The sequence below is a fragment of the Eptesicus fuscus genome, chromosome 14 (assembly GCF_027574615.1).
Source record: "Eptesicus fuscus isolate TK198812 chromosome 14, DD_ASM_mEF_20220401, whole genome shotgun sequence".
Lineage (NCBI taxonomy): Eukaryota > Metazoa > Chordata > Mammalia > Chiroptera > Vespertilionidae > Eptesicus > Eptesicus fuscus.
Window position 1 is genome coordinate 4913410 of NC_072486.1, and position 70707 is coordinate 4984116.

At 45.1% G+C, this 70707-nt stretch overlaps 3 protein-coding genes, 1 long non-coding RNA gene and 1 pseudogene across 7 annotated transcripts; 2 read left to right on the forward strand and 3 right to left on the reverse strand.

The window, feature by feature from the left end:
- Positions 1–4391: 4391 nt before the first annotated feature.
- DNAJB9 (DnaJ heat shock protein family (Hsp40) member B9) lies at positions 4392–9442 on the reverse strand. Of its 2 annotated transcripts, XM_054726399.1 has the most exons (4): positions 9360–9442; positions 8284–8618; positions 7624–7850; positions 4392–5904 (listed from the first exon to the last, which is right to left on the reverse strand). In XM_054726399.1, the coding sequence occupies exons 3-4, from the start codon at positions 7838–7840 to the stop codon at positions 5462–5464; spliced, it is 660 nt and encodes a 219-aa protein (XP_054582374.1). In that variant the 5' UTR covers positions 7841–7850; positions 8284–8618; positions 9360–9442; the 3' UTR covers positions 4392–5461. The 2 variants fall into 2 exon arrangements, with proteins under 2 accessions (XP_054582374.1, XP_008145434.2); XM_008147212.3 differs by lacking the exon at positions 8284–8618 and having other exon boundaries at positions 9360–9441.
- A 195-nt stretch (positions 9443–9637) lies between these two features.
- On the forward strand, positions 9638–15922 carry THAP5 (THAP domain containing 5). 2 transcript variants are annotated; one of them, XM_054726039.1, is made up of 4 exons: positions 9794–9839; positions 10697–10793; positions 12306–12498; positions 12995–15922. In XM_054726039.1, the coding sequence occupies exons 2-4, from the start codon at positions 10753–10755 to the stop codon at positions 13901–13903; spliced, it is 1143 nt and encodes a 380-aa protein (XP_054582014.1). In that variant the 5' UTR covers positions 9794–9839; positions 10697–10752; the 3' UTR covers positions 13904–15922. The 2 variants fall into 2 exon arrangements, with proteins under 2 accessions (XP_008145446.2, XP_054582014.1); XM_008147224.3 differs by lacking the exon at positions 10697–10793 and having other exon boundaries at positions 9638–9839.
- A 4799-nt stretch (positions 15923–20721) lies between these two features.
- LOC103294301 (interferon regulatory factor 3-like) lies at positions 20722–21681 on the forward strand (annotated as a pseudogene).
- A 6948-nt stretch (positions 21682–28629) lies between these two features.
- Positions 28630–53749, reverse strand: GPR141 (G protein-coupled receptor 141). 2 transcript variants are annotated; one of them, XM_054726040.1, is made up of 3 exons: positions 53664–53749; positions 46216–46299; positions 28630–29549 (listed from the first exon to the last, which is right to left on the reverse strand). In XM_054726040.1, the coding sequence occupies exon 3, from the start codon at positions 29533–29535 to the stop codon at positions 28630–28632; it is 906 nt and encodes a 301-aa protein (XP_054582015.1). In that variant the 5' UTR covers positions 29536–29549; positions 46216–46299; positions 53664–53749. The 2 variants fall into 2 exon arrangements, with proteins under 2 accessions (XP_054582015.1, XP_008148931.1); XM_008150709.3 differs by lacking the exon at positions 53664–53749 and having other exon boundaries at positions 46212–46231.
- Positions 53750–54634: 885 nt separating this feature from the next.
- LOC129151458 (uncharacterized) lies at positions 54635–55910 on the reverse strand. The gene is made up of 2 exons (XR_008558141.1): positions 55861–55910; positions 54635–54931 (listed from the first exon to the last, which is right to left on the reverse strand). It is a non-coding gene; the product is annotated as an uncharacterized LOC129151458 (long non-coding RNA).
- Positions 55911–70707: the final 14797 nt, after the last annotated feature.

Genomic DNA, 70707 nt, shown 5'->3' on the forward strand with positions numbered 1-70707 from the left:
TATAAAGAGAAGGCACTGCATCAAAATCACAAATCTACCCGCACAGCGACTCCGGGCTGGGCGCTCCTCCTCCAGCAGCAGCCAGGGAGGGGAGCCAGCGGAGCAAGTAGAACCGGTGCCCATGGCAACAGGCATCCCTGCTTTGAACCTGTCAATCCTCCCACCACCAGGAAATCACATTCACGGGATGTTTTTCCGCTACAAATAGCTTCTGTTTTCACTTTTTAGTGACAGTGATAGATGTCCCTTGCTTTCTGAATTCTTCACGGGCCGGGGCAAAAATGAGGGGGGGAAGGGGATGTTTCAAAAATATCTTTGAAATTTCAAGCAGCTTTTGTAGTTGAGGGAAGGGAAGGCGGAGAAGGAGTAAAGGTATGTTTGTCAGCACCTTCCCCCACCCCAGGGCCCTGAAAAGTCCAAGGCTCAGGCCAGGCGTCCTCAAACTACGGCCCGCGGGCCACATGCGGGTGTTTTTGCCGTTTTGTTTTTTTCACTTCAAAATAAGATATGTGCAGTGTGCATAGGAATTTGTTCATAGTTTTTTTTTTAAACTATAGTCCGGCCCTCCAACGGTCTGAGGGACAGTGAACTGGCCCCCTGTTTAAAAAGTTTGAGGACCCCTGGCTTAGGCAGACGCCCTCAGCGATGTGCTTCTCAGCCGTTTAAAGCAAGTTTCCTCATCTGCTCAGATCACCATGTCTGCCTGACAAGAGCGCAGGGAGGTTGACCTGCTTGGGAGGTGCTAAGGGTAACTGCTAAGCATTAGCAATGAAGAGTGCTGGGGATGCTCCCTAGCCACTTCCTTCGGTCATCCTCAGCCAGGAAATGCTCATGTTATCTGCCTCTCACTGCTCAACTGTGGACCACGGCGGCGGAAGTTTCTGGACACACTTGAGCAAACAGGTCAGTTCATGAAAAGGGCTAATTCCCACCCTGGAGAAAGCGCCAGCCACGGCACCCACACACCCTGTGTGTTTGACAGCACGCTCCATGCTAACCACAGAAACAGCCACGGGACACAGGAGAGAGGAACCGCAAGCGGTCATTGGACACCACACTGCGGGGCCCGGGCTGTCCACAGCGGCGATGAAGCAGAGCCGGGCCTCCACCAGGTGGGGAAGCGGAGGGGCGGGCGTGGCAAAGGCTATTTGCAAATGTCCTCTGTGAAACCCTCCCCCCCCCTCCAGATTACATCTGGCAGCTGTTCCAAAGCTACACGCAGCTCAATCATGCTTGACAGTCATATTTGTTTCTGGCCCAGTAACAGATATTAACAACACTGTATTCCCCACCACAATGCAAACAATTGCAGGCATTTGTAAATTTCCAGCTTCTGCTGTCACAGATGCTAATGAAGCAGTGAAACTAAATGGAAAGGAAGGTCATTTTTTTCTTCTTTACTAGTAATAGTGGAAAAAATGAAGAATTAACCATTTTGGAAAAGGCCTTTTTGACTTTGGGCAATGTATTTTTTAATCCACATAATTAAAACAAATACTACATCTTAAACTACAACTCAACAGATATATATACCAAGTGATTTTTTTATTAAAAATAATAGCAGCACTAAAGACTGCAAAGACTCTATGTTGTGTGTGTGGGGGGGGTGTTTGTTGTTGTTGTTAATCCTCATCTGAGGACATTTTTTCCATTGATTTTTAGAGAGAGTGAAAGGGAGGGGAGAGACAGAGGGAGAGAAACATCAATGAGAAACATCGATTGGTTGCCTCCCACACACACCCCACCCAGGCCTGGGGATCATGCCCTGGACTAGAATCGAACCCAAGACCCTTCAGTCCTTGGGCTGATGCTCTAACCACTGAGAAACCGGCTGGGGCTGTGTTATGGTTTAATGTGGAAAATAGTTTAAGGCATAGGAAAATAGCATGTGACCATCTCAGACACAGTCAACAAGTAAAAATAAATGTCCGAGAGTGCAGTCCACACCTTCCTGTCGCTACAGAGAAGCTGGGAAAAGAGAAAAGGCTGGCTGGCAAAAATATGACCAGGGACCAACGTCAGAGGTCCTTAGCCCAATTACTACTATGCTTCCATGTGAAATGAAACCGAATTTAATGTTTCTGCATTTTGACACAGCAGGAACTACATAAGACAGGAAAAGCGGGAAAAGGGAAAAGGAGAGGGAAGAAAAAGGTGGAGGGGAGGGAAGCACCTGGACTGAGAAGATGCAAAGAGGAGGAGAGATCAACCAATGGACTGAAAAGGAGCAGCCCATGGGGGACGAGAAAAAAGCAGCCGCTGGTGTTCTGGGAGCCACTTGAGGAATATTCAGAAGAGTGGAACTGTGCGTGGGACGAGGCCTGAGAAATGGCCAATGTGTTTGTTACTTGACATTGATTTTACCATGTGAGCTCTTCCAGAACGCTGAGGAGAGATTTGGAGTGGTGGGAAGAGAAACTCTTTGGAGAAGTTTTGCTACAATGTTGAGCGATGAAACAGCAATTGGATGGGAATGTGAAGTCAAGAAGGCCTGCAGGGGAGGGCAGTGAGGGGTGACCAGGCCTGCAGGGGAGGGCAGTTAGAGGCAATCAGGCTGGCAGGGAAACAGTTAGGCATCAATCAGGCTTGGTGCTTTCAACGTGGGAGAAGTAGCAAAGGGTTGTTTGCTGGAGGGAATGATTGGACAGAAAGCAAACCCTTGGTGAGAGGAGTGGGAGGCATGTGGGGGCACTGATTTGAACTTCTGGAGCTGACGTGATCTGGGCACAGTGGAGGGCTGGCTTGAGGTGGGAATGTGAGCTTTTCACAGTAGAACGCCTGCAAAAGCAGAGTGAGTGGGGCTGCTACTGCAGGGTGGTGGGGAGCTTGGGGAGTTCTTCCCAGATGACTTCCGTTTCCTCAATGAAGAAAGATGGCCAGCTATGAATGAGTAGGATGCATTTATCTTTGTACTTTTCTTTATCCATCTGGGTGACGTCTCTAACTTCCCCAAGACTGGCTTTCTACAGTCAGAATTTTTATGTATTTTCCAGGTGGCAAACAAACACGGAGAAGTCAATGAACACTCTGGGAATAAGAAGGGCTTTTCTGCTCTTGCTCACTAAGATGCATTCATTACCATGTACATTGTATTTCTTAATCGTAAGTATCCAATCTTTATGGCCAACATCCAGCTTTAATCTGGAGCTGCCTCATGTTCATAACAAAGAAAAGCAAGGCAATACTATACACATGCACCTACCCTCATAAAGTCATACCTCTCTTCAGATCACGCTTCGAATAAATTTGATCTATTGCCCATATCACATGACTTTTACTTTTGCACACTTAAATATGGCTAAGGGTACTCAGTGCAAATGGTTCCACAGTCCAGTAAATTCGACAAATAAAACTTGGTACTTCTACTAGATTCAAAATCTAGATTAGCATGTTGGAAGCTTAAAGCAGCCCACCAAAACAGTATTCTGGGACCCAAATTCCCAATGTGTTGGGGGGGAGGTTCCCCCACCCGAGGTAATGCTCCAGGTACCAGCTGTCCTACAATTCAACTCACTTCGGGTGCTCTCTACTTGGAGAGGGCATCAGATCCGGAAGGTCAAGGGCTCAGCCCTCTGCTTCAAGTGCCAATGGCAAGCCCACATTGTTACCTGTGTTCTGACCAACTGGCTACAGACCAAAGGTTCCGTCATCACCTCTGCAGAGACAAAAGGAGGTTAAAAAAAAACGGGGGGGAAGAGGGGTTCAAATAAATGTTCAAAAGGGGAAAAACAGGGAAGACAATCAGGCTCTAGAGAAAAGGGAACAGATGCTAACAATATAAAAATAATCCTTGCCCTGCCCGGTTTAGCTCAGTGGATAGCACACTGGCCTATGGACTTAAGGGTCCCAGGTTCAATTTTGGTCAAGAGTATATGCCTGGGTTGCGGGCTCAATCCCCAGTAGGGGGCTGTGCAGGAGGCAGCTAATCAATGATTCTCTCTCATCATTGATGTTTCTCTCTCTCTCTCCCTTTCTCTCTGAAACCAATAAAAATATACTGGTATTTTTTAAAAAATCCTTAAACTTAATCCCCCTCACTCATTTTGTTTGATAGGCTACAAAGAATCCTCAGACCAAAATTCAAGGTATGGCTATTTTCTTATTAACACATCAAACTTAATTTCCAGGAAATTAAGGTATGTAAATATAAACGGACCTTCTTCAATGATCATTACCAAATGGAGCTTTATGCAAAGCCTCTGCTGTTTCCCAGACTGGTCTAAAGAGGAATGACTCAGTGGCATGAATACCTGTTTCTAGCAAGCAAAATACACCAAAAAGATAATTCACAAAATCTTCAAACTACCAAAATAAGTGAGGGAAGGAAGATGAAAGAAAGCAAGGTAACTTCTGGAATATGGTTTTCGATCAGTGTAAGCATACCTCCAGAATTGCAGAGTAAACTTTTAATGAAGAAATGACACCAGAGAACATTATATTGTAAATATTATATTTCTCTCACTCACACACATTGTATGAGACATTTACTACTTTTAATATGTATCAATAGGATTAATACTCATATGGAGTATAATGTGGGAAAGTGCGGAACTAAAGAAATAAGTCTATCTGAAAACAAAAGCACACATTTCTTAGAATTTAAAAATATTGCACATAATAAGGTTGCGTAGAAATTACTGTTTTTACAAACAGAATGAGGTATTAGTCAATTTCTAGATAAAGATGAGTGCAAAGAAGAGGAAACACACACACACAAAACCCATACACCTGTATTAAGACATACAGGGCCAACAAGAAAGAAAGGTGAAAAGGTATGTGAAGTAGCTATGATTCCAACCTTACAAAATCATTAGCCAGGGGCCAAACACGTAACAATCTCTTGGCAATATTTCCTAAGTCCCCAACTTTTTCAGCACGAGTGACGGTGAGCAGCACCATCATTTCCTTTACGCCCATTGGACAGCAGAAAGGCACGGCCGGGGTAAATGTTCAGCCACGCCTTCCTGAAGCTGCGGTGGACATTTACCAAGCCACCGCTCTCCCTTGCTCAACGCCCCTTCGTCCAGTTCCCCGTACACTTAGCAACTCAAGTCAGCCATGCTACAGAGCATGCAATTTTAAGTTAGCAGAGGTTCCACTGCAAAAATCATTCAAGTTCAAACAACTAAAATCTAACATAAATTTAAGAGTTTAACCTTTAAATATAAATCAGGCAAACTCATTCCTTTCTTGGCAATAAAACTGGCCCCAGGTGGAGAAAAAAGACCAGGCAAAATTACATCTCCTTTTTCTTTTTCAAGACCTTTTACTAATCAGAGAAATTAATTAACAATTTCTCTATTAACTGAATGTTAATTTGTCAAAAACAATTTAAATATATTTAACAACTGTATCAAGTTAAGTGAAATCATGCACTCGTCAAAATAGTTCACAGAAAACTTTTGCATCAGAGATACTGAAGAACAGTCAGCTAGCTCGGTGAGAACAGAAGGAAAGTGAACTACTGTCCTGAACAGTCAGTGTATGTAGTGACCATATTTCCTCTGCGCTGAGTGACAGTCCTGCAGTGCTTGCTAGATCCATGGAATCTATTCTCCGTGTGCCGGCCAGTGGGGTCAAAGCCACTGAAGGAAAACATTTTCTCCATATCTTCAAACACGTCATCAAACAGTCCACCTCCGAAAGAGAACTCCTGGAAGTGATGCCTCTGTCTACCGGAACGATCCTGGCGTGTCTGGAAGTGATTTTCAAAGTGCTTCTTAGACCGAGTGTGTTGGTTTTGACCAAAAAAACCAAAGTCTTTGAATAAGTCATCGAAATTGAAGTTAAATGACTGTTCAAAAGGACTTCCACTACCTCTTTGTCCTTTGCCATTAGTGAAAGCACTGTGTCCAAGAGAGTCATACTCTTTTCGCCTGTTAGCATCTGACAGTGTTTCATAGGCTGAAAGAAATAAAGATACTTTAGTAACTGAAGGTAATCAGGATTGCATACCTCTTCAATAAGTACATTCAACTCTCTATTTTAGAGACTTTCACATTATAAGTAAAACCAAAGTATATAAAAGTAAGAATAAAGGACCAACAAAATGAGACCCGAAGCAGGGAGGCATGGAACAGTGTAGAGGGCCGCCTGGGAGGCACCTGGGCATTTCCTTAATTATCGTCAGCCAAACTCAGGGCTTAGGCCGAGTCACGCCCTGGGAACATGCTTCCCCAATGAGGCTGGACATGGTAATCAGTTCTGACTTCATAGCAGCCCGGGTGTCCGCAGGGGCGGATCTAGATATGTAAATCCAGTAATGATAGGGCCTAGTTAAGAATGCAAATAAGCCCCTTTGATCCTAAGTTTTGGTGTTACTTCCTGGATTTGGGGATATAAGATAAACCTGCTGGGTGGCTCAGGGTCGTCCTCGTCGTCATGCTCCCTCTCCATCAGAGAGGAAAGATGGCGTCCCACCCAGCCCCAGCTTCATGAATCTATTTCTGCGTCTTGTTTTCTTTATTTCTATTATTTCTCAATCCCTGGCCGCCTCCACTTAGAACCGGTTCATTCATTTCTCTTTCCGCGCGGGACGCGGAAAAGGGAGATCCCCGCCATGTTTGGCCCCCGCTGATTCAGGCCCCCGCAGAACAGACTGATGATATATCTTGATATGGGGTTGGGGGACACGAAGAGATAAACCAAAGGACTTATATGCATACCCCATGGACATGGGCAATTTGGTGGTAAAGACAGGGGGTGGGGAGTGGGGAGGATTGGAGCTAGGAGGCAGAGGGGGGAGAAATAGGAGCTATCTGTAATACTACCAACAATAAAAAAATATATATATATTTTAAAAAGAATAAAGTGAAATTTACAAAAGGCAGGAACTTCGTCTTCTTCATTGCATACTATAAGCAGTTAGCACAATGCATGCTCCTAGTAAATAGCCAATAAATATTTGTTCAATGAATGCTACCATAGCTACAAATAAATGGGGCAGCAATTACAGTTATTCTTCATATTATTTGTGTAAAATCATTACTTCTATTAAAGAATTTGATGGTCAAATATAATGAATTAAGAGGAATTCAGATTTTTCACTTCTGTGCTAAATATTTTTAACTCCAACCCCCTACTCAGTTAACTCCACCCACCCTTAATTACTGAATGTCCAGGAGACGCAATTTATTTTAGAACTGGTCTTAAGTAAAACTTTGTTTCATACTTTTCCTTTAAAGACAAATTTGGCTTTGTAATGTAGATCAAGGAAGATAGAAAAAAAAATACCAAGGCATTTCAGTCTATTTAAATTTTTTACCCTTAATATTTTTTTATATTTAATCTCCATACTTAAACATTGTTTCATAAGTTAGTTTATAAGTATTGGGTACCAAAAATTCCTGTTGACACCGAAACAATTTTATAAATAATGAAATAAATTTTTCAACACATTTAGATCTGTATGTCAATTAAAAAAAAAAAATACCACCATTTTATCCACCCATTCAGGAATCAAAGTTATCTGTTATAAGAACACAGTCCCGAGAATCTCGCTATATGGAAATGTAGATCCCACTCCACCTCCCATCTCCACAGTCTTCAACACACACACCCTTCTTAGCTACCGCTCTCCTGGACCAGGAATACCTGAGAGACCTGAGGCAGGCGCCGACTCACCTTCTGCAATCTCCCTGAATTTCGCTTCCGCATCAGGGCTCTTATTTTTGTCGGGATGGTACTTCATGGCCAATTTGTGAAAGGCCTTCTTGATTTGGCGCTCTGATGCTGATTTTGGCAAACCCAAGATATCATAGTAACTTTTTGAGGCCAGAATTAATTCCGTTATCATTAAAATGCAGATGGCGAAAGTGAAAACTGACTGGGGCGTAGCCATTTCTAATGCCCTAAAAGAGAAAAGAAAGACAATGTTACCCATGGGGCTCATCGTAAGACTTTCTTTCAAGAGAAACCCAATAAACTTTCGGGCACAAGGCGGACTGTAGCCGACCCCGCGTTACTTCACCTCTATAGGCTGTACGACCCTTACATTGGCTGTAACCTTCTCAAGGGCAAACGGAATGCAGCCGGACTGAGAAAAACGTGTCTGCCTTTCCACCAACGAGGCAGGCTGTCCACAGAGCACACACACACACATACTCAGTAACTGACTTTCCCCAGCTAATATTGTGGGGGGAAAAAATAAAAATGGGAAATCCAGGTGATATTTTAAAGGATCTCAAACGTCAGGAATTCATGTTCTGAGGGAGTTAAAACAGTAGTTTAACTTCGCGGGAAAAGGAAAAGAAGTGCATTACCGAGGTGAACAGCTCAACCTGCCTGATTAACAGCACTTTCCCCACCGGGAGAGCTTCCAGCCGGCATCTCCGCAAGGGGACCCCAGGCTGTCACCCCCGAATCTGGACAGCACAGCACGGCCGCCCGGGCCGCGACACCAGGGAAGGCCGTCATTTTCTGAACTGGAAGGTCCCCAAGAGTCAACACGGGTCTTCCATTCCAGCCAAGCCTGCCGGACACTTCTCTGTCCTCGGCGAAGATGTAACTCAAAGCCCCGGCTGGTACAGACGTAATGAGGGGGGAGGACGGAGAAGGCGAGCTCCGAGTTCTGAGCGCCGGACCCCAGGGGTCCCCAAGAGCCTCTGATGACACACCGGCTGACGAAAGACGCCGGGGTTTGTGGAAACGCCTGCCCTCCTCTCCCGCGGCCTCCGCGGGGCGGGATGAGCAGGTGGATCCCTTCTCCCCACACTTAGTCATGGTCACGGGCACCAGGGGTCAAGTACAAACTCCGGGCGGAAAGGGCACCCCGAGGCCGCCGGCTCTGCAGGGGGTCAGGGTCCCGGGCGGGGCTCAGCCCCGCAGGACGCACCTTGGCGTAGCGAACGCTGTGCCGGTTTCCAGCTGAATGTCTGCCCCGGACTTCTGCATTGCACCGACTCTCATTCCCGAGAGGGGCCCGCCCCACAGCAGCCGGGGCCCGACCCCGGAGGCGGCGGCCCACACAGGGCGGGACGGTGCCGCCTCCGCCAGGGGCGCCGACCCACGCCCCGCCCGTCCGGGCGCCGCCGCAGGCAGACCGCCGCCCCGGCTCCCTTCTCCGGACGAGCGGCCCGACGCCCCAACGCGACGCGCACTGCTCAGCGGTTCGACCGTCCCCTCCTCCCCGTCACCTCCCGCACAAACCCCAGGCAGCCCCGAGCCCTCCGGCCGCCGCGGGGGACGGGGAGGCCGAGTCAACCCACAAAGGATGCCCCAGGCCCCGGGACGCGCCAACCCCCGCGCTCCCCGGCGGCTGCCGCTGCGACGGGCTTCGCACAGCGGCTCAGCCCGGCCCCTCACCCGGACCGGAGTCCCCCAGGAGCCGGCGTGCGCCCCGCGGCCGCCGGGACACCTACCTCGCCCTCCTCCAGCCTTCACCTCCGCCGCGTTCCCTCTCCGCCGGCTCCCGACTGGCGCGCTGCCGCAGCGGGCGTCCCCACCGCCTAAAACCTACACGAAACGCTCCCCTATTGGCTGCCGCCGCCCCACGTGACCGCGGCGCCCAACGCGCACGTGGAAAACTGTTGTTGCTGTTCAGCTTAGGCGTCACTTCCGGATCCACCCCCCCCTCCAGAGGGCGGTGCTGAAGCCCGCAGAAGCGGAAGTGGCTCGCTGGGGGCGGTGTCTTCTGCTAGCCCGTCCGCGCGCAGGCGCGGTGGCGCGCGCGGCCTGGGTTTGGGGCCCCGCGGCAGCGAGCAGGAGGGCCCACCTGTGCCCGCAGGCGGCCGGGTCTCCCTCCCGGGCCGCGCCGGAGCGATGCCTCGCTATTGCGCAGCGATTTGCTGTAAGAACCGACGGGGACGGAACAATAAGGACCGCAAGCTGAGTTTTTACCCGTGAGTAGTCCCTGGAGCGGAAGTGTCAGCTTTGCTTTTGGGTTAGGCCGTTTGGGGTCGGGGTTCGGGGTGTCCCGGGGCGCGGTCTGGCCCGGCGGGAGCGGGGCGTGAAGGCTCGAGCTCGATGGGGAAGCGCCAGGACGCCGGGCCCGCGACGGGGACAGGGGCCTGTTGGGGTGTCGATAGCGCCCGGGAAACCGGTCTGCGAGGCGCCCTGAGGTTCTCCGAGCGGTTCCCCGCCTCCCCGGCCCCATTGCCCTGACGTCACGCCTGCCCTCCGGGGGGTGCACTCCCGTTCCTTTACCCACCGAGAGCTGGGTCAGGGGTGTCGTTTCACTCACCTTCCCCGAGGAAACGGGGCCTTTCCGAGCGGAGGGCGCTGATCGCCAGGGTCTGGGGGCAGAGCCGGTTAGAACCCGCCTCCTGCTCGGGCTGTGGATGCCATGCCGGCTTCATTCATGGGGAGAACAGGGCCTTATTCCCAGGACTGATGCCACCACACAGTTCCATGCATGTACGTCCTCATTTCTCCGAAGAACGGGAAGGCGGTAGTGTGTCCTCGTTTGTAGAGGGTTCACAAATCCTGGTGGGTTCAAATCCTGGCCCCACTAACCTGCGCATTATTTAAACGCGCTGTGCTTATGGTCCCTCGTGTGTAAAGGTACTGGGATATCATAGTTCCTGACTCACACTTACTGTGTAAAGAGACAAGTCGGCACTGGGCACGCACTACATGCCCAAATGGAAAGCAACGTATTTGGAATATTCTGTTTCATTTTCCCTGTGTTTAAAACTAGTTCATTTCGCTCTAACCCGGCTGCCTCTCTTTCTTCAATTTCCCCATTTGTTTTGTGCAGCCTGTTTTACTTCAGCCCTGAAGCTCCCTGTTCAGGAATGACAAAGCCTAAAGCACATGGTTGGGGATGTAGAGCCCTGCTTTTTGTATGAAAAACCGTATGTTGTTACTATTTTTTTTTTAAAGTAGGAGATTATTATGTAATACTAGTAACCCTGCGCACGGTAGCTCTCCAGTAGCTCGCTGCCCTGCCCTCCTGTAGCTCTCTGCCAGCTTGTAGCTCGCTGCCCCATCCTCCTGCTGACCCGTGATCCGGTCGTTACACGGTCAGTCATTATGCTTCACGGCATAACCATCCTTTGCATATTACATCTTGATTATATAGGACTAGTAGCCCATTTGCAGGAAAAATCCTGCAAGCAGCCGCATGCGCTGCCGCTGCCATTGTGGCCGCCGCGCCTGCACCCGCCCCTCCGCCCTGCCCCTCCGCCCTGCCCTGCCCCACCCGGGCTTTCCCTCTGGCAGCCATCTTGCTTTCCGCTTTTCTTCCGTCTTCACTCCTCCCTCCCTCTGCATATGCAAATTAACCACCATCTTTGTTGGGTAATTTCCATACTCGCCCTGATTGGCTGGTGGGCGTGGCTTGGGCGTAGCAAAGGTGTGGTCAATTTGCATAATACTATTTTATTAGGTAGGATTATATAGGATGTGTCTTGGAATGTGTTCTTGTAAAATCATTGAAAGAAAAATAAATTACTGTTAAGTATTTAATACAGTTTAATCCAAATCCATTTACCTAGTTAGACTGGCAGGAAAAATTTTCTGTAAAAGTCTGCCATTAGTCTAATTTTGCCTTTAAAAACATTGAGTCTGCTTGACCTTACTCTAAGGCCATTGTCAGTACATATATAAAGAGCTCTCAACTTTCTCTGTCTTTTCTATTTCATTCTTTTCATATTATAAAATAGATCTGAGTGTCTTTTCTCAAGGACATGTCTTGTTTTTTTCTTGTGTCATTTTCTCTTTCAGAATTTGAATTTTAGAGTTCCCAGTTCATTGGTTATAGCAGTGGTCGGGTTATAGAGTGTCAAACTCGCGAGCCGCAGTTTGCCACTCTGTAGTTTGCCACTCTGTTCACTAATGAGTTTGCTGACCACTGACCTAGACTCTCGATTCCAATAATTATAGGCCCTTGTTGTTCCTTGTGATTAAGCCCCTGTCCCAGTGGTCGGCAAACTCATTAGTCAACAGAGTGGCAAACCATGGCTCTCGAGCCGCAGTTTGCCGACCACTGGGTTATAGGAAGCCTAGGAATATTGGACTAAATTACATGCAGATAGAATTGAGGGTGATTCTGGTAAAGAGAACGGAATATTAGTATCTTTTAAGTCTTGGTGTTCATTTTATTGTCAGCTAAACCATTTGTTTGAGTTAACTTCTCCTTGTTTTAAAAATATTAACATAGCCCAGCTGGCGTGGCTCATTGGTTAAGCTTCGACCTGTGAACCAAGAGGTCAAGGTTTGATTCCAGGTCAGGACACATGCCCGGGTTGCTATCTCAATCCCCAGTAAGGGACATGCAGAAGGCAGCTGATCAGTGATTCTCTGTCATTTATGTTTCTATCTCAAAATTGTAAAAATATAGCAAAATTTTCCTTTTTTAATTTCAGGTTTCCTCTACATGACAAAGAACGACTTGAAAAATGGTTAAAAAACATGAAACGAGATTCATGGATGCCCAGTAAATACCAGTTCCTGTGCAGTGACCATTTCACTCCTGACTCTCTTGACATCAGATGGGGGATTCGATACTTGAAACAAACTGCAATTCCAACAATATTTTCTTTGCCTGAAGACAGTCAGGTATTGGAGGCAGGGCAAGAGGGGAGAAAGCTGAGCAGGGGGGTGGATTGCAGAGTGGCAGGAAATTAGGTGGAAGGAGGGAGAGGGAAAGAAAGATAAGTGCTGGGGAAACAGATACTTGAGAAAAAGAAAGCTGATTGATGCTTTTACTAAAGTGATAATTTTTTAAAACTAAACCATTGTGAAGCATAACTTAAGAGGAGCAAAAAAATAGCAGACATAAATCGTTAACTTACCATAAGTTAATGATCTAAGGTATTTTTACTGGTCTTTTGAATGATCTGAAATGTTTCCATCATATATTGAGGATGCTGAATGCATTTTAAAAAACACTTTAAAGTCTACTTGAGTTATATAGTTAGAATTTTTTTAAACTGAATAAATTGGCTTAGCCAATATCCTGCTTAAAGTTGTAATTAAGTATTCAACACTGACTAATAAGAGAACAAGCCTAATAAGGACATTTTTTTTAGTATTTGAAAATATTATTTTCTAGGAAAAAGACCCTTCCAAAAACAACTGTCAGAAGAAAAAAATAGAATATGAAAAAGAGGTGTGCCTGAAAGCCAAGTCACAAGAATCATTTGCATCAAAAGAGCCAGAGAAAAATACAGTTAATACAGGAGTCCTCCCTGAACATGCAGAATCTCTCCATTCATCTGCGTTGGTGAAGCCGCCAGCTCCAAAAGCAGGAAGTATACACAATAACATATTAACTCTTAATCTAGTTAAACTGGAAGACACTGGAAAACCAGAATCTACCTTGGAAACATCAATTAACCAAAACATAGGTGGTTTTCACACATCTTTTGAGAATCTAAATTCAACAACTATTACTTTGACAACTTCAAATTCAGAAAGTATTCAGCAGTCTTTGGAAACCCAAGAAGTGCTTGAAATAACTACCAATCATCTTGCTAATCCAAACGTTACAAATAATTCAGTGGAAATTAAGTCAGCACAGGACAATCCATTCTTACTCAGCACAATTACTCAAACGGTTGAAGAATTAAACCCAAATAAAGAATCTGTTGTTGCCATTTATGTACCCACAGAAAGTTCCAAACCTACAATTAATTCTTTTATGCCTGTCCAAAAAGAAACTGTAGAAATGGAAGACACAGACAGTGAAGACTCCTGTAAGGAGCTAGACTATGAGACAGAAGTCTTACAATTGGAACATTCTTACTGCAGACAGGATATAAATAAGGAGCATCTTTGGCAAAAAGTCTCTAAACTACATTCAAAGATCACTCTTCTTGAGCTACAAGAGCAACAAACTCTAGGGAGATTGAAGTCTTTGGAAGCTCTTATAAGGCAGCTAAAACAGGAGAACTGGCTCTCTGAAGAAAATGTCAAGATTATAGAAAACCATTTCACAACATATGAAGTTACTATGCTATAAAGAGATCTCAAAGCTATGACTTTTATGTAAGCATTTTGCAGCCAAACCAAATTATATGTAAAGTGAACTTTTTCCTGCATAAATTTCTCCGCTTAATGAAGCTCAAAAAGTGCCCTAACATTATGAACTGTGTCCTGTACTTGTAATGCTCATTTTTTAAAGAAAAACTAGAGTGTTGTTGCACTGTAGATAAAAAGATCTGTTACTGAGTCATTTTCCAAATTAGAGTTAAAATATAGTGAATAAGGAATGAGTTTGTCCTAAAATGAGAGAACGCAGATATGGTTAAAGAGAAAAACAAGCCCAGAATAAAAGGCTCAGGCCTGGTTCTATCTTTGGCATATGACTGAGGCAAGGTACTTACCAAGATTGAGCTCAGTCTCTAACCTGTAGACTAAGGGCACTTACGAGGTCTCTAATGAGGTCTGTTCCCTTATAGTTCCTTCCCGTTCTAGTCAGATACTCTTACTAGAACAACTTGTCTATAAGGTAATCTGTGCTTACATAATACTGGGTGTGGGCCAGAATGAAATTATTAACAACTGAATTATCCTCAGTATTTGTGGAATTTTATATTGTTTGACCGTTTGGCTAAAGTTATCCATAATAACAAAAGGAAAATACTCCTTTTATAATTTTATTCCAGTTGAACTAAAATGAGGAACCACCCATTAGCCCAGTTCTTAGGAAAGGTACTTTAAACTTAATATGTATTTCGGTACCTTATATGTGGTTGACCATCATTATACATAGTCATTTAAACTTCTTCACATCCTATATTTAAGATTATAATTTATAAACCAAAAATTTCAATGAGGTTCATTTTTTACACATATATATATCTATATTTTAGAAATCACAGTTTGTATCTATTTAATATGTGTAGCTTTTTAAAATGTGTGCTTGTGTTATTTTTAAATTCCAGAATGATAGAGTAATACTTAATACTATACATTCCCACTTATGTATATTTTATTAAAATTTATATGCAAGAAATTATAGGAATGTCATGATGACCTTCAGGAGAGAAGTAGGAAAAATCAGTGATGGGATGTAAATAAAAAATACTGCATATATTCATATGAATTTAAGAAAAAAATATAAAAGCAAAAACAGTGGTAACAATGTGAAAAATCAGTAATCTCTTGAAATTGGAAGTTAGTATAATTAAATATGTTACTGTTTATGGTATTGAGCAAGTTTCTATAAATCTGATTCTTTTTTTTTTTTAAATTAGGTTGGCAAACAAGACATTTTCTTTTATATAAAAAATGCTATTATCTTGAGGGACGGTTTTGACAAATCTACAAGGTAGCAATTATATTTTTGGTCCTGGAAAATAGGAGGAGCTCAATAAATATTAGTGGACTGCACAGTAAATAGTATACCAGCAGTTCTGTAAATGCATGGTGATTATTTTTAGCTATTGCTTAATTTTTTCAGGCTAATAAAAGTAGTTGGTGTTATATGAATATATGTCAGCTAGTTGTAAAAAGTTGATTAGAAGTGTTCTTATTGGGTGACCACGGGGGGGAGGGGAACTTAACATTTTACATAAATTAAGAGATTTGGTAGATTTAATATGTTATTTTTAAGTATCCCATGTTGCATTTTGCTAATACTTCTTTAAAATTAATATAGTTGAAAATGGCCTTTGTAAGTCATCTAAAAATGTTACAACTCAGTTTATCACTGTATACCATGTAACTTCTATATGTTTAAAGTTATTTAGCTTTATTTCTTTAAACTTAATAAATCATAAATATTTTAAAAATTTGCTTGGCTTGTCTATATTCAGTTTTGGATGTTCTTAACCTGTTAATCTCTAAATGTATTTGGGGGTTCTAGACATGTTTATTTTTTACTGGATAATTATAAGAGCCACTTAGCTAATTTTCAGTCCCCCACTTTCATATCATCCTGACTGCTGTCAGCTTTTACCCTGAGCTGTAAATCTGTCACACCACTTAACTATGTTATTTCATACTTTCTGAAAAATAAAATTTAATGTTCAAAGTACCATACAGTGTCAAAAAAGGGAATTCAGAGATGAAATTTTCTTGATTACTGGACAAAAACTGTTTAAGATGACTGAACTATAATTCAGAATGCACCGTGATACACAGGACCTTCCTCACTGAAGCAGGAGCCAGAGTTGGAGCAAGCCTACTCTTGTATTTCTTCTGTGCGTGGTTCAGGCGTTCCATTGGTTAAAATGCATGGCGTTTGAATATGCACCACAGACTAGAATATCATGAATGTGGAATGAGTACTCTTACTGAGCTTGCAAACTTGCTTAGTCTGATTGAAAATGAATTCACTGACATGAGACAAGAATGTATCTGCACCATGGATGAACAGGAAGTCAGTTCAGTGGTGAGGTGTTAAAATAACGAGTTTTTGAGGGAGTGAGAAGGGAAGGGCAAAGGACAATATTCAGGTTTTCAAAGAATCCCCTGGAAGCCATTAAATGAAGCATTCCCTCTCCTCGTTGGAAGATGAGTATGTTCAGGAGGCACTTGTTTGCCTTGCTACCATTTGGTGCTTTGGAGTCTGAAACCTTTTGGCACATGGACTTTCGGTGCTCCTGTTTGGTTTCATTAATTTGGGGAATGACAAGCGCACAGGGAAACCATGTAGAAACTAGGAAGGGCTCAGAGGACTGAAAAATCTGGCTTCCCTCACGAATAGAATCTAGTCTCCTTTGTCAGTAGGCCGAAGCGCAGTGCTGGGTATCACCACAGAAATCCATGTTCAAAGAAAAGTGCTGCAAAAAGCCTTTGAATGAGAAAAAAGAAGAGCCAGTCCTAGTCACAGTGAATAAGCTGCTCCTTCCTTGGCAACAGCAGGATACTGAGGTGGAGAGGCACCATCAGGAATAGGAAGGGAGCACTTGGTTTTAACGAACATTTGCCATGGGAGAAATTGCTTGCAAATTTGTATAAAATGGTCCCACAAGGCTCTGCTCTTTCTTCTTTTGTCAATCTGGGCAGATCTGAAATTAGAACTTTGGGAGACAGGGGGTGAGAGAGGAGGGTCCTATATATCACTGAAGAATCAGTTCAAATATCACCTTTACTAAGAGGTCTCTCACACACACACACCAGTTAGTTGTTTACCATGTCCTCACAAACTATAATAATAAAAGCATAATATTCTAATTAGACCAGACAGCCGAACGAGACCTTCGGGACGAAGTCTCGCTCAGTCCTGATCAGCCAGACCCCAGCAGCAAGCTAACCTACCGGTCAGAGCGTCTGCCCTCTGGTGGTCAGTGCATGTCATAGCGACTGGTCAACCAGTCAACTGTCTGCCCCCTGGTGGTCAGTGCACATCATAGTGAGTGGTTGAGTGGCCTTAGCATATCATTAGCATTTACGCTTTGATTGGATGAATGGACAACTGAATGACCGGACACTTAGCATATTAGGCTTTTATTATATAGGATCACTCTTTGTTGCAATTACCTCTTTAAGTATAGTCTCTCTGAATACACTTCAAGTTCCTAAGAGGTGGAAATCAAACTTGACTCATCTTTGACAGTGGGGAAGGAAAAAATTCCTCTGCACCCATAGATTCAGTGCCAGGGTCTGTGAAACAAACGGACAAAATACAGATTAAGGAGAAAAACAGCTCCTGAGCCCATTAACATGTGCACGGCACATACATGTGGCCGGATTCAGTCAGGGGGGTCGGAACTCAGGGCTTACCTAGCATCTTAACAAAGAAAAGCCATAAGGCAGAGCCTAATTTCCCCCTCCCCTTGAGACTGGGTCGGCTTTGGTAAATTGTTCGGTAAATGAAACGTGACAGAAGTGATGTTCTGGGACATCCGAAGCTAGATCACAAAAAGTCTTGTAGCTGCTGCCTGGGGTTCTTACAACTCTCAGTCTGTGGAGCAAGTTGCCATGTAGGAAGTCAGACTACCGTGAACTCATCATGTTCTAGAGGTCACGTGAAGGTGCTCCAGTCGACAGGCTGAGTGTAAGTGACGCCACTTCGGACCCTCTAGACCAGCCCATCTGCCTGCTGAGGTCACTAGGTGCCTTCAGTCAACACCACATGGGACAGATGCCAAGCCATGCCACTTACCTGACCAACGAAACTGAAACACGATATGCCTGTTGTTTTATACCACGAGTTTGGAGGTTGTTACACAGAGGATCACCATAACAAACACATTATGAAAATGAAGGCAAACATCCCTACCATCTGGTCTTATAAAAACATCTGTGATTTTCCAGATTAGTTGAGAGAGAACCTGGAACAATGCCACCACCACACCTGCCATGGTAAGTAGTCTATCCTGGGCAACCTTGTTCTCTCTAGTGCGAGGATGGGAACACAGTGTCTGAAGATTAAAAGTTCTTCTGCCAACACAGTCATTTCAATGGAAGATGGTTGGCTATTTCTGGTCTTCAACCAATGAAGTCTTGTTTTTATGTTGGGGATACTATAACTATAATGAACAGGACTTTCTGATTACTGGGTGTCATCCTGAAGAAGAAAAAAAAAACATCTTCATGTAGGAAGAAAAACCCAAGGTGTGATGCAAAGATTGAGTTGTGAGGTGCGGGCTGGTAAATGTTCTGGGCTAGCTCAGATTTCAGAATGCCTTGAAATAAGTCTCCTTGACTGAAAGAATCTGGGATAGGGGACTTGCTTCCTGAGAGAACGATCAGTTCCTGGAGTGTTAAAAGCTTTAGGTTGGCTGCACATGGAGCATCCTGAACTTAAAAGTTACCCTGACCTTTGCAGCTGCATTAGCCAAGAGAACCATAGCGGCACAGCAAAGGGAACACAGAAATAAAAGTAAATGCTAAATTGAATCAACTCTCTAGTGCTCATGCAACAGCATCCTGGATCATAAATTACTTGTAGCACGATCCTAGTAAGTAATTTTGCTTGGTGAGAACTTAACTGACAAGTGTATATAAAGTAATGGAAAGTTTCTATGGTGAGTTTTTAATCTTCCTTTTTATTCTTTAACTAGTAGCCCATTTGCAGGAAGAATCCTGCAAGCGGCCGCTGCTGCTGCCCCTGCCACTGCCGTTGCGGCCACCATGCCTGCACCAGCTTGCTGCTGCCGCCTGCCCCACTCCACCCCCCCACCCCGCCCGGGCTTTCCCTCTGGCAGCCACCTTGCTTTCCGCTTTTCCTCCCTCTTCCTTGTAAGTTGTCTTCAGTCTTCACTCCTCCCTCCCTCAGCGTATGCAAATTAACCGCCATCTTTGTTGGGTAATTTGCAGACTTGCCCTGATTGGCTGGTGGGCGTGGCTTTGGCTGGTGGGTGTGGCTTGGACATAGCAAAGGTGCGGTCAATTTGCATATTACTATTTTATTAGGTAGGATGAGGACGAATTGTGTAGCCACAGAAAACTAAAGTCATCCGTTCCTTCCAAGCTCAAGTAAGAATCGTCTTCATTAAATAACAAAATCATGTAGAGAAATAGTTGCCATTAAAATATCATCTCCTTGGGGGCATTTTGAAATCATTATAAATCTCAAATGGATGTGCTGCCTCCATAAGCTTTAAAGTGGTTCTATCAAAATTGTTCAGATCACTGTAGAAAATAAAGAGATGCTAAGCTGGCCCATGTGCCCACTGAAAGGAAACTGGGTTAATGTCTTTTCTCCCAGCCTTGTTTTTAGCTCAGAAGGGCACTTTTCAAAGCATTTTTCTATGGCCTAACAAAAATCATTAACTACAGGGCAGTTTTTAAAGACACTGGTTTGTAAACACTAAATCCTACTCTCCCAAAGCTCAATGGCTACGTAAGTTCATAACAATCACCATTTTAGAAAGTTCTCCTTTTCCAAAGGCCTATGTCAGTAGTAGAGTGGCTTGTATTTAGCAACTATTGCTGGGAAGTGAGTAGAAATGAGTAGACAAGCTTTCTTATCACTGAGGCCAGTAAAATATAGAGATATCTTATTCCTTGAGCGAACCAAATGGTTTTGTGGCTTATGGCTACACTGCAAAGGCAATTAAGAGCCATAACAAATATTTCTGTTAATTTTGGTTATGAAAGGTACATTGTGAGTTATTCTTTTGTCTATGGAAGCTCTCGCTCTCTCCCAAACCCCGGAGGATTCATTCATTCATCCATTTATTCATTCCTTCATTCCTTTATCAACTGATAATTAATGAGCATGTATTGCTAAGAACTGTTCTATATTCTGGGTTTGGAACTTCAACCAAACCAAAAAAATAATTCCTGCCCTCTTAAGACTTACATTCAATTTGAAGAGAGAAAACTGATTTTAAAATTTCAAATAAACATAGCGTAGAGCCAGAGCATAAGAAATAGTGTGAAGAGGGCATGGGGAGGAGGAATGGCCGGGCTCTGGGTGCCGCCTCTTTGGGGTTTGTTGCCCAAATGATGAGAAAGTCGTTTTTATTTCAGGAAATCTGCAGAAAACAAAGCTCCACCGCCCTAAAGCTCAGCTGACGGCCCGGCATGGGATCCCAAAAGCCTCGGACCCTGCCTTAGCTGGTGTCTCAGCTGAACCGGGGGGCGGCGGGGGGGGGGGGGGGGCAGCTGGAGAGCATGGCTGGACCAGAGGCCGCAGGCGCTTCCGCATGCCCTGAAAGCACGGTTTGCGGTTTGAGGCAGGATGCCCAGCAGGAGGACTTGGGCATCTTCAGGCTGGGCAGAGGCCAGCGGTGCCTACACTCCTGGGAAAGGTAAGCCTGACCTGCTGACCTGGAAGAGGAATTTCAGGTCTGCCCTGAACAGGAAGGAAGGATTACGTTTAGCTGAGGACCGGAGCAAGGACCCCCATAATCCGCACAAGATCTATTAGTTTGTGAACTCAGCTGGGGACTTTCCTGAGCTGGAGACTTCTCCAGACACCGATGGCAGATTCAATACCTGTCACCCAGAAAGACATTCTGCAGGAGTTACTGAATGACATGGCCTTGGGCCCAATTCCAGATGAAGGGGGCCTCGAGCCTGGCTGTGGCCCCTGAATAACCCCCTCAGCCCTTTCTGAGCCCCAACTTAGACATTCCTGCTCCCTACCCAAACTCAGAGCCCCCTGAAAACCCACTGAAGCAGTTGTTGGTGCCCAAGGAAGACTGGGAGTTTGAGGTGACCGCTGTCTACCGGGGCCACCAAGTCTTCTAGAAGACTGTCTTCTGCCCCAGGGGCCTGCGGGTGGAGGGGTCAGGAGGGGACAAGACACTCCCTGGGCAGCCGATAGCACTGCCAGACCCTGGGGCGTTCCTGGCAGACAGGGCCGTGAAGGGCTAAGTCAGTTTTGTGCTGAGCTGCCTGGGCGGGGGACTCACTCTGCACCCAGAGGCTGGGCCCCTGCCACACATACTGGGCTGTGGGCGAGGACCTTCTCCTTGACAGCAGCCGCGGGCCTGATGGCGAGGTCCCCAAGGAGATGGAAGGAAGCGTGTTCAACCTGGGGCTACTTGTGACAGATCTGACTGCCTTCATCAAAGGAAGCAGACGCTCACCACGCTGCACCTCTGGTTCTGCATGGGGGAGCCATGGCCCCAGGACCAGCCGTGGACCAAGAAGCTAGTGATGGTCAAGGTTGTTCCCACGTGCCTCAGGGCTCTGCTAGAAATGGCGCGGGTAGGGGGTGCCTCCTCGCTGGAGAACACTTGGACTGCACATGTCCAGCAGCCACCCTCTCTGTCTCACGTCGGAGCAGTACAAGGCCTATCTGCAGGACCTGGTCGAGGACATGGATTTCTGAACCCACCACTCATGGGTGCAGGTCCCTCACCTCCACCAATAAACTACTTCTTGCCACTGTCAAAAAAATAAAATTAAGAAATAGTGTGAAGAAAAATGAGGCCAGGTATAGAACAGAGTGTGATGGGGATACACCGTTGATGGGATGGTCACTTGAAGGGGTGATGGGTGGGAGAGAAGAGCTGTTTGGGAAAGGTTGGAAAACTGTTCCAGAATGAAGGAGACTGAAGAAACATGGCAACTGAATGAAGTCTGTGGTTTAGGTGGTAGCTGTGAATCAATGTTAATTTCCTGATTTTGGAGGTTGTGTAATGATCTTAGGAGAAATAGTCCTTGTTTGCGGGAAATTCACACTGAGCTAATAGGCCGTCCCGGGGCGTCAGGTCAACAACTAACCCTGAAATGGTCCAGGAAACCAAGTTGTTTGTATTCTATTTGTAAGGTTTTTGAAGATTTGGGATTATTACAACAGCCACCACCACCACCACATAATCCTCTCGAACATTTCTTTCCCCTCGGCACCCAAAGGATAAGCCACAGGTTTATCCTTGGACAGAGAGGCTAAATCTTAACTTGCTTTCTTTTTTCTCCCTTCCTTTATTTATTTTTGTTGACCTAGGTCAGTGGTCGGCAAACTCATTAGTCAACAGAGCCAAATATCAACAGTACAACGATTGAAAATTTCTTTTGAGAGCCAAATTTTTTAAACTTAAACTTCTTCTAACGCCACTTCTTCAAAATAGACTCGCCCAGGCTGTGGTATTTTGTGGAAGAGCCACACTCAAGGGGCCAAAGAGCCGCATGTGGCTCGCGAGCTGCGGTTTGCCGACCACTGACCTAGGTTTTAACAGTCATTATATCATGTATCATCACACTATCAACAAGTCAGAAGAGAAGTTTCTGAGAATGGACCCAAGGCTGGCTGTTACTGAGGGGGAGACCTCTGTAAGGCTTGCTAGTCACATACCCCAGTCTTTTCAGGGTTTCACATGTAGACAGTTTCCTGAAACTCTGTCTTAAAGGCATTCAAAAATTATACTAATTGGTAAGCACGTTAAAAAAAAAAAAGTCACCTAATACCGATTTGCAAGAATCAAGTTACTTTGGTTCAAAAATTCTTTGCAGTGAACCGTTATTGAAATAAAGACAATAATCCCCAAATAGGAGCCAAGCCAACATATTTGCCTGCAGAATTGTTTTTGCTCATACAGCCACAGAGACATATTTTAACAATATCTTCTCGGTCGACTTGCCACAGGAAAATAATTGTTATGAAATATGCCTTTTAAGAAAAAAAAAGCAGGACCTAGTGCAGAATTCTGAAAACCCTAAAAGGTTATTATTCTTACGTCCTTTTCCTTTCTTTTCTCCCCTCACCATAATTAAATATATTTAAAACTCAAGAAGCTTGGAAAAGCAGATGCAATTTGTTACTTCGGGGCCATCTGCTGTTAAAATAACGGACACATTTGCCTTTTGTTCTTTTTTGTAAATTTTGTATTGAGAGTATTTTCAATATGACAGAAGTTAGAAGCTAATAACACAGTTAAACTACTTTAAAAACAAAAATATACTTCAGGTATATAACCTGCTGATTAGATGTACTTATTCATAGTGAAATGATTACTACAGTCAAACTAATTAGCATTATCTCCTCAGGTAGTTACCATTCCTTTGTGTGCACCTGAAATCTACTCTCTTAGCATATTTGGTGCAGTAATAAGTATAGTCATCATGCCTGTAAATTAGATCTCCAAACGTATGCATCCGGCATAACTATAACTTTGCACCCTCTGCCCAACGCTTCCACACTTCCCCCACCACCCCAGCCCCCGTGACCACTGCTCTGCTCTCCGCCCCATCTAGGAGGCCTTGGGGAGAACCTGTGCATTTTCAGCCCTTCTTGAATCACGCCACACAAAACTCACTTCACCTACAGGTAAAACAGGCTGTTCCTCTCTCATGTCTATGAGGCCGAGGAGGAAAGCTAGAACCTTCAATGACCCTGTCACAGGAAATTAAAAAACGAACAAAGGTGGAGGAAAGTGCCATCCAACGGGTGCCAGAAGCAATCTTTCGGCCTGGGCTTCAAAGACTGTGATTATCCACGGATTCAAAAGCTGGCAGGTATTGACCAGCAGCCAAACTGAGAGTTGTGAGGGTCAGAGAAATACCTTCGTCTTATCAAAGAGGAAAATACCCATGTATCTTTTCTTTGCATTTTCCTAAAAGTTGCACTTACTCTCTTTAAAATACACACACACACACACACACACACACACACACACACACACACACAGGCCTAGTGCATGAAATTTGTGCACGGGTAGGTTCCTTAGGCCTGGCCAGCGATCAGGGCCATTCTGTGGGGTGACTTGTGGGGCAATCGGGGGACCCCGCTGGCACCCACCTTGGCAGGCCTGGGGCCTGTGGGCAGCTCCTGCATTGAACATCTGCCCTTGGTGGTCAGTGCGCGTCATAGCGACCGGTCGTTCCACTGGTCCTTCTGCCGTTTGGTTGACTTGCATATTAAGCTTTTATTATATAGAATATGTATATGATTTCAGAGAGGAAGGAAGAGGGAGAGAAAGATAGAAACATCAATGCTGAGAAAAAAGCATTGATCAGCTGCCTCCTGCATGCCCCACACTGGGATTGAACAAGCAACCCAGGCATGTGCCCTGACTGGGAATCTAACCACGACCTCCTGGTCCATAGATCAATGCTCAACCACTAAGCCATGCTGGCTAGGCACACTTACTCTTTTAATCACTACAGAAACAAAAGAAATCATTTAGAATGTAATTAAGTTGAGGTTGTATTCCCAAAGTACAGAATTATATTTTTCTGTTCATAATGTCATAATTGTCAATCTCCCTTTTAAAACTGACGCTGTTTGTGGTAGGTCAGTGGTTCTCAACTCTTGCAGACCCAATGCTTTATATTTGACTGGAAATATTTGGCAATACTTTTACCATTCTAAAAGAAATTTCACAGATAAGATTCCTGTATATAAATGAGTAATGAAAGAGAAAGGTATTCATAATAAAATCACATGTATTTCAGTGTATAAATGCTCATTATCAGAGCAGACAGAACAAGGCAGTCTGAGGTTAGCACCTCTATTTGACACCTACCTGCATATAGCAACCACAAATACTGTTTACAAGCATGCTGAGTTGTATTTTAATGCCATAGATGGTGTTGCTATTGAAAATGTGATCTTTCCAAAGGAATGAACAACTCTTGGTAAAGTCCTAAAGAAAACAGAGCCAATTCTTTCCTCTATATCCATGATAGCGGAATTTTTGGAAAATGCAGGAAATTAAAACCATACCAAGAAAATACTATGTTCATGAAAACTGAATAAAACAGAACTACTCCTATCATTGTGAGCATGTGTTTTACTTCATGAAAATCTGAAGAACATTCAAATACAGAGCAAGACCTGGTCATTCGTTATAGTGTGGACAGTTGCGTGCAAGGCAAGATGTCCAGTCTCCGGCCCAAGCCACCAAATGCCAGCCAGTGCTCTTATAATTATAATATCCTAAAATGGCCCAGGAGGCCCGTGTCACCCCACTCCTGCGCGAGATTCATTTTCACCACAATTAGACAAAGAACAGGCAAATCAAAAATTTTAGTTTATTCTGTAAATATTTTTGAATATATATATATATATATATATATATATATATATATGGAATATAACATTTCCTATAGATCCACAGAAATAGGCCCTTCATTATAATCTATATGCTAATACAGAGAAAAGCATAATTGTCTGACCGTGACATTTAAAATACTAGTATGGAAGAGATTATAGTACAGTCTACCGATATTACGATGCTATGTTAAGACATAGCTTGGTAAAAAAAAAAAAGAAAGAAACAGTGTAATTCCCATAATATTTTTCAAATTTTATATTTGTTTCAGGTGTACAGTGTAGTAGTTAAGACAATCTTTACAAAGTGTACCCCCCAATATTTCCAGTACCCACCTGGAACCATATATAGTTATTACAATATTATTGACTATATTAGTATACCCTATGCTCTACTTTACATCCCTATGACTATTTTGTAACTTCTTACTCCCTTCACCTTTTTTCACCCATTCCCCCAAGACCCTCTCATCTGGCAACTCTCAGTTTGTTCCTTGTATCTATGAGTTTGTTTTTTTTACTTTGTTCTTTAAGTTCCACATATAAGTGACATCGTATTTGTCTTCCTCTGACTTATTTCACTTAACATAATACCCTTTAGTTCCATCCATGTTGTTGCAAATAGTAAAATTTCATTCCTTTTTATTGCTGAGTAATAGTAATCTAATCATCTACTGATGGGCACTTGGGCTGCTTCCAAATCTTGGCTATTGTAAATACGCTGCAATGAACATAGGGCGTGCATATATCTTTTGAATTAGTGCTTTGGATTTCCTTTTCTCCCATTGTCGCCGACATTTGTTGTTATTGATAATAGCCATTCTGACAGGTGTGAGGTGATATCTCATCATGGGTTAAATTTGCATCCCTCTGATGATTAGTGATGTTGAGCATCTTTTCATATGTCGGTTGGCCATCTGTACGTCCTCTTGGAAGAACTGTCTATTCATGTCTTCTGCCCATTTTTTAGTTGAATTGTTTGGATTTTTTTTTTTTTTCATTGAGATGTATGAGTTCTTTATAAACTTTGGATATTAACCCCTTATCAGATGTACCATTGGTGAATATGTTCTCCCATTCAGTGGATTGTCTTTTCATTTTTTGATGGCTTCCTTTGCCTTGCAAAAACTTTTTAGTTTAATGTTGTCCCATTTATTTATTTTTTCTTTTGTTTCCTTTGTCCAAGTATATCAGAGAAAGAATAATGTTAGAGAGTTTATTGCCTATGTTTTCTTATAGAAATTTTATGGTTTCATGTCTTACATTTAAGTCTTTAATCCATTTTTAGTTTACTCTTGTATATGGTACAAGAAAGTAATCTAGTTTCATTTTTTTGCATGTACCTGTCCCAACATTATTTATTGAATGGACTGTCTTTACCCTCCTTTATAATCTAGCCTCCTTTGTCATATATTAATTGACCACATAAGCATGGATTATTTATGGGCTCTTTTTGTGTCTATGTGTCTGTTTTTCATAAGTAATTTTAAAAGCTTTTAAACATTTTACTGTAATATTTTCTTACAAAGTATATGGTGTTAAAATTTTTCTTAAAAAATTGTTATGGGTCTTAGAAATTTTCTTACAAATGTTATGGGTCTATGTGAGAAAAAAATAAACCTAAGAAAAATGGGGAAAGAATACAAATAAGAAATAAAAAATATATAACGTGAAAAAGAAAAGAGGACACATAAAATTAAAACGGGAAATGGCCCTAGCTGGTTTGGCTCAGTGGATAGAGCACTGGCCTGAGTACCGAAGGTTCCCAGGTTCGATTCTGGTCAAAGGCATTTACCTTGGTTGCAGGCTCCTCCTCAGCCTGGGCCCTCCCTGGTCAGGGTGAGTGCCGTAGGCAACTAATCAATGTGTTTCTCTCACATCAATATTTCTCTCTGTCTTTCTCTTTCTCCTCCACTCTCTTTCTAAAAATCAACGGAAAAATATCCTCAGGTGAGGATTAAAAAACAAAAACAAACCAGAAAATAATTTGGGAACATGACGTATGCAGGATGGTGCTCCTTTTTCTTCCTCAAAGTTAATTTCTATGACTCAGTAATTTCAGTGATCAAAGAAACTCACATGGGTATTTCTTATTCACCTGATAAATTTATGGATTCAGGTAGAATAACAAATTAAGAAAAAATCATTAAATCCTGAACAGTTAACTCGCTAGGGGGGGAAAATGACCTAATTTATTCATTTCTTCTATTCTACCCTGAATTGCTTCAGGTTTTCTGGAGCATTAAATATGAAATTGGATCTGTTCCTTAGGAAGATTCAAGATTATGAAAGTTTGAGGGAAATAGTAGCAATATGGGCAGGAGGGAAGAAAACGCACAAGCTTATATATTAATTTAGCATCCTAATCTCATAGTTCAATGATTTTTCTACATATTTCTCAAAACTTCTAAAGAATATTGTTTTCATTTATTTAAAGACCGATAACTTATTTAATATTGTTTTCATTTATTTAAAGACAGATAAGGGTTAAAGAGAACTCAAAAGATTTCAGCCTAGCTTTCTGTCTCCAAGGAAAATGTAAATTAACTGTGGACCAAGACCTCTATAAATTATTCAAAAACAGAAAAGGGGGAAAAATTACTTTCCTTGGGAACTCATTTTAATGCATAGCAGCATATTGGTCTAAGTTACACTCTTACCATTATTTAAATATATTTAGAAAGTTCTTAAAATCATTTTTGGAGGTATTGAGGGAGTTGACCCAAGTCCTTAAACTTGACCTTTCAAAGGAAAAGTCTAGATAACCTTATTAGAGTGGAAGGCCAAGAGTTCTGTTTCTCTTGATTTCCAGATGAGTGACTTCCTACCAAAGTGATGATAATCTAGGAAAGTTTCTTACTGGCCTCTCCCCCTTATCTGTTTTTGTCAGGGTGTGAGCTGAAGGGGTATCTTATCTTATTAACAAAGCAGAGCTTGGGCTTTGGAGCTGAATTCATTTACCTAAGGCTTTCCGTGGAATGAAAAGAACCAACTACAGGGCTGAGTTCAAAGCTTAAGGAAAGGCCATGTTTCAGACTGAGGAAACTAAAATAAACTCAAAAAACTCAGAAACCATTAGACCCAGGATGCTTGGACAGGCCAAGGAGACCCTGTGCACTGAAAAACAATGCAGTGTTGCAACTGCAGGCGGACTGAACATCAGGAGTCTCAGCATGGGCGTCCTTTAGGGATGGCAGGGACTAAATAAGGACTGGGATGAATAAGTCCTTTCCTTTGGCTGCCACAAGGCATGGTTTTAATCAAGTAATAAAATCTCCTTCCTCCCTCCCTCCCCTCTTTTTCACTCCTGGTGTAAAGGAAGGAAACCTGAACACTGCATTGTGGGGTTAATGGCACAAGAGGTAATCCCATAGGTCAATTATCTTTTGCTTAAGCCAATGGCTTCCCCCAAGAACAAAGAGCAGCAAATCAAAGCAGCTAATCGCCGTTATACTCAAGAAGATTTCATTATAATATGCAATATTGTTGTTACAGTCATTTGAGAGTGCCACCGTGTACAAGTAATAGATCCTAAATAACTGGTAGGGAAGGAAGCAGATCATGATGACCCCTATAAAGAACAGGTTTTTCAACTGGGCGCAGAACTCCTGGTGGGACAGTAAGGAGGGGCGCAGCTTCCGCACCATGGACATAATGATGAAGACCTGGAAGACCAAGAGAATCAGCGCAATGGCTATGACAACGGTGACTATCAAATAGTTGATGACTCGCACATACGTACGGGTAAGCTCTTTGTGGAAGTTAAAACAGTTGTGCATATCGTACACTTCAAGACTCCCGTACTGAGAAGCAATCAGGGGCACCATAATGACAATCACCAGCAGCCACAGGCCCACGCTGGCAGCCACCGCGTGCAGTTTCCTGTAGAATTCCACCTTGTCCTTGCGCTTGAAGAAGATGAGGTACCTGATGACCAGGATCACCAGGTAGAACAGGAACGTGAGGTACATGTGGATGTGCAGCATGGCGCTCACGAATTTACAGAAGGACAGCCCAAATATCCACCTGTGCTTGATGAGGTAGGTCAGGCGGAAAGGCACGGTCAGCAGGAAGACGCTGTGGACCACCACCAGGTTCACGACCGCTGTGGTGGTCACTGACCGGGTGTTCATCTTCACGAGAAGGAACAAAATGGAGATGACGCCCACCAGCCCGCCGATGAGCACTGTGCCGTAGAGCCCGGTTAAGTGGGGTGTCACTATAGGTTTGCAGGAACTATTGTTGGCAGACATACTTCAGAAGCCACCTGGAAGAGACAAAGTGCCCACGTAACTGACAAACTTCCAGAATTTTGTACATTCCCGTCCCCCCCACCTCCGCCAGCACTGGCATCGTGGCTGTGTCATTTACCTGTTTACATGACGTCAACTTTATATGCCTTAAGAATGAAGATGAGCCCAGCCCGTGTGGCTCTGTGGTTGAGCGTCATCTATGAACCAGGAGGTCACAGTTCAATTCCCGGTCAGGGCACATGCCCAGGTTGTGGGCTCGATCCCCCATGTGGGGTGTGCAGGAGGCAGCTGATTGATGATTCTCTCTCATTATTGATATTTCTCTCTCTCTCTTTTCCTTCCACCATGAAATCAATAAAAATGTTTTAAAAAAGAGGACTATGTCATATGCGTGTCTGTGTACTCTAGACTGAAAATACGTTGATCCTAAATCTCGCGTAGGTGAAAGACCTCATGCAGAGATCCCCAGAGACATGTATATATGTACACAGTCAAGACAGTTTGCATAAAGCTGGATTGCAGACCGTCTGATGCTGAAACATGGGTACTGGCCCTGTAGCTACCACTGGAAAAAATCATAAGATGATGGAAAGTTGAGGGAACCCTTTAAGTACACAAAATGTATACATACTTTAAGAGCTGACAGTTCAACTGATGTTTCTTTTATTTTTTTTCAGATTTAACCCATTGGAATTAATAATTATTCAAAGTGTGTATACATTTTTTGGGGACAACCTATATATTTTTTAATGATTCTAGTTCTCTAATTCCTTCCAAATCATCAGCAAGTTATTCAAGAATATTTATATTCAATTCATTTAAAATACTGATTACTTTGGCAAAAAAAAAAATTGTCTAAGTCAAGGCAGCAGAAAGCAAGAGGAGGGTATATCTGAATTTCTAATCAGTTATAATATAACCCAGCATTAAGGCCGTGCCAAGTTCTGTCCATGGGCCCCACAAAAACACATCATGTCTCCTAAGGCTCCCTCCCCAACCTCACATTCATGAAAGAACCACTATTACTTTTCCTCAGGACTCCTGAAAGATCCTTCCCCTAAACAGTCCTGATCCTTTCTAATTCCTTTTCTACATTCTAACTCATTATTACTACATGGAAGATTTAGTGATCGATTCATTACAATAGTCAAATTATTTAAATTCCTTCAATGGTTTCCTATTTTTGTAAAGATAAGAATCAAAATCCTTACATGTTTAAAATGTTCTGTGTTATGGCAAAACTTGATCCCTTAAGACCAGATTCAAGAAATAATGTAGAGATGAAACTGATAGGATTTGAGGACGTATATGGAGAAATGACAGGAAAGAAGTGTCTGAATTACTCTCAGATTTCTGACTTGAGTGTATATGTGATTAGAGATCTGTGTATTGGCACCAGGAACAAATATGAGGAAGGATATCACATTATTCACTTAGTACCTGACCATCGTACCACATTTGCAATTATTCTTATTCATCTCTTGAATGTCTCTTTATACAACCAAAATTACCCAGCAATAAAAATGAACCAATGCCCGGCTAGTGTGGCTCAGTGGTTGAGCGCTGACCTATGAACCAGGAGGTCACATTCAATTCCCAGTCAGGGCACATGCCTGGGTTTCAGGTTTGGTCCCTGATAGGGGCGTGTGGGGGACAGCTGATCAATGATGTTTCTCTCTCATCACTGATGTTTCTATCTTTCTCCCATTCCCTTCCTCTCTTTGAAATCAATAGAAAACATATATATATATTTTTAAAAATGAAGCAACTACTGATATACAGAATACCAATGAATGACAAAAACATCTTACTAAATCTTGTATTCTCAATATCGCCCCCAAGGGGGCAAAAAGTTTGTTCTTGAGGTGTGAAAAACTACTACTTAATGTGTAAAACACACATATACATATACTACATAAACACACATACAGCCTATCTATGGTATTAAAATTTCCTAAGAAGGGGAGGGACAATTACGGAAAAATGTCTAAAAAGACTATTTAGGGTGGGGCAAAAAAAAAAAGTTGAGAAACGCTTTACTAAATAGAAGATGCCAGCCACAAAAGACTACATAGTGTATGATCTCTTTTCTAGAAAATCAAAACTAATGTGATTAAAAGAAAAATCAATTTAGTCCAGGGCCCAGGTAGCAGGGGAAGATAAGAGACTTCCAAGGGCCATGGGGGAACTTATGGGGTGAGGGGATGTTTTATATCATGTTGGTTACAATTGTAGTTATTGGTCAAAGCTCATCGAACTTACTCTTAAACTGGTCAATTTCCTTGCATATAGCTTATACCTCGATAAGACTAATTTAAAATGATGATGATAATGATGCTGATGACCTGACCTCAGACAGCCTCTACTTTTGTGAGCATGGAAGAGTTCCTAAGTGGCCCACTTAAAAGGTTGCCTACTGTTATATACTGAAGAGAAGTCTCTCTATCAAGTAGACATGAAATTATATTGTGTTCATATCTGAATCAAGGATGAATGTCCCACCATCAGTTGGTGTTGCTTACAAATTATAGGATGGCAAAAGGGAATACAGTGAACTCCATAAATCCAAACAAAGGCAGGAAGGAAAAAAAATAAACAGAAAACAAAGAAGAAAACAAATTTGAAATAGACCAATTTGAAAAGAAAACAGTAAGTCCAGACATATCTGAAATCATAATCAATATCAACTATTTATATTTTGTTCATCCAGGTACAGAAAAGAAAAATTGTATACAACTCTTTGAATATACCAAAAACCACTGGATTACGTGCTGTGGAACAGTGAATTTTATGGTATGTGGATCCCATCCCCATTAGGCCACTGTTTAGAGAGGGAAAGAAAAAAGCTGTCTGAACTGAGCCTCTGGTGATGAGGAAAAAGAGTGAGAACCATCCCCGATTAGGTGAAGAATGAAGACAGAATCCGTGGTGCCAAGTGCTGCGTTCTTGCTGGGTGGCCCTGGTCAGCCAGCTTGGTGCCAGGGGGCCAGGATTGGGGAGCTTTGGGTGACCTGGCCAGACTCAGGCTAAATGTCCTGGTCCTGCTGACCTTATTCTACAATCCTCTTTGCTTCCCACTCCATCCCTGGATTCACTGCCTCCTATTTGCACAGAAGAGATGGGCCCCACCCCCTGACCACCCAACAGGAGAGAACACGCCCTGCCCATCATTTCTTCATAGAACTTACCAGCAGCATCTCGCTTTTCCCCGACATCCCCCATACCCACCCCAGAAACACAGGGTCCACAGAAGCTGTGTGAGTCCGCACTGTGTCTCCAGGGCCAGAGGAACACCTATATCTGTCCTGGGATCAGAAGACAAAAATCGCTCAGTCTTACCGCCAGAGGGAAACCTCGAGATCATTGGCCCAACACACCCTTTAGACTGAGGAAGACTCCAGAGAAAAGCCACAGGGGCACCTTCGTTAACTAACGCACAGCGGTGGGCAGCCGAGTCTCAGTGCCCGTCCCTGCCCGCCGCTGTCCCTGCTGCCACAGGGGAGCTCCAGAGGCCCACAGAGGTGGGTGCCGGCTCCTCGAAGGCAGAGCCATGTGCCCTTCTTCAAGGTCAATGTTAGGAGCCAGGACGAATAGCCTGCCTGGGCTAGAAGAGGCAGAACACTGAGCAGAGGCTGTTGTCGGGCCAACGGCTTCCCTGCCTTTGAGATGCCCTTCGAGCACATCCTAGTCTGGTACCTTCGCCGAGAACAAGCAGGATCATTCTCTTTCGTCTCTCCGGGAAAACCGGGCAGCATTCTACTCCAAATATTTTCACACAAGGCCCCGGAATGACTACTCCCCTGAAGGACTGCCTCGAGGTAGCCAAGAAAAGCCGAGAATACGGGAAGCAGCGTGGGAAACAACCGAACAGATGTCAGCTCTAAAGAAGGCATTAGAGGGAGCTATACGCCCGAGTAACATATCAAAGGCCCCCCTCCCCTCTCCCCACGTCCTCGCTCTCGCAGTCCTCCTCCCGAAGCTGGAAAGGAGGCCCCTGCTCATCAGCTGAAACGGCAAACCCTGCTTCGCTGAGGCTGTTCCAAGGACTCACTAATCAAAACGAGCGGCTGGAACCAGCAAGAGCTCTCTGGGCCTGAGCCGCCATCCCTGCCGTCGTCGGGGAGGTGGACATGGCTCCCCCTTTACGGCTTCTGGTTACCGACAAGGGTAGTGAGAGCTGAGGCTGGGGCCGCAGGAGGTTGACACTCACAGACTTGGTTCCCTCAGAGGCAGAGCCACCCCCTCCCAGAAGGCCCCTCCGCACACTTTCCCACCTGCTTTCTGCCAAATGAGGGGCAGGCTGCCGTCTCCCCATTCCAGCAAGGCGTTTTGCTCGGATCCATAGGTCTATAGGTAATAAAATGCGCTGTGGCCCTAGCCGGTGTGGCTCAGTGGACAGAGCGTCAGCCTGCAGACTGAAGGGTCCCGGGTTTGATTCTGGTCAAGGGCACACGCCCGGTTTGCAGGCTCGATCCCCAGCGTGGGGCGTTCAGGAGGCAGGCAGTCAATGATTCTCTCATCATGGATGTTTCTATCTCTTTCCCTCTCCCTTCTTCTCCGAAATCAATAAAAATGTATGTAAAATGTGCTGTGCATCCTGACCATCTCCTTACTGGAAATCTTGCTTCAAAGAAACACCCTGTTTCCCAAGGATTGTGCTTTGTTCTCCGCAAATGTCTCGTCTGCGGGCTTGTGACCCTGGAGTTCCTGGGTGCCTGGTGCAGTGGCTTCTCGCCACCCTCACAATCTGGCCTCCTTAGTTATCCCAACGCCCAAGGACGGAAAAGAACACGTCAGGGAGCCAGGGGACCAGGGAGGCAGGAGGGCTTCAGCTGGCAAGGCGTGGCCGTCAGCCACGCAGTGACTTTCTCCCTCTCGGCTTCCTTCCAGCCCCGCGAAGAGCTGGAAGGTGAGAGGGGAGAGCGATCACTGAGGAAGGCTGCTCGCACGTTCCCACCTCTCCTGGCTCAGCCTGTGGGGCTCAGCAAGGGCCACAGCAGGCTCCTCCTTTCCGCACCACTGTGACTATCTCTAGCGTTTACCCAAATGTCCATCTGCTTTTTCATTATCTCCTTTTTATCATAATAACTACCAGGGTCTCGTTTCCTTCTCTTTCCTCAGTGGTTTTGTTTTGTTTTATCACACACAAAAAGAGGCAACAAGTTAAAGAAACTAAAGCATAATTAGAAGATGGACAGGATTTTTTCACTCTTTTAAATATTTTGGTCCATTTGCTGCTAGTATTTTTCGATGCATCTACGTTAGTGATATAGTTACAACCCCAAGGCAGCTCATTTTTCAGCCCATATTTTTCACTAATAATATATTGAAGTACTTAGTCTTAAAGCTTCCCTACTTTTATTTCTTTAAATATGTTTTTATTGATTTTTGTTTTAGGGAGAGATGAAGGGAGAAGGACAGAGAGATAGAAACATCGATTGGGATCCACTGCCTCCTGCATGCCTCCTACTAGGGGCTGAGCCTGCAACCCAGCCATGTGGCCTGATCAGGAATTGAGCCAGTGACCTCTTGGTTCCTGGGTCGATGCTCACCACTGAGCAACACTGGCCGGGCAAAACTTCTCTACTTTTAAATGACTGCAGAACATCCCATCCAGTGGACATCTCCAACGTTACTTAACCAAATTTCCAGCAATGGGGTGTTTCTAACTTACTGTAATTACAAGTAAGTTTATGATAAACATTTTTGTGAATTATGCACTTTAGATATTTTGGATTATTTTTGGAAGGTGGCATCCAAGAAAAGAGTGTTCACGTGACATGACATATTTGTGTATCTAGATTTTAGACCCAGATTGCTTTATTGACAGATGTAAATGTGAAGTATTTATTGCAAGTAAAAATGCTATTCCTGCTTTCTTATGGAGGCTATTCCTGTCAAGCAGCGTGTTTCTAACACTTTAGCCAAATGACCCCCATTATCCAGCAGACTTTACTCACAGTTCTTGCAGGCAGAATTCTAAAATGAGAAAACCAGGGCTGTGGGTAAAATACTAGCCTCAAGTAACATTTCCCCGGAAGCCTGTGCCATCCTCTCAGCAAGCGAAGCCAACAGCGGGAAAACACTCCCAGAAGTCCTCTAGGATTATCTCCTGCTCCATCCAGGCCTTCCCCCACATCTACATAGCGCTCTGGACAAGTCCCGGGCCTCTTTCTTGGAGCCAGTATCATCTGCCAACAAGTCAGGATGCTGCGGCCACCGGGCCCCTGGAGAGGACCACGAACGGACAGGGACTTCAGAGAAGGCCGAGCCTCTTTCCGAAGGGAAAGGTGGCATGTCGTTTGAGAACTAGCCACCATCGATGGCGGGAGGGCACCATGCCTCCAAGGTGAATGAGAATATAAGCTTCTTCAGAGCAGGGGGCCCTCGCGCAAGTCAGAGCTGCTGAGAAGGCAGCCTGGAGAGCGGCCGAGGCTCCCCTCCTGCCGTCCGCAGTCCCAGGGGCCTCGGGTTCCTGCTGTGTCCTGATTTGTGGGTAACAACAGCTGCCTTGTCCCGAGTGCTTCCTTGGGTCCTGGTGCCATTTGGAACTTTCACTTACATTACTGATGTTCCTCCCACGTCTAGGATGTGGGTATTTTTTATCCCAAATATCCGTTGAAGAAATTGAGGTTCAGGAAAGTTTAAGCAACTTTCCCGGGTTTGCTCAGCCACCAAGCGGCAGCACTGAAACCCACAGGTTGGGTGCTATCGGCAGGTGGCCACGGTGCAGAAGTCCCTGCCTGTGAAAGAAAAGGGGGCCACTGACCCCTGCTGCATGCCTCTCCCCTACAAGCTGGGGAGTCTTCTCAACAGCTGGTCCTCGGTTCTCCGCTGCATTTGTCTGTATCACTACGGCCACTCCCAGGGCACTGAAAGGCAATCGATGTGGACACTAGCAGGGGCTGGGAGAGGTCATTCAATAGGCCCCCTTGGCATTCTCAAATGAATGCTTGAGAAGCAAGTCATCGGATTGTAAGATATTAAAAACCAAAACTGCATTCAAATTTGATTACTAAAGTTGAATTTGCCCCTAAGATAGATTCCTGAGCCCTTTTCTTAATTCCTTTTCACTTTTTGAACTCTAAGTCCTTAACTCCCCTTTTTAGAGATTGGAAACCACCCTGAGATTGTTACATGGTTCCTGACCAGCGGCTCAGCCCAGAGAGATCTGGCCCAGGGACAGACAGTCTCGCCATTGGTGGGTACGAGGGGCTGGCATCTGGAAGTGCCACGGCTCTGTGCCCAGGGATCCCTGGATGAGCAGCTGGGGCACAGTCCTCCCCTAGGATTGCCAGGCTTGCGTCACACTGTGCCTTTCCTCTGCCTGCCTTTTAGTCTGGTTCATGGTCTGTTTCCCAGCCCCCTCTGGGGCCTCCTGGACTCCCATCCATCTCTCCTGGCACTCCTGTCTTCACTCCCTGCCCTCCCAGTCATTTAGATGTGGCTCTCTGTTCAGTGACCTCCATGGACCAGCCAGCCCTGCGCTATTGGTCCCAGCCCGGGGCTGACGTTCTTTAGGGCCTGTTTCCTGTTGCTCCTGCCACCCTGTTCCCCTGCCCATCCCACGGGGGCTGAAGCCATTTCCTGTAGAAATCTCCCGTGTAGGAGGGGCCGCCAACTTCCTTAGTTTCCCATCCAGTTCTCAGCTCCTTTTATCTTGGTTTGCTACCCAGCAGCCTCTGAACAGTACACTGTACCCATGCGGAGGGGAACTCCAAGATTAGATAAATTAGTCCCTCTACAGTGGCTCATGATTCTCAGATATGTGTGGCAAAGGGCACGTATCAGTGTATCCGAAGAGAGGAACTAAGTTTCTAGGGGCATTCTGGTCCTCTGTAGAGGAAGGTGAGGACCAGTTTGCCGGTATTAAGCACAGGGGGAGACCCGTGTGAGAATGGAGAGAGGAACCAGCAACGGTGGAGGTAGGAAGACGCACCAGATATCCAATCAGGCATCGGAGACTGTAGGGAGCGGTTATAGGGTTAAGCCTCGGACTGACCTGCTGGCAAAGTCTCAAGCAAGTCCCAGCTTGGAGGGCTCAGTCCTCTAAGCATAATTAAGCATGATCTTGTGACTGCTCCCTAGATCTTTCCTGGGTAGCTCGTGGGCTGTGGGAGGGGCAGCAAGTGCTGTCAAAACAAGTGAAACTTACAACAACATTGTAGATTACTTTGTTTGTCCCTGATTATAAATAAAGCACCAGCTTTGCAGTCTGGATCTGTTCTGCGGCCTCAGCCAGGCACAGAAAGATCCACGCAGCCCCAGCTTTCAAATCTATCTCTCCTCTCTTTATTTCTAATACTTCTCAATCCCTGGCTGCCTCCCCTTAGAACCGGTTCGTTCATCTCTCTCTCCACGCGGGATGCGGAAAAGGGAGATCCCCGCCATGTCTGGCCCCCGCCGTATCAGGCCCCCGCAGGAGACTTCTTGTGAGGATGTTGCACGGGAAACCTCACCACTGGATCTGTGGTCAAATGCGATGACCAAGTCTAAGACTTTACAATTCAACAAAGACCTGGCTTGGGCAGTCATCTCTTACTCCATCTCGCAGCTCACCCAGACGTCACCTCAGGCTTCCACAACACAACTCCCTTGTAATAGTCCTGATTACCAAGCACGCAAAGGCATTTCTTTCCGGTCTTCTGGTTGGCCCTTCAGCTTCTTCAAGCTACCAAATGCTAAAATGAGTAGCTCCTCTGGACTCTGGCCACAGAATTACCCTCAGCCCTGAGGGCCCTTAAAGCAGAATACCAGAAAGAACCAGACCTTGGAAGTTCCAAGACGGAGCAGAGGGAAAGATATTTACTAGAGACCTCAAACCTAGGTCATTGACTTGGCTTAAATATTTTTCTCCTGGACGATGTTTTTGCATCTTAAATGACACGCTAGTATTGCTGTTCATATTCTGTATTTGTTACGTACAGCTACAACTGCTGTATACAATGAGAGCAGCAATCCCTTGCCTTTCCCATAGTTTCTGAATAGAATGGTTTAGTGGGGTTCAATGGTGTCCAGCCCCCAGAGAGATATGTCCAAGTCTTAACCCTTTGCACTCGCTTGCTTTTTTCTCGATTCCTTTATTCTAATGCTAACCATGTCGAGTCACACTCGACATCCGAGTGCAAAAGGTTAATCCCAGATATCTTTGAATGTGACCTTATTTGGAAAAAAAATCTTTGTAGATAGTATTAACTTAGGGGTCCTGGATTTTCCAAGTGGGCCCTACATCCAATGACAAGTGTCCTTTAAAAAGGCACATTAGGGAGAGGCCCGCAGAGAGGAGAGGAGAAAGCCAGGTGAAGACCGAGGCAGTTGGTGTTACACAGCCATCCCCCAAGGTATACCTAGAGCCACGGAGAATGTGGAAGGGACAGGGAAGGTTCAAATCCAAACTGGCTCGGCTCCATACCCCGGCTGCCCTGATTCCAGGAGGAAGTTAAGATCACCTGATGAAACTCCTTCACAGAGAGCACAGCTTCCGCCTCATGCCCCTATAGTGCCCCCCCCCCCACCAGAAAGGCAACCGCTCTTTGCCGTTCTCCAGGTATCAGCTTTGCTTTGAAAAGAAATGGCTTTTGATTCATGACCTGACACCATCTGCAGAAGCAGAGAAAGGTGGTGGGAGGAGTGGATGGCAATCCAGCTCCTATGGTCTAGACAAAGCATTAAGTAGGCAAGTGGATCACCTATTACCCTTTTCGTCTCTGTTTCAAACTCTAGCTCTGATCCCACCACCCACCCCAGGCATACACGTAAGCACGCTGGGCCCCTGGGCCACCTATGCCGGGGTCCTCCCTTTCAGCGGCATGGGTGCCCGTCAGGGGGAGCCCAGGGGATAAGGAGGCGAAGTCACTGCTTCATGGAGACCAGAAGCGGGAACTCAATCACTCCTTCCTCGTGTCCGAAAGGCCAGCCATGTCGCAGGCCCTCAGCAATGCCCATGCCCCCCTTTTCTTGGGACTCCTCTCTGGGAGAGATGGTCTCCCTGAGACCTGCCCTTTGGACTTGCAGGAGTTGCTACTTACCAAGTAAGAGGAAGAGGAAGACTAGCGATCTCTAGGAGGAGTGACTGCACCCCCTGGAGCTCTCAAGTCCTAGGGGTGGCGCTTGGCCGGGGGTTCCTGAGCTGTTACCCAGTGAAGGCACTTCCTGCCCATTCAGGGGTCTGTCTCCTGTCTTTACTACCTGGTGGACTGAGGGTTCTAAACCCCCGACGTTCCGGCGGCATTTAATCAACCTTGAGGCGTCATTCAGGTACATCGGGCTCTCTTGTCTGCAGTTGAACATTTGCCTCTCTGGAATACCTAAGCTGGACCTCTCCCTGTTAAAGAACAGCCACACATATCCTGCAGGAAGGACTCAGGAGCAGGAGGGACACAGGGAGAAGCCGTGGGATTTCAGAGACATTACCTGCAGTTACAGGCGGACATTACGTTTCCTGGTGGGATTTGAAACAGGCTGAAATGTACCAGCAGGGCTAGAGGTTGTTTTTCTTTTTTAGACCTGATTCTTAACAGGCGCAATTAACTTAAAGGACTTACTCTGCTATGAAATTTTGAAGACATCACGTGGATTCGGGGAGGAGGCCACATAGTCTGCACAAATTACACTAAGCAGGTAACCACTCAGCCAGCCCACAGTGACCTCTCTGGACTCCGAGACTGACTTATCTCTGCAGCATCTGTCCCCAGGGAGCTCAAGGAGCTCATCTGTGGCCAGGAAGATGCCCACTCTGCTTATTTACCAGGAAATGCCCAGCTCGGTGCCACTCTGGTCAGTCAGTGCACTGACCGCGTCAACATCAAAAACCACCAGAAAGAAAAAGAGACAATCGGAAAATTTGAGCAGTAAGCAGCTATTTGATGACATTAAAGATTATCAAGATAAAAGCATTAAATAGTTGTTTTTCAAAAGCCCCCTTATCTTTTAGAGATACATATCAAAATATTTATGGATAAAATGGTATTACACCTGGGGTTTTATTCAAAATGATTCAGTTGTGGGGGTGTGGGGAGGTGGAATAAATCAAACCAGGGCAGCTGTGAGTCGAGTTGCTGTAGCGGGTGTAGCTGGGTAATGGGTGCACAGGGTGGATTGCTCCCTACTGTGCTGTGTGTTTCAATTTTTCCATACTGGCACGTTTAATTAGTAACATGAAAAGAATAAGGGCAGAATGCATTTTCCTAAAAAAAGACAAGCCACGGTGGAAGACAGATATATTTCCATTTCCTATTATGAAGAGTGCACATGGTCAAATCCAGTGCCACCGAAGGCCCTGCCGCCAGTGGGGCTCCCTCCACATCACCGAGCGTGTTCCTCCCTCTGCTTGGAACCACCCGAGTTCTACCCTCCGCAGAAAGGACCGTGGACAGAGAACCCATGCTGTGAAACATACGCTGAGAGGATGCCTGGGGCAGGCGTGCTGGGCGCACCACAGGTATTCCAAGACCGTCCACTCCATAAAAAATCCTCCAAGTGGGAGAGAGAGCGGCCAGCTGACAACCCACAGACACACTGTAGTTCCTGCTACTGTGCCCCCTGCTCCTGCATTCAATACCCCAGCATCCCCAGCCCCTAAGCACTGACCGAGCCCACTGAGAATCCTGACCTTCACGCTTGTGGCTGCCTGACCTTCACCCTTGGCAGGGAACACAGAATTCAAGACAGCCCTTTATAGAACCTTCTGGAAAGGAACCTTAACATCAATGGTTTTCAAATCAGTGAAACTTAAAATAAGATCTTCTTCATCTTTAGGATTAGGGAAGTAAAATACTGTGACAGTCTTCGGTGCTGGCAAAGACGAGGTGACTGCTCACTGGAGCTGAAATTGGGATCACATTTCTAGATATCACTGGGCAACGTATGGCCAGTTCACAGAGTCATCATGCTCTCTGAGACAGTTAATTCTCTTCTAGGAATTCCCAGCCTCAGCAATATATACACAATGTACACACTAGATGCACAGAGATTTGCTAACAATAAATTAATTACGCTACGCCCATAGGACCTACTCTGCCACTAAAATGATGCTTAGGAAGAAATGTTACATAAGATAGAACATTCCTATGAAAAAGAAGACAAGACTATTTATACACTATGATTTCTACCAAATAATATGAATATGTGTTTCTTGTGACTATATCAAATATCTAAGAATAGATATGTTGGATTATGAGTTTTCTTTCTTTCTTATACTTTTTCACTGTTTTCCAAATTTTCTGCAATAAGGATGCTATTTTCATAGTATAAAAATATTTTTAAACTCTTAGTTCTTCTAATATTTCTCCACCATGCAAAGTTGTCCTATATTTCTTAATTTCCTGATCACTATGACTTCAATGACAGTCACAAAACAAGACACACTCAGAATAGGTGGTATGGCTTGTGCTTCTATGTATAGTTGTCCTTGGTTCACTTAAAAATAAAGTTTATGACCTCCATCTCAAGGTCATTTGGAGGATCAATGAGACATTATATATGAATGAATCTTTCCAAGCCTTTAGGTTCACAGGTTCTTTTGTATGTAACATGTTGAGAAGGCTTGGATGAGGAACCATACCTGAGCATGCATTGTCATGTAAAATGTGGTGAGAGGGGGAGCATTTATAATTACTATGTCAATGGTGCTTGAAGCCAGGCATTTGGGCCCTGACATCGTGTTGCTGCTCTAGCCCTCCTACACCACGAAGCCAATGGTCATGCAAGAACGGACCCTGTCTATGTGGGCTCAGTACCCTAGGTATGCCTCCCCTCACCAGCTTCCTGGAGGAAGGAATGTGTCTGCTTAGGACTAAAACGAACTCAAAGAGAACAACACTCTTCTTCACTGGAACGCAGAGTGTCTGGAGCCGGCTATTTTGCCAAGTCATTTATCAGAAGACAGTTGGAAAGAATCGGTGACTAGATTTGGAGCTCAGTTCCCTACTAAATCTGTTCTTTACCAGGGTTCCACCATTTTTCTCATCATGCTTCCATATGGCCACTTATAAACTGATCTCCTTAAATCTGCCGGGCAGCTGTGATGCTTGACACAAGCCAACTTCTGGATCCAAGGCATCTAAGAGGTCATGTTTTCTAAGAGGCTATATGCACGCCAATGTTCTCAATTTAGGAAATTTCTTTTGTATCCAGAGACTTCTAGCACCATAGAATTCACTCTTGTTCTGCAAGTTAGTCTATAGTACTGTTAGTCAGAAATAATTGCTGAAAAGTTCTTATATTGTACAGAAGTCTGCCTCCCTATAACAACCCACCATGGTGTTCTTGGGAGCGTAACAATGTAAATGTTATTTTCCCTAAGTAATATTCCTTCATCCGCTGAAAATTTCTACCTGCTTTTTTTTTCTACCTGCCATCGTTTCTTGTAACTGGGTTTCCAGCAGAGGGTAGGAGCTTTGGTGCCGAGTCCTGCCTTTATTAATTCCCTGGCTGGGCCATCTTGGGCAAGTTGCTTAGTTAATATCTCCCTACTTCCTTTTCCTCCTCTGCGACTGGATGATTATAATGTTACCTATTTCATAAGGTTGTTGCACTAAGTGTTTTGCTTGCAGGCCGATAATCTACATAAAACACACCAAGGGTCTTGATATAGAGATTTCACTTCTTAGATGTTCATCATCGGTAGGGGTGGTAAAGATGGTATGATTTCCAGTACCTTCCTCATATGACCGGACTCTGGACACTCTTGTTTGCCAATGTCCTTCTTAAACTGTAAGGCCAGGTCTAAAGGCACTAAACATACTATAATCAGGAAAACTCAGAACACAGAGGGATGCTTGCCACGTGACCTAGGTATTAGCTATTTGCAATTGGGCAAATTCTTTGATCTCTCTAAACCTAAGGTTCTCTCATGTAGGACATGGGATAATAAGATTATCTGCTTTGTAAGGCTGTAAACATGTTAGCACTGATACCATCCTAAGGCACTAACTCTGTGCAATATGGGATCTAAACACTCCATTTAGGAGCACTGAGGACCCTTTTGGCAGCCAGGAAACATTCACTATTGTGACGACAGGAGAAGGTCTGGGAGGTTTGGGGTGTGGCTGTCTGTTTGGGGTGAGGGTGATATTTTCCCCCTGGGCACAGATCTGACCACATCACAGCCCGGCTCCACGACCAAAACACCGAACAGGAAGAAGGTAAAGAAAAGAAGAAGAGGAGAAGGAGGCTGGGGGGAGCATGGGAGAGAAAGGGGAAGAGGGAGAGGCCATGGAGTGACTGAGAAGTGGAAACACATCAGGTGGGTGGTCGCTTTCAGAAAGAGGGACCGGAGGAGAGCCACCAACCTGAGAAGGGGCTTCTCTGATTTTCCTTCATCCATGCCTAGTCTCTGCAGGGTCTGACGGTCAATCCTGATTTGTGTGGGGGACCCTACAAAATGCACCCTGTCCCTTGCTTATAAAGAGGCAACGGCACGAAGCACAAAGACCATGAGCTGCAGTGCGAGCCGCGTTTTCCTTTTGTGGTTGTTTTCACGGCACCCATCATTCCGCCTCACCGCTGGGTCCCAGCCTCAGCAGAGCCTCTGCAGAGCACAGCCTTTGCTGGACTAAGATTCTTCTTGTAGATTCTTCTTGCCATTCATGGGGGTTCCTTAGCACTGCCGGCAAAATTAAAGGCACCATTGGGGGGGGGGTGGAATTCTCACTTCCTCTTGGTACATACAGAAATCGGGGGGTGGAGAGAAGTCCTCTCTGCTGGGAGAGTTAACCTCAACATTCTTCTGGCATCTGGGCAAGTGTTTCTACAGCGCCCGGGTGTTCAGACGCCGGCAGGCCCGCGGCCCTGTGCTCTGATTCTTGGAAGATTCCGAACCAGTGAGTCTCATTCTGTTGACAGATTTGGACCGTTTCCCCCCCTTCTCTGCATCCTCTAGCCCCGTGGCCAGCAAACTACGGCTCGCGAGCCACATGCGGCTCTTTGGCCCCTTGAGTGTGGCTCTTCCACAAAATACCACAGCCTGGGCAAGTCTATTTTGAAGAAGTGGTGTTAGAAGAAGTTTAAAAAATGTGGCTCTCCAAAGAAATTTCAATCGTTGTACTGTTGATATTTGGCTCTGTTGACTGATGAGTTTGCCGACCACTGCCCTAGCCTGTCTGGCCACCAAGCCCAGAGGTAACTGCCACCAATAAGAGGTGTCCCTGTGAGAATGTGCAGGTGAGGCTGAACATGCCCAGCACTTCGCCTGTGTCAACGGCAGGCAGACCAGCGGCTGTGGAGGCGGCTCTTGGGTTCCTCGGAACCACCCTCCTTGGAGCAGAAGTGGCTGTGGTCTTCAGTGGTGGTTTCCTGAGGTTCCTGTACTTCCCCACACCCCCCCCCCCAACACACACACACACACATACACACACACACACACACACACACACACACACCAAGAAAAAGAAAAGGAAATGCAGCCGCTGCCCATGGCCTCCCAGTGGGGCGGCAGCCCAGGCCTCCTGCATGAACCCCCGTTTGGCGCACGGGGTGCTTTCAGGGTTTTCCAGTTCCCCGGCTGATGCATCCATGCTGCCCGCACAGCGGGATCCCCTGGCGCTTTTGAGAACAACACCGCATGGCTCCCACTCCGGGAAGGGGCCTAGGAGCCCATACACTTTACTGCTCTCCGAAGAGTTCCATGGGAAAGTCAGGAGGAAAATCACTCCAATTTCAAACTGAATTCCCAGCCTCAGGCTTTGCTTTCTCTGGGTTCAGACCCTCGCCTCGTAGTCATTTCAAATCGGGTTTTTGTGGATTGTTTTTTTTTTAGTTGAATTTATAGGGGGTGGTGTTGGTTAATAAAATTGTATAGATTTAAAGTGTACAATTCTAGAATATATCATCTGTATATCGTATTGTGTGTTCACCACCTCATCTGTATATCGTATTGTGTGTTCACCACCTCCTTCCGTCACCATTTACCAACCAGGTTTATCAAGTCAGAGACCTCGCCCCGTCCCCTCCCTCAACGTTCTCCCAACACATCGAGGAGAGGCTGGTCCGAGCAATTTTCAAAGTGGCCCAGGTTCCTGAGGACCCGGCAGAAGCGAGTGCCAATGCGTATGTAAATATTTAAAGAAGTAAAAGGATATAGAGTGATTAAAAAACCGAGCAAACAGAACTGCACCTTTGAAAATGAAAAATATACTAATAGAACCGGCATCTCAAGGGATATATCAGAGAAAGAAAATAAAACCTGGTGAACTGTACAATAGATATGAGAAAAATAATAAGAAAAATAATAAGCAAAGAAAGAAAAATAGTAAGAGCTAACACGCTGGACACCCTTCTCCGTACTTTACATACAATTTCCCTTGTAGTCCTCACGACAGTCCACAAAGTAGAAACTCTTGCTTCCCGTTCTGGAGAGGAGGAAGCGGAGGCACAGGGACAGAGTAACTCACCCCCATTCATGCTCCCATGAGAGTGTGAGGCACAGCGTTCAACCCAGGAGCCCGGCTCCGGCTCCGCTGCTCAGCAGCTCTGCTCTGCTCCCACCAAGGAAATGGAAATCGGAAAAGTGACACGGAGTTCAATTTGTTCCAGAGCACACGCCAGAGAGAGCAAAGTAAAGGCAATTTTCTGACAGGGAATGGCTGCGGATTTTCCAGAACTGATGAGAAATACCAATCATCAGACTTGGTAAGGCCCAAGAATTTTAAGCAGGACGAATGAAAATAAATCCATACCTACACACAGCACGGGGCGCCGCCGAATGCCAGGGAAAACGGAGATGCTGGTGCTGAACAGAGCGGCTCATCAGAGAAGACACGTCCCCTAAAAAGAAAGGTTTTACAGGCAGGCGGCTTCTTCAGAGCAGCGGGGAGGCCGGAATCCAGTCAGATATTATCTTATAAACAGTGAATAAAATAACCACCAGCCGATTTCTTTGATGACTCAGAAGGCAACCCCAGGATTTTCTTATACCCCCAAGTCATCAATTCAGAAACTTATTAAAACTGAGCAAAGGGACCCTAACCGGTTTGGCTCAGTGGATAGAGCATCGGCCTACAGACTGAAGGGTCCCAGGTTTGATTCCGGTCAAGGGCATGTACCTTTGTTACGGGCACACCCCAGTGTGTGCAGGAGGCAGCTGATGGACGTTTCTCTCTCATCGATGTTTCTAACTCTCTATCCCTCTCCCTTCCTCTCTGTAAAAAATCAATAAAATATATTTTAAAAACAAAAACAAAAACTGAGCTAAGGATATGGGGTTAGCAGCAGCTCTCCCCCATCTGGCTAACTGAGGGCAAGTTCCAGCCTCTCTCAGCCTCAGCTTAGCGCACAGGAACAATGAGGGAAGCACAGGCGTGCGGGCACACAGGCCCCAGGCCTCTCAAGATCCAGGGCCCACTGCTCAGGATCAGAGAAGCAAATGGCCTAGGGCAGTGGCCCGCAAACTGCGGCTCGAGAGCCACATGCGGCTCTTTGGTCCCTTGAGTGTGGGGCTCTTCCACAAAATACCACGGCCTGGGCGAGTCTATTTTGAAGAAGTGGCGTTAGAAGAAGTTTAAGTTTAAAAAATGTGGCTCTCCAAAGAAATTTCAATCGTTGTACTGTTGATATTTGGCTCTGTTGACTAATGAGTTTGCCGACCACTGGCCTAGGGCACCATCCTGATTCTCTGTCCCACTTGGAAATCAGCAGTTTGTTTAAAATCAATAACCCCTGCCCGACTAGTGTGGCTCAATGGATGAGCATCGGCCCATGCCCCAGAGGTCGCTGGTTCAATCCCCGTAGGGCACATGCCCAGGTTTCAGGCTCATCCCCAAGACGGGGTGTGAAGAAGGCAGCCGATCAGTGTTTCTCTTTCATCCATGTTTCTCTCTCCCCCTCTCCCTTCCTCTTTCTCTAAAAAGCAATAAAAACATATTTTAAAAATAAATAAAACCAACCCCCGATAAAATATAACACCACATTTACATTTACACGTTTGACTAGCACACATGTCTATACTTTTTTAAACGAACAATTTATATGTATGTAATTATTTAAAGTGTAAAACACTTTAAAACTTGACATTGATTTGGGATTTCTGGCTGCTGTCAATCTAGAACAGGGATTTGCAAACCACAACCCAAGGGCCAAATCCCACCGCCCGCTGATGTCACAAGTGAGGCAGGACACAGCCACACGCAGCTGCTCACACTGGGCCTCGCCTGCCCTCCTGCTGCTGCACGGCAGCTGGTGGTCATCCTAGCGACGGCCTGGCCTACAAAACCCCAAACGCGTACCGTCTGTGTTTTACACCCTGCTCCCCAATCTTGCCAGTCTCTGGTTATAGATCAAAGGATTCTTATTTTTCCTATTGGAAGGGAAGTTGAAGGCAATCCAGTGAGAGTCATGGGCAGGGATTCGCTCTCCGTGACCAATGGTGCCAGGAAGGCGACGGTGAAACAGACGGGGGGCTTCTGTCGTCCGTCGTCGGCTGGACCTGGCTCCTCGTCCCCCGTCAGTGGACAGTGTCCCTGTGCGGTCACTGGGGGGTTAAAGCTGAGCATGATGCTGGCTATCATAGGTGCTCAATCCATGTCCCATCTCTCCGTTCCCGTCAATGCTGAAGTCAAAGCCAGCCCTGCCTGCACGGTCTCGTTTCAGAGCGAGAAAGAGGAAGGGAGCTGGTCAGGTGCGGCCGCTCCGAGAAAGTGGAACAAAACGGGGCCCTTGTGTCCTTCCGTCTGAGCTCACGTGAAAACACGCCACTGGGCCACCAGGGAAATCCTAAGCAGCGCTTTTCTTGGTTAAAATTGCCGGCTATGTCTCCACTGAAACACAAAACTCTACCTGCTCTCTGACCGGCAGCCTTCCCCGCCCCCACACACACACAACCTGAGGCCTCCACTACACCTCCCCACCAGAGCCCAGCTCTGTAGGAGGCTGTTGCTAACACCGTCGTACTGAGGTGCCCCGTGGCCCCCCTGCTGCGCACTCCCTCCCTGCCAGGATAGGAAACCCCAGGTTCCACTCCAGGTGTCCCTGTGGTCTTTGGCGGAACGTCACTGACAGATGGGCAGCCAGCTGGGACAGTTCGGTCTGTTTTGTTTGTGGGTGTCATACAAACCCAGCGCTGTGCAAAGGTGGGAGGAGGGAAGAGGGGTGAACATAACTGAATAGTACTGTGTCCTGGGTATGTTTCACGTTATTTCTTTGGATCTTCACCATTCTCATTTGGGTCAGAGAACGTGAGCTCCCTTTTACCGGGAGCAGGAGCTGAGGCTGTGGGAGCTGACAGGTCTGGGGCCTGGCAACTGTGTTTGCCACTTAGAAGTACACAACAGCTAAGAGAATCACCTTTTTTTTTCTTCTTTTTAAATAAAGAAAGCCTAGCTGATAAGGAATGAAACCTATGTCTCCCAGGTGATAGCCTCTTTCTTCTCTCTCTTTTTTTTAACTTTAAATGTTTTTATTGATTTTTAGAGAGAGAGGAAGGGAGAGGGACAGTTAGAAACATCGATGAAAGAGAAACATCATCCATGGACTGCCTCCTATAGGACCCCTACTGGGGATCGAGCCCACAACCCTGGTTCCCGGGTCAGCGTTCCGCAGTGGGGCAATAGCCTGACTTCTGTGTATGACACAGTGCTGGGCCCAGCGACAGGAGGCGGGCTTTGTCTCTCTGAAGATCCTGGATAAGACTTTTCTCTTCCCCCACTTAGACTTAAGCTCAGAGCAGCTGAATCATGTCTCTGCTATTAGCACATAGAGTACAGGGTGAGAAAAGCCCGGCCCCATACCCACAATCCTTCATCGTCACCCAGGGAGATGGGTCCCACTATTAGTGCCAGAGCCCCATCTCAGCACTGGATCCACGGGGAGACCTTGAACTGGGTGCTCTTAACCAGTGGTTCCAGTGATTCCGACACAGATACCCCCCCCCCCCCCCAGAACCACTGTCTTAACGTAACTGAGTGTCAGACACCCGCCATTCATCCAAATTTCAGCACACGTTGTCTCGTTAAGAGTCAGCCTTTTGACCTCCCTGCAGCACTCAGAGTCCACAACACGCTACCCAGGCCGGGGGGACACAGGTCTCAGACAGATTTCCCTCTCCTGTTCTGCAAGCGGTCCAGGGGACCTTCAGCCTCGATGTCCTCATTTGCAGTATACGGAAGCATGGTCTCACACCTAACCCGATTCACCCTGTTCTTCTGCGCAGCAATCAGCATTCTTGATAAAACGCTTTGACTTTTTTCTAATAACCCTCAGTAGTAATGTTCTAGAAACAAGCTACTATCCAATCACTTGGCTAATGATTTTTACTCAATCTTTTTTTCCTTTTATGCAATCTAATAAAGATGACCTAACCATTCATTTCCTGTGAATGTCTCTGCCAACAGCAAATAATGACTTACAATCTTTGCATTTGTTTTACATGAATGAATTGTGCCTTTCCGACTATAGTATTGGCTCCTGGAAAGCAGGGATCATAAGCCATAAACATTTTTAATCTCTCTCTCTCTTTTATATTAAAAAGTGGGAATAATATTTTTTTTTACTATTTACAATTAAGAAAACTTAACAAGTTTTATGTCACATTTGCTTCTTAGGAAGAGACTTTTACAAAGCCAGGGAAACAATTTTGCTCTTGGGAGAGATGGTTGTAGGATAGATTATATGCAAATGGTATATGGAGTGGGAGAGGGAGAGAATGAATTGATGAATATGACAAATTTTTTAAACTTCTGCATACCATACCCAAACCCCAACTAAAGCTTCTCTAAGTTGGGCCCTGGCACAGAATAAAGTCTGTGCTAGACAAGGCCACTGCTCCTCAGAGGGATTACGGCCTCGGCAAAAGGTAACACTGCACTAAGACGATCGTGGGCAGTGCATGAACGCCACTGTGCCAGCTGTGAAATGGTATATGATTTGTACTGTGCTCTGCCTCCAGTTCCTCCTAAAATCCTTGTAATTTCTTGTTTAAAAATATATTTGTGTTGATTTCAGAGAGGAAGGGAGAGAGAGAGAGAGACAGAACCATCAATGATGAGAGAGAATCATTGATTGGCTGCCTCCTGCACATTCCCAACTGGGCATCGAGCCTGCAACCTGGCCATGGGCCCTGACCAGGAATCAAACTGTGACCTCCTGGTTCATAGGTCGACGCTCAGCCACTGAGCCATGCTGGCCGGGCAATCCTTACAATTTCCTACGTAACCAGAGCACTAGGAGCATCTTGTTCTAACATTTAATCTTTGACTCCTCCCCGGCGCAGAGCTCCTAAAATCCTTTGAACTTCCTAAGCGATAAGATCACAAGGAGCATCTTTGTTCTAAGCTTGGTTCTCAAATATTTTTAATCCTAGGATTTACATCTCCCTAGAGATGTGAAGGAACCATAAACCAGCTGGTGCAGACTGACTCTGTCTTTCAGAAAATGAAGTACTCCTAGAAGAGAGGCACTCTTGGGCCACACGTCAATCCCTACCCATGTGGCTGTGAGGCAGCCCCGGGGCATGGAGTGCAGATGTGGGCATCATCAATGGGCCAGGCAGTGGAGGCCAGGCTGAAATTCTCTATCAGGGAGCAGCGTGGTATCCTAAATTCTATACGATCTGGCTTGTGGGTTGTCCAGGAAAACCTACCATTTATGCTCAGGGCGGCAAGTGCTGAGATGTGAGTGCTACTATTCCTTCGCGGAACTTCACTCCCCAGCCACCCCAGCCCAGAGACCAGGCTACTGGGCAACCTGTGAGAAGTGTTTCTCTCTCCCATGTGAATTAAATTAGACAAATTTCACTCTTTTTAAAATATGACTAATGCCCAAGAACTGCAATCTTTAGTTGACCAAGTATTTTGAAATAACAGTTATGTCCAAATGTTAAAAATAGAAGCAATCTTTGGACTTAGCAGCTACTGTTTTTAGACCATTTTGAGTTCTAAGCCTTCAGTACCTAATGCACATAATCTCCAAGATGGCATCTTCACCATTCCATTCATTTATTCAGTCAATTCACTCATTTATTTATTTCAGATGTTGAATACTTAGCATGCTACAAATACTGTTCCAGAATCCAAGAATGAAAAGGGCATAGTTTCTGCCCTTAAGAAAATTGTATTTTTAGGAAAGATACTCTTTTTAAATTAAATTTGATTATGATTGTCAGGAATAATACCATTGTCCTCAACAAGATGGAACAATAAGAATATTTGATATATATTTTGTCACAACTCATACTAGATTTGAAGACCTTTTGCAAAGTAATATTTCAGAAATGTCTGACCAATTACAGAATTTTTCTCAAGTTCATTACTCTGAAGGATATCACTGATTTGCACCTATTCCAATCTTCTTTAAAATATTTTGACATGTTAATTTGGTTATAATGTGCTAACATCTCTCACAGGGTAGCACAGTGGCTTATATAGAGCAGTCATCCAATAAGCATTGTGTAGGCTCACTGAATTTTAGATTTGGGAAGCATCTTTAAAATCAGCTAGTCCTATGGTCCTTAAGCTTAATTGGGTTTTGGACCACTTTGAAAGTCTGACAAAATCTGTGGACATTTTTCCCCCATTATAAAAACACATATTTACATACACAGATTGTTGTATACAGCATTAGGCGATTGGTGAATTACCCTAAATATCATCCATGAACTCCTTTGGGGGTCATGTAATTTAGTCTACATCTTCTACTTTATAACTGCTAAAAATAACTGCCTTGAACAGGGGTTGGAAAATCATGGCCCTTAGGCCAAATCTGGCTCATCTCTTGTCTTCATACATTCTGTGAGGAAGAGTGGCTATTACCTTTTTAAATGGTTCCATTTAAAATGGTTATGTGAATACCTGCATATTATATTCAATTTTGCATCTTGGCCTACAAAACCTAAACTATTTATTACCTATTATTTTATAGAAACAATTTTCCAGCCCTTGGCTTAGAATAGTTGGAAAATATTGTCCAAATTCCTCAATGACTAGAAAACAGGACTAGAATTCGTACCCTCATTCCTCATCCACTGGTCTTCTCATTACTCCTCACTGATCAATTAAATGCTGACTGATTGACTGAGTTACACCCAATAAAAGAGAAATCATGGAGTTGTAAATCTGGAGTGCTTAATATACAACTTCTTAGATAAAGAACTGTGCAGAGTTGTAGAAAGTTAAAATTCAGAGAACAAAATCAGATTACAAATTCATCAAAGAAGCAAGATTAAACTCTCATATTATGCATGCCTGACTTGTTTTTTTTTTTCAACTTTGCATTATGTTCCATTCCACCTATTTGAAATGCAATACTTCTTAGAAAAAGGAAATAATGGTAGAGAAGGAACTTAATGTAAAATTATTTGAATAGATGTTGTTCTTAACTTGGTTCTGTTAATCCTCACCCGAGGATATTTTCCATTGATTTTTAGGGAGGGTGGAAGAGAGAGGGAAAGATGGAAAGAAACATTGATGTGAGAGAAACACATAATTGGATGCTTCCTTCACGAGCCCCAACAAGTGCCCGGGCCAAGGAGGAGCCTGCAACTGAAGTACGTGCCCTTGGCTGGAATCAAACCCGGGACCCTTTGGTCTGCAGGCCGACACGCTATTCACTGAGCCAAACCAGCTAGGGCTTGTTCTTAACTTTTAATTATGCGATTTTAAAGTTATTTTCTCATTCCTCCTGTCATGTAGTACTGTAAAAAATGGAATGAAAAGAATGACAATAGCCATTATTATGGGTGTTATTTTGAACATATTTCTTTTAGGAATTTCAAAAGCCCCTCATTGCTATTGGTTGTTTTCTTCTATTGATTAGGGCTGCCCGGATGGTTTCAAACTCTATGGGACAATATTACAGTCAGACAGTGTGAAGATTCTTTATAACGGAAGAAATAAACCACTTAAATGAAGATAAACATTTACCCTAACCCTAACCCAGAGCCCCTAGAGCCAAAGTCCTTTCTTTTTGACAGATTCTGAAACCATTTTGTCCACACTTACTCGCTCATGAAAGTTGGGTGTAACCTCCGCAGGCGTGTGCTTGACACAGGAAGGGTGAAACTGCTCTGTCTGCAGGAGTGTGGTCAGAGTGAGTAAGGTTGTCTCGTAGCAAGGCCGTCTGAAGAGTCAGCCTTAGAACCACATGGGCTCTCTATGCGAAACTTTCACTCCCACGACCCCACCCAAGTGTCCTGCACTTACCGGGAAAAGGCAGGTCCTGGGGGCAGCGCGGGGACGGCCGCCTGTCTGACCTCCAGGTGGGACTGTCTCCTAGCAGCCGGGCCGCCCGGGCCCCTCCATGCTCCGCGTGCACTCGCCAGGGCTGGCCCTTCACCAGGCACAAGGAAGCTGGGGCTCCAAGTTCCTCAGCGCGTCAACAGCGACCACAAAACCTCAGAGCCATGTCAAACACAGGCGCGCGACAGACCAAGCTCCTGCAGATGAACAGCCCCCGTTGCAAAACGACAGGAAGGCCAACTGTCAAGAGGGAGGTGTTAAAGGGGTACGGCTCCTGCGAGGGCCCAGCTTTTAAAACTCAACTCAACGTGAACTGTGTAGAGAATGAGGATGGAGAAGGCAGGGATCGTACCCGAAGCAGAAAAGGGGGAGACCAATGGGTGCTGAGTTTGGGGTAAGGGAGCACGGGGTGGGCAGAGGCAGGTTTAGAGCTGTTCCTGTGGGAAATACTACAATAATAGGTGACAACACAAGAAGAAACGCCGTGTTTTGTGCGCTCACCTCCTTTCGCCCCGCCCTGTCTGTGTGATATTTCCTTTCAGAAAACGTTCCGAGTTGTTCTGAATTCTGTTGGGGACTTGGAATGTCTACTCTGTCGTTGCAGTGTAATACTAACGGCAACAGGACACTAGGGTCAGCTCACTTAAATAGAGCTAAGAGCGAGGTTAACCCGAGTCAGAGCCTCCGAGGAGGGCGGGTACGCATCTGCCACCTAATATGTTAGATCCTTAACGTGACCCCCAAAGAGGTCACAGAGCTGGGCTGCAAGCACGGAGAGAACCCAGTTCCGCAAACTGCTGCAATTTGCCTACCAGTTTATGCAACACGTTAAATTAATAGTTTAAATATCGTTATCTTGCAAGTCATGCAATGATGTTGTATAAAAATCCTAATTTATTAACTATCAACATTTTTATATATTCCAATTCTTAAACTCTTATTTGACATTTTTCATTGAAACAGTTATGGGCGCATCAAACTGGGACCATTCCTGGGTTCTCCGCACTTTAGAGGCCTAACTGGGATGGCAGTTTGGGTAATTTCTGATGATTTCCAGCCTCCTTTGCAGCGCTGGAACACTGCTCTCACTAGCCAACGGCTGCCGCTCTCCTTTCTTACCACTCACACTTCTCATCCCAAGCAGCGTGGCGTGCGCACTGGGCCCCGGAGTTCTAGCTTCCAGGGAAGGCCCTCCAGCTGGAAAGTGTTCCGTTCCAGGCGCTGCACCATGTCTGTGTGAAGGGAGGAAAGGTGTTCTATGCTTCAAAGCAGCTCAGACCGGAGAAATTTCAAATGTTCGTAACGGTAGAGAAGACTGTCACAGACACACCCACCGCCTGAGGACAACTGAAAAAAGGGTAGACTATAAAACCTACTGATGTGAAGTCTCTAGAAAACTGGCCCGGAGGTGAGAATCTGGAGGGGCAAAGTCCCCAGGAGAAGGGGCTACAAAAGCTGAGCCTGATGCTCAGCTCGGCTCAGCTCGGCTCTCACTCAAGGTGCTGTTGATCTGTCACTGGCCTCTGAGAGGCAGAAGAATCAAGCAGAAAGGGGTGGCTAGGAAGCTCTAAAGTGCAGGTTCCCTGGCATAGGGGACAGAAGAGGAGTCTGGAATCCCCGAGGAGGGGGCTCCCTTACAGTCAACGTTAGCTTTCAGGTAGGACCTGCAGGGCTACGCCTTGGGAGGAGATATGAACCAGAAATGCTACACCACAAGGTGGAATCGCAATTTCAAATCAACTCCATCATGTAATCGTTGGACAGATCAGGGGACTGGTCAGTACCGCGGCCTGCCCCCCTCTACCAGCCCCAAGCAAAGTAATCTCGGGGGGACGATGACACCCTCCACATCAGCAAATTGCCTCTCACATTTTCAATAAATATGAACAGGCACGTCGGAAGTTAAGACTAATAGCCAAAACTGCGAACACAGATAGGAAACAGAAACAGGTGCACAAAAATAGAGAACTGAGGGACTTTAAAACGGCTGATTAATAGTTTGAAGAAATAAGATGAAATATGGAGAATTTTATAGTTATGCCGGAACTGATCTTTTTAAAATCAAATGGAAATTCTGATTAGACACAGAAGATGAAAACTGGAATAGGTCACTAGAAAATATCAGATTGAAAAATAGAGGAGGGAAAGGGATAAAACTTACATAAAATTGCACAGAGGACATGAAGGACACAGGGCAAAGCTCTAACGGGCCCATCGCTGGTGTCCTAGAAAAGGAGAAGAGAAAGAATTGGGCAGAAGCAATATTTAAAGAGGCAAAATGAAAAAAATTATTATATTGCAAAATGATCACCATAATAACTCTAGTTAATATCTATCTCCATTCATAATTACACATTTTTTTCTTATAATGAAGACTTTCCAGATTTATTCTTTTAGCAAATTTTAAATATGCAATACAGGATTATTAAAATTAGTCTATTTTCTTTTTTTGTTATTGTTAATCCTCACTGAGGATATTTTTTCCACTGATTTTCAGAGAGTGGAAGGGAGGGAGCAGGAGAGAGGGAGAGAGAGGGAGAGAGAGGGAGAGATACACTGATTGGTTGCCTCCTGCATGCACCCTGACCAGGGCAGGGGATCAAACCTGCAATCCAGGTATGTGCCCTTGATCAGAAATGGAACCCGAGACCGTTTGATGCACAGGCCAATGCTCTAACCACTGAACTACACCAGCCAGGGCATCACCCATTATACTTATACTAGAAAGGGCACAGGCCAGGCCAAGGGACCCCACCAGTGCATGATCAAGCCAGGGAGAGACTGCGGGAGGACTCTAAGGCGTGTCCGGCCCATCTGGCTCAGTCCCGATTGGCTGAACCCAGCAGCAAGCTAACCTACCAGTCAGAGTGTCTGCTCCCTGGTGTTCAGTGCACGTCACAGTGAGAGGTTGAACAGCCTTAGCATATCATTAGCATATTATGCTTTGATTGGTTGAACGGCCTACCAGTTGACCGGACAGTTAGCATATTAGGCTTTTATTATATTGGACTAGAGGCCCAGTGCACGAAATTTGTGCATGGAAGGCAGGGTCCCCTCAGCCCAGCCTGCCCCTCTCCAATCTGGGACCCTTTAGGGGATGTCCGACTGCTGGGGGATCGGGCCTAAAGAAGAGTCAGACATCCCTCTCACAATCTGGGACCGCTGGCTCTTAACTGCTCACCTGCCTGCCTGCCTGATCACCCCTAACTGCCCTCCCCCACCCCCCGCCAGCCTGATCACATCTAACCGCCTCTGCCTGCCAGCCTGATCACCCCTAACTAGCCCCCTGCCGGCTTGGTTGCCCCCAACTGCCCCCCGCTGCCGGCCTTGTCGCCCCACGCAGCCTGCTGTTCGGTCACTACAGTGAGGGTGTCCTGACCAATTTGCATATTACCCTTTTATTAGTATAGATTGGATTTCCTACTAGATAGCTCTCATGGGTTTGTTTTTTTACTTTTTAAAAATCTTAGTTCTTTCTTCTCTCCCTCCTGAATAATTTCTAAATTCCTATCTTTCAGGTCACTTATTCTCTCTTCCATTTGGATCTGTCCTATTACCAATAGTTTCTAATGCATTCTCGATCTCATTCATTGAGTTCTTCAACCTATGCTTGGTTCTCTTTATAATTTCAATCTACTAGGTAAAGTATTCCTTTTGTTCATGAATTTTATTCTTGAGTTCAAATAATTGCCTTTCTGAGTTTTATTTTATCTCATCTGAACTTCTTCAGAACAGCACTTTAGAATGTTTTATTAGTGAGGTTTAATGCCTTTAAGTTCGGATGCTGGAGAATTGTCACTTCTTTTTGCAATGCTGTATTCCTGTGATTTTTCACAGTGTTTGATGAAATGAGCCTTTGCCATAAGCATCTGAAGTAGCAAACACCTTAATCACCAAAGGCTTTGTTTACTTGATTCTAACAGGGCACCAGGCTGACAATTAGAAACCCTTCCTTTGTTTCCAGAAGGTGGTGCTGTAACACAGGTTTTCCGTTTCCCCTTCCCACGCTGACTCAATGCTACAGGTTTCCACTTTCCACCTCTTCTGCCAGAAAGGTACTGCTGCCACCACCACCACCCCAGCATGGTTCAGGGTCAACTCCGACTGCAGGACCTAGACTGAATGTGTAATGACTCAGATGAATGAGACACCTCGTGGGGATTCCTCAGAATTTTTGAGAGGGGGCTGAGGAAAGTGAACTTCATAGGGGACTGAGGTCATTCTCCAAAAATAAGGTATTGAGCCAAAATAATTTGAGAACTAGTATTAACATCCCCTTGCTTTTACCCAAAGCTATTGGGGATCTCTGAAAATTCTCATTTGGTATCTTTTGTTTTTAACCATTTCCTCCATTCCTAATATCGTGTCTGTTTAAACATGGTACCGTAGTTTATGTAATAAAATAGGCTTCGAAGTCTAACTGCCCAGTCTGGACATCCAATTGTGCCACTTCCTAGTTGTGCTGCTGTCCTGCATTTACTCCTTAGCCTTTCTGTGCTCACGACTATATACATCTGCAAAACAGTACCTCCCTCAAAGCACCATTGTCTTTCAGTGAAATAGTAGGTGCAAGCACAGCACAGGGCTGGGCCCACGATAAGCATGAAATTCATCATAGCTGTGCTGCTATTGTTGTTAGTATTATCATCATCATTATTACTGAGTTCATCTTTATTTGGGGTATTAGATGCACTCATCCAAATCTACTTTTCATTTTCTCAACACTGTTACCTATATAACATATATAAAAGGCTAAGCAACTGTCTAACTGGCCAACCGGCTGGTAGGTATGATGCGCACTGACCATCAGGGGGCAGATGCTCAATGCAGGAGCTGCTGAGCTGCAGTGACTTGGCAGCAGTGGTTTTTGGGTGATGCACCCCGGAACCAGAGAGGAGGGAGCCCGATTCCAGGGTGAATCACCCGAGAACTGCCCTCTCGCAATCCGGGACCCCTAGGGGGTTGTTGGAGAGCTGGTTTCAGCCCAATCCCCACAGGCCAGGCCAACGGGGGCCCACCTGCCGGAGGGACCCCGCTCACTCTGCAGATGCCCTTCAAGCAGCAGCACTGTCCCAGGTGCAGCTGGCCGAGGGGGGACCGTGGGAGGTTGGCTCCAGGGCGTGTCCGGCCGTCTCGCCCAGTCCTGCCTGGCCGACCACCTTCTAATTAATTTCCTTTCAAAGTGCATAATCCGTGTACCAGGGCACTAGTTTTATCATAAACTTCAAAGATTTTCTGAATAGTCATCTGTATGCAAAGACTGCACTCTCACTGTGAATTTTCCCTTTTCCTTGAGATCAACAGTGGTGTTCTTTGACTCACTTGTTCTGTCAGTAGTCACTAAATCACCTACTATTTATTATGCCTACTGTACAGTAAGCACTCTACTAGGAACTGGGTATATTACATTAAGTCTGCCCTCAGAAAGCTTACATTGTAGTGGTGGAGATAGACAATGAGTAAACAAATATTTCATGTAATGTCAGGTCAATGTAAGGGCTATGAAGAAAAATACAACAGGGTAAACAAAAGAGAGTGACAGTGATATCAGTTTAAACAGAGACGTCAGGAACTCAGGAATGGCACCTCTTTATTTGCAACAGACCATGCGAAAGTTCAAGCCCAAGGGCATTGATAAAAACAATTGAGTTCTAGGAGGTGAGCAATTAAGAGCAGTCTCCATAGCAACAAGAAAAAGTGATAGAGCCACTAGATGTGCAACAGAGAGAACAAGAAAGCTAAGAAGAGCTCTCCGGGGGTAAATCAAGCTTCAAAGACTAGGAGAGCAAAGGGACCCAACTTTAATTGGATCAGACTGTGGAGCAATTTATGAGCCAAGATGTTTGTCAAAAACAATAGAGAAATCATCTAGCAAGTAGTGGAGGCTAACAGTTAGGTGCAATAACCAGCCTGAAGCCTAATGGGGAATTCAGGGAAAGAGACCAAGAGAACAGACTAAAACCATCCTCATCCCTGGGGAAGGAGGTCAATCACAGGCCTGGGGCCGTGCCCTCTAGGGAGCAACATCAGAGCATGCACACTGCATGGGACATAGACTTCACTGAACTGGCCCAGCTATGTCACTCAATAAATAAGAAAGCAGCCGAAACCGGTTTGGCTCAGTGGATAGAGCGTCGGCCTGCAGACTCTAGGGTCCCAGGTTCGATTCTGGTCAAGGGCATGTACCTTGGTTGCGGGCACATCCCCAGTAGGGGGTGTGCAAGAGGCAGCTGATTGATGTTTCTCTCTCATCAATGTTTCTAACTCTCTATCCCTCTCTCTTCCTCTCTGTAAAAAATCAATAAAATATATTTTTAAAAAAAATAAATAAGAAAGCAATTAATTAGAATATCCAATGGGATGGGGAGGAGGCAATACTCATACTGGCTACCATCTACTGTTGAGAAACAATATTGAGATGTGAAAATGAACAGGAAAGTGTTTTCCATAAACAGAAAAAAAGAGCCAGCAACAAAAATTGCCTTTGAAGGCTTCAAAGCAGCAATTATACATATCAAAGAGCGAAAGGAAAGAATCTGCCTAAGGAAGTAAAGGAAGAGGTATGATGACAATGCCTCATCAAATAGAGAACATCAGTAGATATGCAGTGTATAAAAGGGGCCAATTGAAACTCTGGAGTTGAAAAGGACAATAACGAATCAAAATTCACTAAAGTGGTTCAACAGTAGATTTGAACTGACAGAAGAAACAATTAGCAAACATGAAGGGAGATCGATAGAGATTATATAATCAGAAGAATAGAGAGGAAAGGAACAAAAACTATATGATAATCTCAATAGATAGAGAAAAGGCATTTGACAATATTCAACACCCTTTCATGAAAAAATAAGTTCAACAAAGTAGAAATAAAAGAAAATTTCCAAAAATCTCACAGGCAATATCATGCTTAATGGTGAAAAACTAGATTAGGAACAAGACAAGGATGTCTACTCTTACCATCTCTATTCAACACTGTACTAAAGGTTCTAGACAAAGCTATTAGACAAGAAAAATAAACAAAAGACATTGAGATTACAAAGAAAGAAGTAATAATGAAATTATTTTTATATAAAAAATCCTCAGGGATTCACTAATAATTGAGTTGCAGGATACAAGATCTACAAAAATTAGCTGTTTTTCTATATGGCACCAACGAAAACCTGAAAATAAAATGAAGAAAAACCATTCCACTTACAATAAGCAACAAAAAACAATAAAACACTTAGAGTAAAATTAACAAAAGAACTACAAAACTTGTACTGTTAAAACTTCAATATATTAGAGACTATAAAAGGACAATTATTTTCATTGTATATTCAAAGTCTAGCAGATATATCATAGAAAATTGACTCAATAAATATTTGCTGAAATAAAAAAAGCCCTACAAAGCATTGTTAAAAGAAATTAGAAGAGACCTGAATAAATGCAAAGACATTCATTTTCATGGCTCAGAGACTGAACAGACTTAATACTTCCCAAATTGATCTACAGATTCAATGTAATCTTTTAAAATATATATTTTTATTGATTTTAGAAAGAGAGAGGAAGGGAGAGGGAGAGAGAGACAGAAACATCAATGATGAGAGAGAATCACTGACCAGCTGCCTCCTCCGCATCCCCTACGGAGGATCAAGCCCCCGACACAGGCACGTGCCCTGATCAGGAATAGAAGCAGCGACCTCTTGGTTCATGGGTCAACAGTTGAATATAATCTTTATCGAAGTCCCACCAGCTGCCTTCTTTGCTGAGGAAATATCACGGGGACTGTGGAGTGGAGAACAGATGGAGGCGGCGAGGGTGGAGGTAGGAAGCCCAGTTTACAGGCAATCCCACTCTAAGGGCAAGGCCATGACAGCCTGGATTAGGCTTAGGGTGATGGAAATGGAGGGATGTGACTAGACTCAGGCCTTATTTAGTGGGTGAAATCTGCAAAAATATGAACATAAACATAAGGATAAATACCAAATGTCTGAAAATGAACATGATATTGGAATAATTACCTCTAATGAGCTCTTCAGAGTCAAACTGCCAGAGAAATCTAAATAAATAATGAGAATCTACTCATTGACTAAGAGGCAGAACTATGCTTCAGCAAGTGCTCTGCATAAAAAGCAACATCTTTTTTGATTGTTCTTGGCAATTTCTCAGAAAGTCTGATTTCACTGTTACATGGTTGAGCAGGAAGTCTTGCTGCAATTTCTAAAACCTCCTTCCCCAAAGTAACGTCTTAGGCAGGGAATAAGGGAAGGAGGTTGGGACGGGGGCGGGTGGGGGGTGGGGGGGCACGGAGACCAGCAGAGATGCTCGGAATTCCAATGCAAAAAGAAAAGTCGTTTATTTTAGAATAGATGTTTAAAGCTATGGCACTATTAATTTAAAGGATTCAATAAGTGGAGGCCTGAACTTTTTTTAATTTCAATTTTACTAAGATATAACTGACGTATAGAATTGTAAAATATTCAAAGTGTATGTCATGGTGATTTGATATATGAATACCTTATGAAAGGATTTTTTCTCCCCATCTAGTTAATGAATCCGTCCATTACCTCACATATTTATTTTTGAGTGTGTGTGAAAACACATTTAGGTTCTACTGTTTTAGCAAATTTCAATTATATAATACAGCGTTACCAACTATAATCTGAAATTTAGGCAATTTCTTCTACTCTTGTCTTCAACAGATACCAAGAAATAGACAAACAGGATACGTCATGGTTTTCTTATAGATAGGAGTTCACTCTCAGGTTGCTAAGTCACAGGAATTAAACCTCCCCATGTCTGTTTAATCATTTCACTAAGTAATGGTATAGCTGACTTTTAGCCTCATATTTTACACTGCAGGTGTCAGCTTAATTTCCTCAGCAAAATTCATTCTTTCAATTTATGACTTTCATCCTAATGATTGGTTTCTTTGCACAATGTCTTTAAGCCCACTTCTGATATCATGTGTGCTCAGAAGGAGTCAATAGCCTGGAGGGAAAGTTCTTTGCTGAGCCAACAATAAAAATACTGTTTTTAGAATGTCGATGCTAGCAAGCGAGTTGACCTGGGTTATTAGAAGTTTTGGTCGACGCTGACAGCTCCAAGCTCTCCTGCTCACTGAGGCCAAAGCCCGTGTTTCGTCTCTCCTGTTAGTAGGAAGCAGGGCACTGCTCTGCTTTGTTTTGTACACAGAGTTCTGCTAAACAGATGCTGAATTCAATACTAACATCAAAACGACCTTTTATCCTGAGCTTTTATGCTGGAGCTGCATTAAAATGTAAGCGTTGTTAAATGGGATAAACTCTGCAAAGTGTTCACGGAAACTTCAAGATCTGAAAATCAGGTTTCTTCAGGACAGATAACTTTTTTATGCTAATAAGAGTAAATTAACTTAATTCCAGGGGAGTAAACCTGAGGGAAAGGGCTGCTTCACACAGTTAAGGAAAGGAAAGAGTAGGTCCTCCCAGGACACCCTCTGTGGAGACATTTTTCGGTCAAGTCCATGGGATGGGAGAGCAATCTGCACCGTTTGCACACACCCCGGCAGAACCAGGCCGGCGTGACAGGACGTTCTGGCTGCAGGGAGACTCCGCACATCTGTATGATCACCTTGGCTTAAGTCACCCCACACATCGTCCCGTGACAACCAAATTAAGTTGGAGGGGAGCGAGGATGTGGACACTCACTATGCGCTGCTCCGGGGGCTTGCTCCCGGCCTCATAAATTCATCGGAGACATTAGGACACTCGAATCTCCACAGCGTTCTCTTCTAGGTGACATTGTCTGTAATTAGTCACAACAGCACAGTTACCTCCAAGTGGCCAGGCCCAGGGGTGGCCACAAATAACAAAATAAAGCATCCGGATTTACAGCAAGAAAAAGGAGGAGTCGTAGGGCAAAGCAGCAGAGTGAAAAGTGTTAATAATTACCCATTAATATTGCAACTCTCACTACCTGTGCACTCTGCGGCGCCATGCACGCACAGAGCCCCTGGTTGTGCAGCCTGGTAGTATTTCAAGAGGGAGAAGAGGCATTTTTGTTGTATGTTATCTTAATGTTGCTCTTGGGGAAAGGGTTAAGCTTTGGATGCAGCTCTAGGAATTCAGTGGGTCAGTGCTTCTATCGTGGTTTAGTCTCAGAGAAACAGGTATTGCAGACTAAGCTACCCTGTTATACAGACACCTGAGGGTGGGTGGATGAATATTTAGACAGAGAAGCCACCATTTCTTGAGTACTTTCTTTGCATCAGCACTATTTGCATAATGACTCCTCCCAATAGAACTATTTTCCCCATTTAAAAAGTAGTGGAACAGCAAGGTTTATTTGTGTCCCAAGGTCAAACAAGGCCAGACTAGGAATCCGACCCAAATTCTGTGCTTTTAAAAAATGATTCCATCATGTTCTGTCTCGTGACATAAACAATTACATAGGAAATGTTTATCAAGCACCCTTGTGTTTACGCTTTGCTTACATGTAACGTGTTTCACATACTTGATCTCATCTGAGCTAGGTATTACTTTACACACGAGACTCAGAAAGACCAACTATTAAATAGTTTTATGACCACAAAATCCTCGGGGTCCTTGGCTGACCACCCAAATTCAATCACTTGGAAAATATGACATCTTGCCCTAGCCGGTTTGGCTCGGTGGGTAGAGCATCAGCCCATGGACTGAAGTGTCCTGGGTTCAGTTCCGGTCAAGAGCACATACCTGGGTTGCAGGCTCCATCCGGGAGGCAACCTATCCATGTGTCTCTCTCACATCGATGTTTCTCTCTCTCTGCCTCTCCCCCTCCCTTCTATTCTCTCTAAAAATCAATGGAAAAATATCCTCAGATGAGGATTAACAAAAAAAGAAAATATGACATTTTTACTTTTCTTTAGATATATTTTTATTGTTTTTTTTCCCCTAATTTTATTGATTTCCGAGAGGAGGAGAGAGGGAGAGATAGAAACATCAATGATGAGAGGGAATCGTTGATCAGCTGCCTCCTGCACACCCCGAACTGAGGATGGAGCCCGTAACTTGGGCCTGTGCCCTTGACCGGAATCTGGGAGGCTCCTCGCCTGAACAGACCACCATCGGCTCTGCCTCTCCACCGCCCATCACGCTCCGTGGCTTTCCTGCGGCTCTTGTCCTCCGGGTGTCTCCAAGGAGACCAGGGCACTGCTGCTGGGGAGAACTAATTCCTCTTTTCTAATATACTACGGGCTAGGAGGGCGGAGTGGGGTTTTCTCCGGGGTGTGTGTGCGGGGTGTGTATTTGGTAAACATCTGTCCTCGCCGCAGCACCAGAGCTGCAGAACAGTAAAGACGCACCTGCTTTCTCCCCACTGTGCCACCGCACCGCGCACCGGCTCCACCAGAATCTGAACTGGGAACTTCGCAGCTGCGCACGGAGGGAGGGCGTCGGAGAGAATGCTGGCTTTTCCCAAATCACCGATGCTATTGTCTCCCTCCTGTGCTTAAGGGTCCTCCTAGCACGACCAGCCCCCCAGAGGCTCGTGTCCTGCCATCCAGCAAGCCATCGGAGCTAGCACGGGGACCCCAGAGAGCCAGGGGGCTCCGACTCCTCCGGCCCCCCATCCTCAGCAGCTGGGTTGCCCACCTGGCGGGAAGACGGTTCCCTTACCGACAGAAGCCGCCACACATTCCAGGAAAAAGGAAGGAAGAGGTGCGGCCACGCCTCACAGTGAGGCCAGCCCTTCAGGAAATGTGAGCGGCCCCAGGAGCGGTTCTGCTTTCTGCTCTGGCAGCAGCAACTTGCTCCAAAGACTGGGTTCCGTTAGTGAAAAAGAAAAGGGGCGGGGGGGGGGGGCCCTGGGTTCCTCAACACAGAGGTGGAGGCATCGGCTAAGCACTGGGGGGAATAACCCCACTGGAGCTTTGCCTCACACAGGGCAGAGTGTACACTGCATGTGGAGAAAAGCTGTGATCACCAGGATAAACCACAGACAATATTCACGCAGACGTGCTGTGAAGATGCCGTGCTGAGCCAAGGCCATGAGCAGAACATGCACAGGCAGAGAGCGAGCGATAGTCAGCTACCAACATTTTGGAAACTCTCCTGCTACCTACCGCTTCTTTGCAACAAAATAGTCACGAATGTAATTTAACAACAAACTATTTACTAACGAGAATGTTTTTATATATACTATAAAGGGTAAACAGCCTTAATATAAGACTCGATAAGAAAAGAATTAATACAATAAATGGCCAAGGTTCACTAACACACAATTTGAAAGAGAAGAAAAAAATTACCAATTGATATATTAAAATGTGTTTAACTTCATTATTAAACAAAGGAATGCAAATTGACAAGTTAGCATGTTTTGTCTATAAAACTGTCAACTCTTAAAGAGCCCGATGAGACTCCATGGTCGAGGTGACACGGGGCACATATTTGACCACCAGGAGAAAAACTGGAATTGTATTCAGTGGGCAACATAAGAGTGTATATCTCTATATTTTTAACTACATTAAATGCCACTGTCTTATTATATGGAAATTTTAGAGAAATTTACCCATGAAATTTTTATCACAATATTGGTATTTAGAGTGTAATTTGGAAAAGGATAAATGTTCACGATAGGAAACTGGTCAAAAGAATTTTGTTATACAAAGACTAGAGGCCTGGTGCACGAATTCATGCATGGGTGCGGTCTGGTCAGCCTGCCCCCATGGGGGCTGATCGTGGGTGGGGCCGGCCAGGCCGCTGCAGTGCCTGTCATAGCGACCAGTCATCCTGGTTACTTGGCTTTTATATATGTAGATGCTTTATTCTGTCATTTTTTTAAATTATGTTTTTATTGATTTTTTAGAAAGAGAGGAAGGGAGAGGAGAGAGAGACAGAAACATCGATAAGAGAGAAACATAAATCAGCTGCCTCCTGCATGTCCTGTCCTGGGGATCCGATCGAGCTCACAACCCAGGCCTGTTCCCTGACAAGGAATCAAACCAGTGACCTCCTGCTGCATGGCATGACACTCAACCAACTGAGCCACGCCAACCAGGCTATTCTGTTATCTACACTAATAAAAGAGCAACATGCTAATTGACCGTACCTTCGTGACACCCACCAGCCAATCATGACTGAGTATGCAAATTAACCCAACAAAAGATGGTGGGTTAATTTGCATACATAGGTGCCGAGTGGCCGGGGGCAGGGTGGGATGCTTGTATTCCACACCACTCCAGCTGCTACGGGCCTCTGGGCAGTGTGGGGAGGCAGAAAGGCGGCTCCAGGTGGAGCAAAAAGGCAGCTCCAGCCAGAGCGAAGTTGGTGCCAGCAGCCAGGGGAAGGAAGGCCCATTCTTGCACAAATCTTCGTGCATCGGGCCTCTAGTTACTAATAATGCTGTACATGAAATACTGTGTGGAATTCAGGAAACACCCTCCTGATATATTGAAAGGAACATACAGGTTAAGAAACATTAAGAAGAGAGTGATAAACAGACTAAGAACAAGACAGAAACACACAGAGAAAAAGATTCAGATGGATACACCCTAATTAGGTGTAACTATGTGAAGGAATTTGGGGTGTTTTTAATTTTCAGTCCTTTTTTTTTTTACAATTCACATGCAATGTCTGTACAACAAGAAGCAATAAAAAGTACTGTCTCAATCGTGAATAACATTACACCAAAATATTCACAATGATTACCTCTGGATGAGGACTGTGGGGCTGCTCATTTATATTCTCACTAGAGGCCTTGGAGTGGGGGGGAATCCCTTAGCCCGGCCTGTGCCCTCTCGCAGTCCTGGAGCCCTTGTGGGATGTCCGACTGATGGCTTAGCCCCGCTCCCTGCCACGGGGAGTGGACCTAAGCCGTCAGTCAGACATCCTTAGCGCTGCTGTGGAGACGGAAGAGGCTCCTGCCACTGCCGCTGCACTCACCAGCTGTGAGCTGGGCTTCTGGCTGAGCAGCGCTCCCTCCGTGGGAGTGCACTGACCACCAAGGGGCAGCTCCTGCATTGAGCGTCTGCCCCCTGGAGGTCAGTGCACATCATAGTGACCGGTTGTTCTGCTGTTTGGTCGATTTGCCTATTAGCCTTTTATTAGGTAGGATTGGTAAGCTTTCCTGCACTTCCCTTTAATCAACAGGTATAAACATCTGCCATCTGAAAAAACCCAATGCTGTTTTTTAGGAAAATGATGCTGCAATGCTCTGTTGTCCTTGTAACAGAGTCTTGAGCTCTGTTACATCCAAGGTGTCTGAGCTCCTTCACACTGTGGCCCCTGCTGCCCCTGTACTATCACTTACTGCAGCCCAAGGCCTAGTGAACAGCTTTCTCTGAAAACAGCAGAGCTCACTCTCCCCTCTGTGAGCTCTGGGTCCCTCCTGCCCACATGCCCCTACCTGGCTTCCCTTCTATGGGAACCCCTCCCCCTTCCCATGCAGCTGGGTGGTGGATCAGGTGCCCTGTTCACAACTACATCATTTAGCGCATTAATCTCACACTGTTCTGTTTTCTTGTTTTCTCACTCGCTGGTTCGTGTTTCTGCAAGGGAGCATTTCATGAGTGGTCAACAATGATTGCTGTCAAAAGAGGTAATGGACACCCTAGCCGGTTTGGCTCAGTGGTTAGAGCGTCGGCCTGCGGACTGAAGGGTCCCGGGTTCGATTCTGGTCAAGGGCACATGCTCAGGTTGCTGGCTCAATCTCCACTAGAGGGCGTTCGGGGGACAGCTGATCAATGATTCTCTCTCATCATTGATGTTTCTCTCCCCCCACCCCTTCCACTCTCTCTAAAAAAAAAAAAAAAAATCAATGGAAAAAATATCCTTGGGAGAGGATTAAAACAACAAAAGAAGAGTTAAGGAATATGGATCGCCTTGAGCAGCCGCAGCACCCAGAAATGCTAGTTATTACAGACTAAAAGGACACACATAGCTATGACCATTTGTCTAAAGGCACAACTAAGGGAAGAATTAACTTAATTGTCTGGATAATTAAAACAAAAAGCACCTTGCTGGAGGGTAGGGTGGGGTTGAGAGTGGAAACGAGAGTGGCTGTTTATTTTTCCTTGCTGTCCTGAATTATTTTGGATGCCGACACAGAGGGCCTGGATTCCCCCGCTCAGAGCCCCCGGAGAATTTTCACAGGTTCAACCACAACAGGATAACGAAGTAAATCCTCCCAGGCAGGAGCAGATAAAAGGTGATTTCTCTCCATTACTTGGCCTTTATAGAAAGGACCATGATGAGCTTCTAGAAAATGCATTATTGATGTGATGTAATCAGGCGAGCTTTCTTTTTTTCTCTTTCCTTTTCAAATAATGACTTATTTTATATTAACCGTGGGGTGAAACATTGCCGCTCAAGGTTGTTTTTCAGCAAAAGTGGATTGTCTTTGATTTCATTCCCTGCCTTTCCCATCTATTTCAGTAGCTCGCATGTTTTATCGATGAAGCTTTATTCATGTCACCATTCAATTTCCAGTTCAGCAGAGATCCTGTGGCTTCAAGGTATTTTCCCCTCTTGAGTCTCACCCTTTGTCCCCTACAATGAGTGTCCTTTGGTCAAGTAATTCCTGGTCCACTCATGGTCAATTCACATCTCACTCATTTCATTTCCTTCTCCAAAAAACCCTCTTTAATTGTACTACAGTTGAGGAAAAAGAAGATGTTTGCAAATAATTAAATATTGTGTTTTTGAAACAGTCAGTCTCTACTTAATGTCTTGGAAAATATTAAAACCCACAGCCCTGTTCCCTTATCGTACATGAAAATCCCAATTAAATGCAAGATAATTTTTGGAGCGCGGGCACAAACGAAACTCAAAGTCCGAACACAGGGATCTAATTTAGAATAAACTCAAAGGAGAAAGGTTAATGAAGGCTTGATGCGACATTTACAACTCCCAGTCACACGCATGCTCCTGCTCTCCCCAGCTGCCTCTGGTGATCGGTTGGCACTAACTTATAAATACATGCTGAGCAAACGGGCCCTGCCTGCCTTTCCCCAGCGTGCCAGGCACGGCGCAGGACCCGGTCTCTATTCTCCGGGGGCTCCTGTGGAATGGGAGGAAAAACAGGTGAATTCGCACACAGGAATGTGTAACCCCAGAGGAGTGCCCCAGAGATACGAAGCTGGATCCCAGGAACTCTTGTGGCTGGGACCGGCCAGGGCCAACCTCTGGACCTTTTCACTGGGGTCTCTGGCAGGTCCATGGGGTTCCCGCCCTGCCTGGGACCTTCACTTGGAAACACTTTCCGTGCTAAAGGCTTGACGCAAACACCTTGCCAGACCTCACCTGGCCTGGATTTTAAAATTCCCTTAGGATCTCCTGTGCCTCTAATGTTCAGACTGCAGCACCTCATCTTTCCAGCTATGATCTACGAAGGTGCCTCTCAGGTGTGGCTCTGCACCTCCCAAGGCCTCATCTAGAATGTGAGGTCTAAAGGGTTGGAGTGTCCCAGCAGGCATGTGCCATGACTTTCATCAAAGATCAATGGCTGGGGGCGGGGCTTACATTACAGAAAATCAAAGGACATCAATAAAAATATTCAATAGAAATTGAATTTTTTAATACGTGTCTTTATTGATATTAGAGAGAGGAAGAGAGAGAGATGTACCAACTGCCGGTTTAGGCCCGATCCCACAGGGGTCCCAGATTGGAGAGGGTGCAGGCCAGGCTGAGGGACACCCCCTCTCCCGTGCATGAATTTCGTGCACCGGGCCACTCGTTTTTTAATGTGTCTTTATTGATATTAGAGAGAAAGGAAAAGAGAGGGAGAGAGAGATCGAGAAACATCATTGATCTGCACACCCCCTACTGGGGATTGAGCCTGCAACCCGGGCATGTGCCCTGACCCGGAATGGAACCGTGACCTCCTTGTTCATAGGTCGATGCTCAACCACTGACCCACACTGGCTGGGTAAAAATGGAATATTTTAAAATCAAAATGCATAAACACTTTGTGGTTTTAAAATGAGTGACACCTTTCACATCTCATTCTTGTAACATTTTCAATAAGTTCCCCCCCCCGCCCCCGTAGGGTCACCGTGGCTGTTTCCCACGTC

Excerpts from the sequence above, each read along its gene's own strand:
- DNAJB9 (XM_054726399.1), bottom strand. The coding sequence starts at position 7,840 with ATGGCTACGCCCCAGTCAGTTTTCACTTTCGCCATCTGCATTTTAATG. Across the intron at positions 5,905-7,623 it reads ATTCAGGGAGATTGCAGAAG|CCTATGAAACACTGTCAGAT; the intron begins GTGAGTCGGCGC and ends TATTTCTTTCAG.
- THAP5 (XM_008147224.3), top strand. The coding sequence starts at position 9,760 with ATGCCTCGCTATTGCGCAGCGATTTGCTGTAAGAACCGACGGGGACGG. Across the intron at positions 9,840-12,305 it reads CGCAAGCTGAGTTTTTACCC|GTTTCCTCTACATGACAAAG; the intron begins GTGAGTAGTCCC and ends TTTTAATTTCAG. Across the intron at positions 12,499-12,994 it reads CTTTGCCTGAAGACAGTCAG|GAAAAAGACCCTTCCAAAAA; the intron begins GTATTGGAGGCA and ends ATTATTTTCTAG.
- GPR141 (XM_054726040.1), bottom strand. The coding sequence starts at position 29,535 with ATGTCTGCCAACAATAGTTCCTGCAAACCTATAGTGACACCCCACTTA.